Source organism: Centroberyx gerrardi, chromosome 18, assembly GCF_048128805.1.
Source record: "Centroberyx gerrardi isolate f3 chromosome 18, fCenGer3.hap1.cur.20231027, whole genome shotgun sequence".
Taxonomy (NCBI): domain Eukaryota; kingdom Metazoa; phylum Chordata; class Actinopteri; order Beryciformes; family Berycidae; genus Centroberyx; species Centroberyx gerrardi.
The window spans coordinates 6,678,382-6,750,470 of NC_136014.1; the positions used below are offsets into that span (position 1 = coordinate 6,678,382).

At 43.7% G+C, this 72,089-nt stretch overlaps 1 protein-coding gene across 1 annotated transcript; it reads left to right on the plus strand.

The window, feature by feature from the left end:
- The first annotated feature begins 16,356 nt into the window (after positions 1-16,356).
- On the plus strand, positions 16,357-29,767 carry thbs1b (thrombospondin 1b). Its single transcript, XM_071925202.2, has 23 exons — positions 16,357-16,553; positions 16,765-16,849; positions 17,065-17,624; positions 17,901-17,976; positions 18,382-18,465; positions 18,738-18,847; positions 19,438-19,563; positions 20,622-20,718; positions 21,622-21,795; positions 21,929-22,105; positions 22,231-22,404; positions 22,523-22,650; positions 22,773-22,925; positions 23,224-23,442; positions 23,623-23,730; positions 24,162-24,321; positions 24,451-24,569; positions 25,713-25,947; positions 26,148-26,375; positions 26,574-26,845; positions 26,960-27,057; positions 27,207-27,346; positions 27,731-29,767. The coding sequence occupies exons 2-23, from the start codon at positions 16,786-16,788 to the stop codon at positions 27,736-27,738; spliced, it is 3,510 nt and encodes a 1,169-aa protein (XP_071781303.1). The 5' UTR covers positions 16,357-16,553; positions 16,765-16,785; the 3' UTR covers positions 27,739-29,767.
- Positions 29,768-72,089: the final 42,322 nt, after the last annotated feature.

Here is a 72,089-nt window from a genome sequence, read left to right on the forward strand (position 1 = left end):
CTTTAGTGGGGGCGGGCATCAACATTTAGGATGCAATTAATGAGGATTACGCATTGGGCTATGGGGGAAAAATAGCAAAATATGGTTTGTCATAATTGTTGGTGAAATGGACTGACTTCACTGTTTGAAAATGCTGCATGTGTTTCATAGCCTTTACATCATCAGTTAGGGAACATGTGACTAGCAGACAACTGTTTCAACTCAGTATCACTGCAAGGTCACACTACTCCAGCGCTATTGTTTCTCCGCAGGGCGAAATTACGGTTTGTTTATTTTGACATTTCCACGGAGAAACAAAAGTGACACAGATTAGATGAACTCAAATAGCACTTGAAGTGGGGAACAGCTCAGCCTTCACTGTTTCCGAAGACGTCATATTGCGCCGAATGTCAGCGATGTTGACTGGTCTCGAGGCATTTACTCAGAGAGTTTTATTCCAAGTTTAAACCAAATCTTGTTCTGCTCATTTCCACAGCCAGTCAACGCAAAATGAAAAGCATGACCTGGACAAAAGGAATTATAAACCTCCCATCAGACACATTTTTCGAAGGAAAGCGCAATAGGAAAAAAATATGTTTCGCATGAAGAAATTAATTCGGCAGAAAAATAAACAAGACTCGGCTTTGTTGGGGATGTGCGTTTGGTGTTTTTTGTTTGTTGGATTTCATATCAATGTTTTGCAAATATGCTTATTTCCAGGCAGGTCGTGTCAGAAGCGTTCCAGGAAGACTAAACTGATAACATCCAGGAACATTTAATCAGACGACTACACAACTGCACAGCTATGAGCGGTTTTTGTATGTGTGTTTGCATCGTTCTTTGATTTCTTACATTTCATAATTATTAACAAAACTAATGCATAATTATTAACAAAACATGGGTATCAGTTACTATGAAATCTGGATTAACCTGCCATTCTTTTTGGAGGCATGGAAAACTGTACAGTCTGAACAAGAGCTCACATTTCAAATGTATTTCTTTTCAGTGACAGTTCTTCAAGAAGTATGACACCCATGGGAGCGACACGGTTGCTGTGTTAAGGGTTGCTTTTGACAGATGACTCACCGCAATGAGAAAGATAATAAACACTAAATTACCTGTTCATTTGCACCACTACTAAAAATAATTTTCCCTCCCCTGCTAAGGAGGCTTGACAAAAGCGACGGGGGGGCTGGCAGGAACAAATTCACCATGCACCCCGTGTCACACATTTCTGGATCAAAGCGGAGGACTTGACTGCTATTGTGCCGTAAATCCTGTTGATATCCACACAAACACGACCCCTCTGACTCCCACAGCACAGAGGCAGGGCCGTAAACCGCACCGCACACACAAGACTTTCCCATTCAGGATTCTGCTGCTTCTTTGGGGCCGAGCCAAAGCACCATGAAGAGTCATTATTTTGCAGCCATTTCTCAGGAAGCCCCGCGGAGAAGGTGAAATTGGTCAGACGCCAAAGGGGTTGCAGAGAAAGGCCCTCGGTTGTCATGGCGACGGTCACTCAGCAAAAAATGTTCAAATAGACGAGGAAATTATGCAACGTGGGGATGATATGGCAAATCATGGTCACTTTGGAATGTTTTTGAATTAAAGTTTTGTAACTTTGAAGCAAACAAAGTATAAATGGAGATTTTGTTTTGTTTATTCACTTGTTTGTGTATTTATTATTGTTTATTTATTTATTCATTTATTTATTTATCTATTTATTTATTTATTTATGGCTGATATGACAAACTTTCATGGTCACTTTGGAATGTTTTTGAATTAAAGTTTTATAAATTTGAATCAAATAAAGACGGTTATAAGTATAAATGGGGATTTATTGTTTTGTTTTGTTTATTAAATTCATTTGTGTATTTATATCGTTTTTTATTTTCTTATTTATTTATTTATTTATTTATTTATTTATTAATACAGCTATTTTTCACAAATGGAGCTCACTGGTTGGCCATCAACATCAAGCTTTCTTCAAAGGAAACGATAACCAGATGAAAAATTGTAGATGTCACAGGTCATTAGTTACTACGCCACCCGCTCCAGCCTGTCCATGATGAATATATCCTGTCCCAGGCTGCATTAATACGTCTTCAGCTCCTTTTGGAGTGTGCATGAATCCTACACAACATTATCTTTGCATGTCAAGTGTTCTTCACGGCTGCTTTGCTCCTGACGGGGCGTTTATCTGCTGTGTCCTCTGTTTGCTCAAGGAAGTGACTCAGGGCCTTATGTTAAGCTATAAAGGCCTCCAGAGATAGTGCTGCTGTTTTGACAGTGTATTGTTGTGTATAAGCAGATAACATGACAGCAGAGGATACAGCTGTCCAAGGCCATAATACCCATAAAAAGGAATGGCTGGTTGAATTAAAAATCCAAATACACAGAGAATCAATTCCAATTTCAGGTTAAAAATGATACTGTCTGGGTTTTATACTTAAAGTGAATCCCTGATTACATGCAATATGTGGCTGCACAGTTAGCACATGGACCTGAGCCAAGTTCCACCTCTGCTCCCATAAAAGGATTAGAAGAAGCAGATACAGTAGCGGTTAGGTAGTGTTCGCTTTGCAGGAGTTATTACCGTCATGAAAAGGGACTCTCATTAATTAGGACTCGGACACATTCTGCTGAGTGGTTTCCAGGACCGGGTCTCGGAAAGGTTAGCGATGCCGGTGTCAGAAGAGTCAAGCGGGCCAGCAGACACTTTCAAGGAACTGCACTATGATTTCTAAATGGAAGGATTTGCGTTAATGAGGCACATTGTTGCTGAGCTGAAGAAAATAAAACACTCAACGATTTTATTATTGGCGTAGCAAGTTCCTACTTCAAAGTCCGATGGGAACAGAGCGCTCGGTTGCAAAGGCTGTAAAATGTGTTGCTCAAAAGCCGCTTCCATGCCAACAACAATTAATGAGTTTCTGATTAGTTTTATTTGCTTCAATGCGAATGTTCAAAGCCTCTTCAGAGCCACTCCACCCAGTCATGGCTGCTAATGGCTTCCTGCAGGAATGCAACAATAACCACGCATAGGGATCTAACAGAAAGAATAACATGCTGACAACTTAATGGCGAAAGACAAAAGTTTACATTGCTTGATGCATGTCTCTCTTCAACAACAACACTCTTTGATTTACAAACTGCGATCCTACTGAGGTCAGATGGAGTGTTATGGATTGTTCTATATGGCATCCAGTTATCGCGGTTTTATGACGCTTGTGGTTTGCGTGACGCAAACTGACAACACAAGCGTGGTCTCTCTCTTGGAACTGACTGACATTTTGTGTACAATGTAGACAACAAGTTAAAGTGGTAATCCTCGAGCTCCTCATTTGTTTTGTTTAGTCTCCTTCTTTGGTGCTCAGCGCTCATAGTTGTGGTGTTTCTGCACTGCTCTTCCCGGAGATCACCTGTCAATCAAACAGTGTGGGCGGGACTCCGACGTCTTTTTCCTTGGATTTTCTGTTGATGAAGTTTGAATTTCTGTAGGTGGATTCGGGTTATCGCTACTCATGTTAGCTACCCAGTTCTTCTTCTATTTATTCCAAACAAATCGGAAACATACATTTTTCCCAGGAGAGACCTAGCAGACACCAGGTGTTTAGAACAGCAAATATAAAAGAAAATGTGGGGAGAGGGTCCCCTGGGTCTATGCTGAGAACTGTTGGTAGGTCCTGGTGAATCCCACCAAAAAACATGGATAGGGATGATGTTTTATGGTGACCATATGCCCAGACCCCATTTTAGTCCACCGTCCCAGCCGTGACCCCTTTGGCTCCAGCCAACGTCCCCACTTTTCTCCTTTTCCACCCCCAGATTCTGTCCTGCGGTGCCGCTACAGGTCAGCAGCTGGGTACACTACCATGTTCTTATTCTGGTTCAGGTATGCAAGTTTACGTACCTGAATAACCTTTGCTGGTTCCGGTGATCGCGGCCCCGAGTCTGACACGCTGACCTCGTGACCTCAGAAAAGGTGAGACCTGGCCTGCAGAAATGGTGTGAGATAGGTGAAAGACATAGGGAATGCGATGCGGGACAGTTGGTGTTGTTTGTGCTTCCCATGAGAGGTCAGAGTACTGCGAGTAGGCAGCTTTGTAAAGACTGGACATGGAGAGTGGATGGGAAAATGAACAGCAGAATATGTGCAGTGAAAACCGGTTGAGCAGCAGAGATGATCCTCCTCCGAAAAGCTCTAACAGAATGAATGTGACAGGCATTGAAGATTTAAATATCATTGTAATTTAACAGAACACAATTTAAAAGCTTGACATGCATTTTAAGCGCTCATCCTCTCTTGAAAACATAAATCCCTGTCACAAATCAGCGCGTCACGGTCAGGTGAGTTTGAAAACAAAATGTCAACAGACACTTGTGTTTTGGAGCCACAACGTATCCTCAGGGAGGCTGCAGCAGATGACAGTAAAGAGACAACTTGTCTGACATGTTGCTCTGAGTGACCCAAGTATGTTAAGTAGCTCAAATTGGATGCTTGACAGAAGCATCAGAGCTGTCAAAGCCATGAAGCGCATACTTTCATAAGCGCTAGTCATGGGTAAATGTCCCTTTTTAGGAGTTTCTCCATCATGTACAGTATCCTCTCTCTCATCCTGTCTCACCAATCTGAATGCTTGTGAGATAAGGAAGCTTTGGCCAACACAGTTTTGAACTCTGATCCACATCGGGCCAGCATATCGTTCATGAAATGATGCTTCTCAAACCAGGCTGTGGGCCGTCTTAACCAAAAAATGCCAGATGGCTTCACCATGTTCACTGGAACCGCTGTCCTCCTGAAAACAACTCTGCAGAGCTTTCCCAGCTGCTACCAAACCAGGCCCGTCCACGCTCCGCTCAAGTGTGGAAGGACAAAGTACTCATTGTTACCGAAACCACCCTTGCTACTCTCCGTCTCTGATTGATCTAACACAATAGTGATTCAGCCTATAGCCAGTTCATGAAAGCTTTTACATTTGCTGTTCTAAGCACTCGATGTCAGGTAGGTCGGGACGTGATGCGTTGGCGTTTCCAAGTGATCTCTGGGAAGTGCAGCGCAGACACACCACAGCAATGAGTGCTTAGCACCAAAGATGAAGACAAAATGACAACTCTCAATTCTGTTCCTTGCCTTTTCTCTGTAATTAAATGGGTCTTGAGTCTGGACCCGAATGCAGAGATGATGTCTGATTCCCTGACGTAGGCACAAATCTGAATGAGAAGGGAGAAGCCCTGTATGACGAGGCTCTGGTATTTACCATGGAGTTCACTGAGTCCATGGGCAACCCCCTTTTTATTATCCTTAAGACAAGGCGAGGGCAGACGGAGTAGAAACTGTCAACATCTCAACACTCTCTTCTCTCTCTATCTCTTTAGGTTTCGGTTTGTGTCCTTTCTCTCCGAGGTCATAACCCTGGAACAGCTCTTTGTATCACCCTGAGGTCCGGTCCACTCCTTTGGTATCCAGCTGTATCCCACCGTTGCCCAGCAACCGCATCAACAGCACCGCCGATAACAGCCTGGTTTGTATCAACCGAGGGTCAAAATTAGATATTTCGGAGAACACCACTTATCACATTTCCAGATTATTGATGCAACCATATTTTGCCAAATGTGGAGAAACATAGTAAATATTTGCCCAAGAGAAGAAATTGTTTATTGAGTTGAACGGTTTTAAGAGGTATTGCTGTAAAAGCCTTGGAGAAAGCGTGGGTTGACTGATTTTTTACACCTTTCCACATGAGAAGCTAAATAGGAAAATATGACAAGGCTCTGCTTTAGTCTAAATCCTTGGTTGTAATAACATTCATGATTATCCAATTTGTATTGAATTTCTATTGATAGGTCCACATAGTTGTATGAAAAGCTAAAGGAAATTGTGGCAATGCTCTGCTTTAGTCTAAATCCTTAGTTGTAATAACATCCATGATCATCCAATTTTTATTGAATTTCAATTGATTATAGGTCCAGATAGGCACTTTTTAGAAAGACCTGCAGGCCTATGCATAAAGTAGAGATGCAGAGAGGCAGATTTTGATGCGTTTCAGCTTTTTGATTGGCTACAGATTGGCTACAGAGGTCCACATCCTGTGTCTGGTAAAATCCTTAACAAAAAAAAAAACCTTTTATATCAAACCAGCTGCAGGAATATCAGTTGTCATTTAGCATGGATCATTTAGTCCTGGGACCAAAACAACCAGAACCAGCACTCAAGCTTTCGGACCACCGCGGTTTCTCTGGAAGTCGTGGAATGTTGTGATTCCAAAGCCTGACTCACCAACGTATGGAGAAACTTCCTTTTCCCTGGAAGTCGAACATTCCGCGTGACGTCAGGCTGTTTCCACACGCAGCGGGGGCGTTACGGCACTCCGCTGCCCTGCCACCATCACCCATAAATGGTTTGGTAAGTTTAATAAGCTTACAAACCACTAAATAACCCAGTGCAGGTTTTCCCAAATGATGGTTCAGGGGGAGAGGAGACCTCAGCTTAATCTCTTTAGCTTAAGACTGGATCTGAGCCGGCATGATAGCTTTTGTTCGACTGGTTTTCAGTGTTGTCTGGGATGCACAGATGTGAAAAAGATGAGCTGCTTACAATGTCTGTCATAATCTGTCAAACCGACTTGAGCGAGAACAGATTTTTCTTTTTGTGCCTGAACAAATCCAGTCAGGGAAAAAACAACATCTTTGGCAACAGGTAGCCTATATCAAGCATACTTTTTATACTAAAGCCAGAGAACAAAATAGAGAACACCAAACCACAAATATGCAAGTTTTCAGTAAACACCTGAATGACAGGCTGCTTGACAGACATTTTGAACATGTTTTGTCAGATGGATTTAGTAAACAAAGGATTTCTGCCTCTGAGAGCGAACACACTGGGAAGTTCTCAGCGTTAGATGCACATCTCACATAAGCCTTTTGTAAAGACTTTGGACTCCAGAAGAGGCATATATAAACTTTACTGTCCAGCTGCATCGAAACCCCACTGATGACAAGAAATAACATGAAAGTCAGGATGTCACCCCTACCCAGGAAATGTTGAACTTTCACGTTGAATAGATGTTGATAAGACAGCCTTCACCAACATTGAAACCCCGTGTGAATATAGCGTCAAAATGAAAAGTGAGGCTGCGTTCACACAGCGTTTTTTCTGTGGAAAAAGTGCTGCCTGGAGTGCTTTTTGTGAGGAGAAATAAAAAGCGGATCACGATAACGTTATCTGACGTTAGCTGACTAGCTGCTAGCTCGCTAACTAGCTGGTTAGCTCTTCTAGCAGACAATACAGTGTTGTGAAACAAGCAAAGGCTTACCAGATATTCCTAATACATGTCCAGTATGATCATACACTCATTACAATGACCAATTTTTCCACTGGCACTTTCTCCATCTTTGTTGTTGTTAGTTGGGAAATGGCTGAGAAAAAAGCAGTTCAGGTCACCCAGTGCTTTTCTAAAAAGTTGAACATTTTTCAACTTTTGAAAGCGTTCCACTCTGCCAAACAAGCCACCGGGCGCAGCGCTTTTTTCAGGAGCGGCTGCCTTTTGCAGCCACTCCGGATATGTTTTAATGTAATATACGTGGTGTCAGTTTTGAAAAAATGCTATGTGTGAACGCAGCCTGAGACGACATCTGTTGTCGTCCATAGCTGCTACCTGCATTGTTTTGTGAAATCAGGTCCTAAATATTAAAACATTCCTATTAAAACAGCTTTAGAAACAGTTTTGAACTGATATCAGAAAGATATTTAGGTCCTGATCTCAAAACGATGCAGGTAGCAGCTATGGACGACTACAGACGTTGTCTCAATTGGCCTGCAGGCCATCATATCAACATCTTTTCAACATTAAACTGTTTGCTGGGTTACTACTGCTTTACAGTGAGTGTCTCCTGAATGAACCTCCAGTGGTTCACTCAGGCACTAAATACCTGCTGAAGGGTCTGGTCTAGTTTCTCCCAGAACATGGTGTGCACAGTTCAGTCAAACGGCCCCGGGGCTGCTGAAACTGTACTTCAACCAGCCAGGCAGAAACGAGCACCTCAGACTGGGTTCAACTACAGACAAGACTCTAGGGCAGGAGCCTCTGACAGAGATTTGACTGTATGGCAAATGAGGCGTGGTGCCTATCCTTCAGTAAAACCATTACACCTGATGTAAACAGTCCCAGGATGTCGGGGAAGAGGCGATAGTGCGGTGCCAGGGTGCGGAGTAGAACAACACCTGCAGGCGATGTGCAAACACGCTCTCACTCTCAGGCTATTTCTGTCTGCTTGCGTGTGAATGCCACACCCACGCTCCGTAACTGCTGCCATTCGAGGCGCTCATCTAATTGTGTGTTTCTTGATTTGGCTGGGCAGGTCCGGACCAATCCTCCCTTTTTTATCCATGTCTCTTTCTTCCTCTCTCTCTCTCTCTCTCACACACACAATGCAAATTGAACAGAGGAATGAGCTTGAGGGGCATTTTACGTGGTTCCGAAACGTGGAAGGGAAGGGGAAAACACAAAGTGGCTCGTAAACAAAACATTCTTCAGACAAAAGGGGAGAAACTATGTGACGGGCCTTTATACGGAGTCCGTCGGAATCATCAGTTATGTGAAAACATCCTTGATGAGCTCAGATTGGCGAAGGCTCTCGCTGACGGCGCGGGACAAGGAGGGGCATTGTGGTGCCTCTCGTTGTGTTGAGTGAGCCGAGAGGCAATCAAGAGCGATTTCTGTCCAGCCCCGTGGCAGATAAAGAGGGAAGGCATACGGAACAGGGCTCCTGGGATATTTATGTATGCTGCGGAGCTATGCCAGGAATGTGGACATGGCAGGTGACCCCTCTGTATCTCCAAATAAGGCCGGCTGATGGTTGTTTATTGCCCAGGTCACAGCTGTTTGTGTTTGTTTACCGAAGGAATGTGTGTGGAGCCACAAAGGAAGGCCACTGTTTGAAATTCCCTAAAAACATAAAGTCTATGGGTCATGAAAGAAATCATGAACATGAGACGGTTGTGTTTGTGTGTGTGTGTGCGTGTGTGAGAGAGAGAGAGAGAGAGAGAGAGAGAGAATCCCGGAAACACAATTAAAAAAAAGCATCATATCCTCTTTCACTGACCCAGGCAGGAAACACAGCCAAGCTGGGGATATGTGATTAGTGATAATATATTCGTTTTCCTCTTTATTGTGTCTCTATTGTGAAGTTGATGCCTTAGCAAAAATGATGACAAATGATGACGAAAGCAGTGGTGGAAAAGCAGGAACATAAAGCACCAAAAATTATTTTTCTGTCATAATAAGGACATCTTGTTTTGTGGATTGTATTAAACACTTAAAAAAGAGGAAGAGTTCAGCATAGCAGTGAAAAAGATACAATGTATCTTAGTGAGTTGCAGCCCCTTTTGCACAATCCACATCTCAATTGTCTCCAAGCTTAAGAATCCTTCTCCAACTCGTCTGCTTCTCTTTATCTACATCTCCTCCTTTGTGATTGGTGTAGATTTAATAAGGGAAATCAATAAGGGATAATGACTTTTACCTGGATTCACCTCATCAGTGGACTTCATGAAAAGAGCAAGTGTCCCTAATATTCTGTACATTCAGAGTATAGTGGTGCCAACTGACCCAACAACCGACCCACAAACTGATCCCCAAAATCCCATCTCTACATTGCAGCATGTGAGACCCAACTGTAAATATATTGTTTTTGAGCATCAGCAGTAAACAGCTGGGCAACAGCTGCGACGTCGCTAATGGTCAAGAGGGCCTCGCCATATTAATTCACCAAATTTGGAGAAAACATTTCACCAGAGGCCCCGCTGGAATTAAATAGAATCGGCAGTTACGCTCTCAGCAGCAATTATATCAGATGATTCAGAACACCCAAACGTCTTTTTCCCCCCGTCCCGCTGAGCTCAGGAATGCAAATTACATTGTCCATGGACGCCCATGAAAAGAAGCTGGCACACCGTGACCTCCTAATAGGCCGAGGATGGAACTGGATCAAGGGTACATTCCTAGACACTATTAGATATTTAGAAATCAGCGGAGTGGCTGAGCCTGTGGCAACGAATGCCTTTTCCCGTGCGCGGGATCCAGCTAATGGTCCTGGCCCGGGCGCAGCAATGTCATGGGTGAACACTCCAATGAGTAGTTTATTAGGAATTAGAGGAGAGGAGGGAGGGGGGCTCAGTGAAAGAGACGCACAGGTGGTTAACTGTGGACTCATGGGATCTGTCCCGGGATCGTTCGATCGCTAAGTCTTCGAAATAATCAACACCAAAAAAAGCTGTTTTTTTGTGTTTTTCTGTTAATTTTGAAAGAAAAATATAAGCGCAGAGCATTTTTTTTTTCCTTAAGCAAGATTCTCAAAATCTACCAATGCCAGTTTAATTTGAAACGTCATTTTGGTGATGGCTGACACGTGAATGGGTATGGGCATACTTTGGCCATTGGAGCTCTGCCAGGCCGTGGGGGGGCTGTAAGTCTCAGCAGCTCCTCTCTATGGCTGGTATTGTTTGTGTGATTTGTGCTGGTTAATGAGAGCTGTGAAGGGGGCAGGAGGGGAGGTGGGGGGGGTTAGGGAGTGTGCGTCAGTGTGTGTGTGTGTGTGTGTCTGGCTGGGTGTTGCACTGTGCAGAGAGCCATAATAGCAATAATCTCCCATGGGAGTGTGTGGCCTGAGGCAAAGTCTCACCCAGCTGGGCCGCTCCAGCAGAATAACAAACACAGACTGCAGCACCTCCTCACCATGTGCAGGATAAGTCCACTGCTTTTATTCATAGAACCTAGCCTCTCATTGCTTGAAACTTGAAATCAGTCACTGAAATAAGATTTGGAGAGATGAACTGTCGTTACACACAACAAGCACACTGTAGTTGGCTCCAAATCACACTTCGGTTTTTTCCCCTGCAGAGAATTTTAATTCCCTCTCTCTGGTGAAGGAGCGGGGAAGGGCAAACGCCGCGTTCATGTCATGTAAATATTGGACTTACTGTAAATATGAGCTACCGACTGGGGGAAAAAACCTTCGCGTCATGCTGTCAGCGGTAATTACAAGCAGGACGTGGGAATATTTTGTGAGCTCCGATAGCTCCCACTTTGGGGTCACGGATTGCAGAAGAGTGCCAGCGCAGGGAAATCACCAAAGGTAATAATTGCTCCTGCAGGTTTTTCAGAAGAATATAATATCGGTTGATATGACATGAGCATGGCTATAATGTTCCAGTCTATAAAATTCGTGACACCTGGGGAAAACCGAGCAAACGTATGGCACGCTGCTTATCGCTGCACTCAGCCAGACGCTGGCATGCGGCTCGACCCACTGCTGATGACTGAGGGGAATTCCACAAGGACGAACACACACACACACACACACACACACAAACACAAAGACATGTGCTCACAAGGTGCATAGGTTTGTGCAGATACATAAGTGGAAGCAGGCAAATGACCACCGCTTCTGTTTTTAAGTCTATTTTCTATGTCTGTGTCTATTTTCTGTTTATATCTGGCGTGAAATTAATGACTCAATGCTAAGTCCACAGTATATCACTTCCAGTCATCTTGAGCCATAAATCATCTAGCTAACCATAGCAAAAGCATTCATGCGTCTTTCTCCAAGCAAGTATGACACGTTTGTGCGTTTACATCAAGCCCGACCGATGATTGAAAATGGGACTTTTAATTTGATGAGTGATTGATGCGTCTTCCTGTCAGCTCTGATGATAAACGTATCTCATCATTCATGCCCAACCCTTGAATCACCGGCTTCCCGATGCTAAGATGCAAATACGAGGGAATCTTGGATGACTTGGCAGAGGTGTGTCTCATAAACTTAAAGGAAGTGCCGGTGAGCAAGACCTGTTGTGATGCTGAACCTGGGCAGCACGAGACAGAAGGACAGGGGTTATGGAAAATTTAGTCTGCTGTCATGAAACGTTACTCACCGACTTCCTGGACGTGGAAGCAGAGGGTACACAGTGTAACTTTCCTTGAATTCCTTTCCTTTCGTTTCCTTTCCTTGCCTCTCCTCTCTTCTCCTTTTCCTTCCTTTCCTCTTCTTTCCTTTCCTCTCCTTTCCTCTTCTCTCCTCTCTTCTCCTCTCCTTTCCTCTCCTCTCCTTTCCTTTCCTCTCCTCTCGTCTCCTCTTCTTTCCTTTCCTTTCCTCTCCTTTCCTCTTCCCTCCTCTCTTCTCCTCTCCTTTCCTCTCCTCTTCTGTCCTTTCCTCTCCTCTCCTTTCCTCTTCTCTCCTCTCCTCTCGTCTCCTTTCTTTTCCTTTCCTCGCCTCTCCTCTCCTTTCCTCTCCTCTCCTCTTCTTTCCTTTCCTCTCCTTTCCTTTCCTCTTCTCTCCTCTCTTCTCCTCTCCTTTCTTTTCCTTTCCTTGCCTCTCCTTTCCTCTCCTCTCCTCTTCTTTCCTTTCCTCTTCTCTCCTCTCTTCTCCTTTCCTTTCCTCTCCTCTCCTTTCCTTTCCTCTCCTCTCCTCTCCTCTCCTCTCCCTTCCTTTCCTTTCCTTTCCTTTCCTTCCCTTTTTCTTCTTTCCTCTCCGTTCTACATGGCCAAATTAAAAAGAAGGGAAGGGAAGAAAAGGAGAAAGGTGTGCGGTGTGGATGGTGTGTGTATGTGCATGTGCATGGGATGGTGCGCGCACGCCTACACACAAACGGGCGAAGGTGAATGTGTGCGGGAGCATGTGTGCATTCAGACGACTTTTCCCCTGATCCTTTTATTTATGTTTGCCCTTGCCAAGAACAGCAGCACATTTTTTGGAATACCGACTAGTTTCTGTGCATGTGCTCTCTTCTCCCTCGCAGGCCGAGCTTACAGAATAACAACACGACTCCTTAACGAGCTCCGACAAGCTCCGAAACCGTGCGCCACTCAAACGTGAGTCAACCCATATGGTCACCTAGGTTAACTCTTAGCAACAGAGAGGTGGATGCTATGCTGTCTTTGCACAGAGGAAAAGTATGTAGGTAAGTATACACACACACACACACACACACAGAGGATAGTTGAGGAGTCATCAGTGAAAGCAAACAGCCCAAAGGGGAGAATCTGCAAAGACATGTGCCCAGGGGCCTCGCGAGACCATGATCCGGCCCTGATTAGGAGGTGATTTGGTGATTCACACACCAGACATGGAAGGATAGTAATGCTGGTTGGGTTAATAATGCTGAACCTCCATGTCCTCCACCCTCTTCACCCTGTGGGTCGACCTCCATTGGTTCACAGTCATCATATGGAGGGTCGACCTCCTTGGTTGACAGTGGCTGTTTGAGGCCTGGCTGCTGGTTGGTGGATAGTTAACTGGGCTGTGTGCTTGACCATACTGGAGCTGTTGCAGGCTGTTTGGCCAAGGTGCAAAACCCTCTGACTGGTCCTGAATGACGCAGCACAAAGCCAGCTGGAACTTATTGATGATTTTTTAACTCTGAGCATCTTTTGTTGATTTTTTTTCGTGTTGTGACAGAGAAGAAACAAGAAAAAGTGAAAGGTGTGACCATTTGAACTCACCATCAGCAACCAGGAGTCTATTTCAAATGAATTGTATAAAGCACTGATGTGATCTAAATTTGTTCTTTTTGTCCTTTTTTTTTGCTGTTTAACATGATTTAACATGGAGGCCCATATTCCAAAGCTGATGGTCTGTTTCACCCTCTTCATTTAACATTAAATCCATATACTGTAGACGAGTCAACTGTCCTGGCACCTCAGGCACTGACAGTATATCCTCTACAGGCTGAAACAGGCGAGTCTCCATCAAGGCTCCTGATCTGAGCCAGAGACTCACAGGCACCAGGAGAGTCACCCCAGCCCCGACCTCAGGACCCCTCGGGCTACGGGCTACGGGCTCCATCCCCAGACGCCTAAATCAGCTGTCAGCCAGCGCATCACAGGCCCAGACCCCATACACCAATACACAACTGTCTGTTTAGCCCATAGCTCGGAATCCTGTTGTAATAGATCTGTCTCCTGCATTGAATCGGAGCAGCCGGCAGCGCTAATGTTTCTCCGTGTCAAAAGGCACGACTGCTTGTCTGTCAAAGGCGGATCTGTCTCCCATCCACAGCTGATGTTTCTCCCGTCATCAGGCAGTCAAAACACTGTCTGTTTTGAGACAGCGAACAGTTGCCGTAACATCTGTCCCCCTTCTCTTTTGCTCTTCCTCTACTCTCATAACTGCCTCCTTTTTAATAACTCTCCTGGATTAAGATAAAGAGGGGGATATTATGATCTTGGCAGAGGAAGAATGGAGGTACGAGCGGAACACGCTCTGCGAAAGACATCAGCGCCTCTCAGCCCCTGCATCGAAGACCGCTGCTGGGTCCAGCGTCCACAGACCCTACATGTATTAAGGCGCTGATGGAAAGCCACATGGCTCAGATTATTGATAGTCGATCTGGATGGGTGGTTTAGAACTCCAGAGCCGGTAGCAGCCGGAATGAGAAGCGGACAAGAGAATAAAGCGACCCCAGAAATGGATTGCAGGTGAAGCTCTTCCAGTGAACGTAGATCATCGTTGCTTTGGCCTGAACATGTGTTACCTGTTTCAGATTTGTTCAGAGAGTGGTCTTCTGCTAATGCTGCAGTAGAAAGACTCTGCAAAACATATTAAGACCACTTCAACTTAAACACATAATGGCACTAAAATAGTAATGAATAGTTAGGTCAAAGTTCATTAGTTGTTCTAGTAAGTTAAGACAAGTTCAATCAGCAAATGTCTCGTCACGATTCACCAGTTGAATCCACTAATTGATGAACTGCATACTAGTCTTATTTATTCTTCCACTGGTAAGGACGTTTTTTACTGTTAGTTGTTCGTGTGTTAAAAAATGTTTATTCCAAATGTGAGCAGCTGTTACTACGAATACTACTGCCATGTCTAATGGAGAATGACTACTCCACCTCATAGTCTTTATAAAATTTGTGGTGTATTGGAGGTAGGAAATGAAATGGATATTCATTTTCATCATGGTTATTGTTATTTTCATTTTGATCAGAAATAGACCTCTCATTCAGCAAATACAGATGTAACAAGTCTCTATCCTGTAACTTTATTCAGACAAGAAAAAGAAAGGATTTCTGGAAAGTTATGAGCTCATGATTATAATTTATGAAGCTGATAACAAGCAGGCAATGTTGACAAACACATCTGTATATATTGAGTTAAGGACTGAAGATGAGTTGGTTTTAAATTGCACTATTCATCTTTGACTAATGATGTGATACTTTATTGATCCCAGGACCTAAATCTCTTTCTGATATCAGTTCAAAACAGTTTCCAAAACTGTTTTAATATGAATTGTATCATTTGCTGGTAGGGAATCAGCTGGATCCTCTGGCTGAAGAACAGTCTCTCTTACGCTCTACTTCCAATAAACTAAAAGTATGATGATGCATTAAAACATTACCAGTTTGATGAACAGTTTTATTATGCATAACCAAAACAGTGAACATGTGGATATGAGTTCAGGTGTGCGGCGCTACCCTGCACTGCCTGCGGCGCTTCTCCAGTGAACTCACGTCGGCTCCTAGCGGACAGAGTGGGAACTGCAGCAGGCAGCCGGGGCATCTGTCCCGCTGTCCGACTATTAGGACTGGAGACGGAGGAGGATACAACATGTATGGCTGCAAGTGAAGCCTTCAGATCTGATACATATGACTGAGATGATAACGTGAAATAGCTTGTTGTCTGTGTGGAGTGGTAATCCCATAATACATTTTTAGTAGGATACATAACAAAACTATAAACTCCTATGTAATATCCTTGAAGAATATGATAGTGATATAGATAAAATGAATAATAACATACCATAAGGAAAGAAAAAGTCACTGCAAACCTATTATTAGGAACCAAAGACACACTATAACTGCCTATAGGAATATTATAGGGATACCATAGAAGATCAATAAATACCATAAAGTCACTATAAACTCAATATTGAGTACCGCAGACATAATGTAAGTCCCTATTGGGATATTATAGTGATACTATGGAGGTTTTTATTGTATTTTTCATTACTGAACACCACTGACACACTATAGGAATATCATAGGAATATTACAGTGATGTTTTTTTTTCATTAGGGGGAATCTCTGCGTGATGGAAATGCCTCTGCAACACTGATGGAAGACCCAGTGACCGGAAACCCTGGTCCATTAAAGTACGAGTCCAAGTCCAGAACTGAAGCTGGTCCTCGTCCCACAGTGGAAAGTGTATTTTTTTTTGTTTTTTTTTTCTCTCTCTCTCTCCTTTCTCTGTGAGCTAAGAGGATAAGCTCGTCCCTTTTTCTCTCCTCGACGTGATTGGACGAGGCCACTTCTTAGGAATGGCATCAAACTATTTAAATAGCACTTTGTCCCCCCTCGGCTTAAAAAGGGAGTTTTTTAGCGGCCGACACCAGCAAGGACAAGTTTTCCATCAATAGAGAAACACGCAAGATATTCTATTCCTCTGCGCTTCACACTTGGACTTTTTTTCTCCATTTAAAACAACGATATAAATTTATTCTCGAGGATTATTGCTGGATTTCTATATATTTGGGGATTTTATTATTTTTGTCTGCTGTTTTCGTTAAGCAGGTGAGTGGGGAATATTTTCATCTTCCTATAGGAATGCATTGATTTTATATTTCAGCTGCAGTGGCATTAGATATTGAATTGTGGCAGATATTTAAGCAACTTTTAATAGATGTTTTCAACCTGTTGTTCACTTAAGATATTCTAGTTTTGTTTGGCTTTGACATGAAGTTCAAAAATGTTTAGATTGTTGATTTTGTGTCGTTTCTCATAGGCAGCAAGTTGGTGTTTCACCATGAAGCTGACAGGGATTTTTTTGCTATTGATGCTTTGGACCTGCGAGAGCGCAAGAGTCGCAGGTGAGTTATAGAGGCGCTTTAGGCATCAGGATTCAACTTGAACTTGCAAAAACTTTTCAGAACATTTAGAATGCAGCATGTTAAAAGAAATCATATTATTTCACATTATTTAAAAAAAAACAGATATGGTTCCAAAAGAGTTCATTCAGAGTGAAAACAATAGAAATCCGATGCAATGCCAGACAAAAGGCTCACTGCTTATTATTCACCCGCAGAGAGCCGAGATGACAATAGTGTGTACGACTTGTTTGAGCTCGTCCAAGTCCCCAAGAAGAACCACGGGGTCAACCTGGTGAAAGGAGACGACCCGTACAGCCCCGCCTACAGGATCCTCAACCCGGACCTGATCCCCCCGGTCCCCGAGAGCGCCTTTAGGGACCTGATCGACTCCATCCACGCCGAGCGGGGATTCCTCCTGCTGCTCAACTTCAAGCAGTTCAAACGGACCCGCGGCAGCCTCCTGACCGTGGAGAAGCAGGACGGCTCCGGACCCGTGTTCGAGATCGTCTCCAACGGCAAGGCGAACACCTTGGACATAGTTTTCTCCACCGAGAACAAGCAGCAGGTGGTCTCCGTCGAAGATGTGGATCTGGCCACGGGCCACTGGAAGAATATCACGCTGTTCGTGCAGGAGGACCGGGCGCAGCTGTACGCTGGATGCGAGGAGGTGAACACCGCCGAGCTGGATGCGCCCATCCAGAGCATCCTGACGCAGGAGACTCCCGCCAGCGCGCAGCTCCGGATTGGCAAAGGAGCCGTGAAAGACAGATTTATGGTGAGAGCACGAGACTTTATGGGCTGGAGATTGAATGATAAATTGGGGGGATTGATTTATGATGCCAGTGAAGTCTGATGTATTTTTTAAATGCTGTCACCCGAGGGATTAGTTTGGAATTCTAATGCGTAAAAGTGCGTAAAACCTATCCAAACGCGCAAAATACGCACATGTAGAACTTAATATGATGATTCGTCTAATGCTTTCTGTGTGATGCAATGTTGAGAGAGTTCATTTATTGTTACACAGCGCTAAACTGCACATTGATACTTGCAGGGGGTGCTGCAAAACGTGCGCTTTGTGTTTGGAACGACTCTGGACGCCATCCTGCGCAACAAGGGATGCCAGAACTGTGAGTAATCATAACCGCGACATCTTGTGTGTTTACTCATCACTCAGCTGCCTTCTCCGTTGCCAAATCACAGCAAGTCCTTATCAAAGAAATATGTATAGGCGCCTAATAGGCCTGATGTTGTCTACACGAAACACTCACTGGGAAGTTGTTTACCACTGGCCATGGAGGATTGCCAGTTTGCAAATATTTCTGTGTATTGTGTTGAAGTATGTCCACTGGGCTGGGCTGCATTAACTCATTACTTTTCATTGTAATTCAGGAGTGTGTGAACATGTGACACCCTGAGAACAAATATCCTTATTCTCTAATGCACTTAAATCACTAAATGAACCGTTAAGGAGAGTCTGCTTGTGGCTCAGATGAGTCTGCTGTGGTTGATTTATGCCTCTGTTCCTCCTTCAGCCATGCCGACTGACACCATGATCCTGGAGAACCTCAACGGCTCCTCGGCCATCAGAACTGAGTACACCGGCCATAAGACTAAAGGTAAACACTGTTGCTGTGGCTGTGACATGTGGACTTCCCATTATACCCTGTTAACCCACCCACAGCTACACATCTGGTGATTAAACTCCAGTCTAGACTACACTAGACTGACTGGACTAAACTAGAATAGAATAGAATAGAATAGAATAGAATAATAACAACCTAGTAAGAATAATTGGTTTTCACAGTATTTACAGTTACAGGGCATGAAAAACTTTACCTAGACAGTCCATTCATTAACATTCACCCTGTGTGTTTCTCCCCTGGTTAAGACCTGCAGATGGTCTGTGGCTTCTCCTGCGAGGACCTGGCCAGCATGTTTAAGGAGCTGAAGGGCCTTGGGGTGGTGGTCAAGGAGCTGTCCAATGAACTCCGCCAACTGGTGAGGAGGAAACCCAGGGAATGTCTGCCTACTGTTTCTGCTGCCTGTCTGTCTGTTTGATGTGTGTGCTCTATGGGTTGCCATCACCACCTCTGTACAGTGGTCCATCAAAATAATTTCCTTTCACAATATTCATTATATTCAGTGAGAGAAATATGGTAAATATTCTTTTGTTAAGGTTTCTCCTGTAATTGAAAGCTTGTTTATTGTTAACCAAACTGGGGTTGGGAATTATTTGAAATTCCATTCAAGAAGAAAACAAGGAGCCTTTTGAGGCATTATGCAGATAATATGCAGTGAATAGCCAGCAAACATGAGTAAAACATTGAATAGATGTTGATATGATGGCCTGCACCAACATTGAAAACCTGTGTAAATGTAGCGCCAAAAAAAAGGAGCAAAATATCTTTGTGATATCAGTTCAAAACAGTTTCCAAAGCTGCTTTAGTATGAATATTGTGAATTTTTTGTGCTCATTTGGGTTGATCCTTCAAATACTTGCTGGGTATGACCACATAAAAAACTCTTCGCACCGTATTCACACTGCTATCTTTCTTTTTCCCTGTCTGTCTCCTGCCTCCCCCGCCCAGACCGACGAGAACAAGCTGATTAAGAACCGCATCGGCATTCACAGCGGTGTCTGCATCCACAATGGCATCGTCCACAAGAACAGGGCCGAGTGGACGGTGGATGACTGCACCGAGTGCACTTGTCAAGTAAGTCTCTCCAGTGTGTATAGTGTGTCTCAAGTACTTCAACACACGTGTGAGTGGACACACACTATGACCAACTTGTTTGTACACGCACACGCACACATAAAGACAACCATGCCCAAGACACACATTGAGACACACACACACACACACTCAGCATCACTCAGCTCATCCAGTCAGTAATTGGTAGTGGTGTGAAGGCCTGGCAGCGGGCCAACAGCACTTATTGTTGTAATGAGGAGTCTATACAGCTCAGAAGTTCAGCTCTAGTGCGGCCTAGAGGGACTTGACCAGACTTTTAGCAGTGCCTTGCCTCTAATTAAGAGCAAGACCTTGGCCCAGACAAGTGGAAAGGAGAGGTGGGTTCAGGTGAAGAATACCTTGGGGGGGGGTAGAATCCCTCTGCATTTCACGATAAGTCTTTATTCCCTCTTCTACTCTTATACCAGTTGTCCCTATTTCCCCTTCCCATCTCTGTCAGTGATCAGATCAGGGAGCAGGGAGGACATTAGCATGCATGGGGAGAGAGAGGTTTTTTTTTTTATCTATTCCTGAGTCATTCACAGTGTACCCACACAGGTTGTGCTGGCAGGCTGGCTTTACTTGTTCGGGGCTCAGTGCCCAGTGCAGCTCCAAAGTGAAACTAACCTCCATTATTAGGACTCTGGCCTCATTCCCACCCTCCCCTGACCCAGTAGGCAGGTGGCTGTCCGCAGGGGGCTCCGTTTCCAGCCAAAATTCTGCCTTTCAGTTTTTCTGGCACGGTCAACCTGGACAAACTCGGATGTAGCGCAGGAAACTTAATAGGATGGTTGCACGGACATGGATTAAGCCTTGTCCGGGACTAAAATTGCCTTGAAAGATGCACTAATTTAAGTTGGTTTACATAACAATCAAGCCTACGTCAGTGACACCGTTCCAAAGCGTCTCAGTTCCATTTTCAAATGGGGAATTGAAGCACCACATCCACTGGATTTAGAAGAAAAGTGTAGCAACACTAGGGGATGTCCTTATATTTGAGCTTATGACTAATCATGGTCTTTATCTCTGTACTTGGGTAGAACTCTGCTACTGTTTGCCGCAAGATCTCCTGCCCCCTGATCCCCTGTGCTAATGCGACTGTTCCCGATGGAGAGTGCTGCCCACGCTGTGGGACACGTAAGTACACTAATCATTCCTGTTCTCTAAAGCCCTACTCATATTGTTAGAATCTCTACAGCCATAGGAAAGAATAGCAGGGTTATGTAGACTTGCTACTGTATAAACGGCCCTTGTAAACTGGACTATATATGTTTCTAAAACAGACTGGGCATTCAAACACTGCCCCATTTACTGAGAAAGCCATTTCAATGTTATTTGCCATATAAAACAAAATCCACAAATATTCCCTGAGATGTAAAGGTTTCTATTCAAGAGCAAACATGTTAATTTTAGAGATGATTTAACTGCAATAACATCCCAGCAAATGAAAGGCCGCTTGTGTTTTTGGAACATTGGCGCTTTATGCCCCAAAACATCTTTGAATCTTCAAGTTGTAATGGGCGTAATTTGCCAAATTGGTTAAAGCGGGATGGAAAATTGCTTGGCTGTTTAGTGAAGCCATCTTCTACATGAGGAGAAGTGACATGTTCTGCATACCTATGTGGGCTGGGCTGCAATGCTTCCCTAAAACCTAAATAAACAGGGGGACCCACATTCATCCTTTACCTCGGCCACTTGCTGAAGTCATTATATGCCCAGGGCCGTGTTTGCAAAATCTGTTTCCTCTTTAGGAAAACATAAGTCAATGGGGCATCCCTGTGTGTTCTGAGGACAGTGGCCCTCTCTATTTCTCCTGCCTCTCTCAGTGTGCTGGTCTCTGCCCTTCCTCTCAACAGAGGGCCTTCTCTCTCTCTCTAAGTCCCAGCTAAATCCACACTATTAGCCCTCTGCTTTAAGAGCTTTCCCTCCTCACTTAGGGCCAAGGGAGGGGGGGGGGTTGCTCGCTCGCTGGAATAGCTCTTTTATTGTCTCCCTCTTCCCCTCTCTCTCTCTCTTTCTCTCCCTCTCCCTCCTCCTCAGCGAGTGACTATGCAGAGGACGGCTGGTCGCCCTGGTCTGAATGGACCCATTGTTCCGTGTCGTGTGGGCGGGGCATCCAGCAGCGTGGGCGCTCCTGCGACCGCATCAACAACAACTGTGAGGGCACCTCTGTGCAGACCCGCGACTGCTACCTACAGGAGTGTGACAAGCGCTGTGAGTTAACACCACCCACTCTCATCCTTCAACTACATATAACTGAACGAGTGGATAGTGTTCAATGGTTAGAGCAACACACACGTAGCTCATGACTTATGACTGACTTTTGACCTTTCTTTGCGACGTTCAGTCAAGCAGGACGGCAGCTGGAGCCACTGGTCACCGTGGTCATCCTGCTCCGTCACCTGCGGCGCCGGCGTCATCACCCGTATCCGCCTCTGCAACTCCCCCACCCCCCAGCTGGGAGGCAAGGACTGCGAGGGAGAGGGCCGGCAAACCGAGAAGTGTCAGAAGTCTCCATGCCCCAGTAAGGCCCACTATTTGATGCTCATTTTCATTATAGTTAACATGACTGGCTGTCTGCATCTATGTGTCCTATAAGACGAGGGCGGAAATTCATTATGTAACATGTCTCTTCCTTGTCTCCCTCAGTCAATGGCAACTGGGGACCCTGGTCGCCATGGGATACCTGCACTGTCACCTGCGGAGGCGGCACCCAGACCCGTAAGCGCCTGTGCAACGACCCTGCGCCAAAATACGATGGCAAAGAGTGTTTTGGCGATGCCAAGGATACCCAGCTGTGCAATAAGAAAACCTGTCCCATTGGTGAGGCATTTTGACCGTTAGCAAAGCTTCTACATTTGAGTTACATCTGTATGATACTAGGGCTCTTTTAAATGCTGTGTCTTGAGTCTTGTCTTATGAGTCAACATTGTTTTTTCAGATGGGTGTCTGTCCAACCCCTGCTTTGCTGGAGCCAAGTGCACCAGCTTCACTGATGGCTCCTGGAAGTGTGGGAAGTGCCCAACTGGCTACACCGGCAATGGTATCAAGTGCAAGGATGTCGATGAGGTAAGAATTCCTTTGTATTACGATTTATTAGGCTACCCATTTTGTTGCATATTGTAACAACTACCAACACTCCAATTTAACAATCACAAATGGTTTCATTGTTGCTTTTACCCTAAAAACAGTGCAAGGAGGTCCCTGACGCATGCTTTGAGTTCAACGGTGTGCACCGCTGTGAGAACACAGACCCCGGTTACAACTGCCTGCCCTGCCCACCCCGCTACTCCGGACCCCAGCCCTTCGGCAAGGGCGTGGAGGAGGCTGCCGCTAAGAAACAGGCAAGTACAGTCCTGTCTTTCTGTGGAGCTGCCAATCAGAGCACAGCAGAGGGCAAAGGCCCTGCCATATCTATGAGTTCATCTGATTGATGACAAGTAGATCTACAAGTCGATCTGACGGATGACAAACACTGATAACAGAAACAGTTGCTCCAAGGCAGATTTACGCTTGCGTCTGCCGTGCGCGACCACGTTCATCTGATGAATGCCTGCCTTTCAGACCTCCTCGGAGCCACGAACAGAATGTCATGAATTCAGACGGACTGTCATCAATCTCTCCTCTCCTCTCTTCCTCCAGGTGTGCACGCCCCGTAACCCCTGCCTCGACGGGAGCCACGACTGCAACAAGAACGCCCGCTGCAACTACCTCGGACACTTCGCCGAGCCCATGTTCCGCTGCGAGTGCAAGCCCGGCTACGCTGGGAACGGCCATATCTGCGGAGAAGACACAGATCTGGACGGATGGCCCAACGCTGACCTGGTGTGTGTGGAGAACGCCACCTACCACTGCAAGAAGGTAGGTAGTGGTGGAACAGCAAGGCTCGAAATGTTATGTGAGGGAAAGTCACTGAAAGAACTGTTGGTATTGGCAAGATTTTGCAGAGTAAAAGTCAAATGAAGCCTAGAGTATGTATGATTATTATGATCTCTGACTGTGATATACGCAGCGTCTGACTTTATGTTGTCTGTTCTGCAGGACAACTGCCCCAACCTCCCTAACTCTGGACAGGAAGATTACGACAAGGACGGCACTGGAGACGCTTGTGACAATGACGATGACAACGATGGCATTCCTGATGATAGGGTAGGTGGAAATCTCCTGCTATGGCCAGTACAATGGACAAGGGAGCGAGTGTGTGTGTTCACGTAACCTGTGACTGTGATTTTATATTCATCATTCATGCTGTCTAATAAGACGGCAGGTGGAAAGGGGGCCTAGGGGGCTAGGGGGGGCTGGGGGTTGCAGCAGGAAGGCAAATGTTTCTCCCCGGTCTGAGCCAAAACCTCAAATTCCAACACAGAGGTACAACTCTGAAGGAGCTACAGTATGCCCAGCTAAACCCAACATTAGATTTGGGACAGAGCCTAAAAATAAAGCACCTTTTCATCCCGGATCTCTCCCTCCCTGTAAATACATCCACTCAGGCCACAGCAAATGACAAGCACTGCACCTGGAAATATATCCATTCTCCTCATCACTCCCTCCCTCCCTCTCTCTCTCTTTCTCTGAAATAGGACAACTGTCCCTTCATCTACAACCCCAGGCAGTATGACTATGACCGCGATGACGTGGGTGACCGCTGTGATAACTGCCCCTACAATAGCAACCCAGACCAGACAGACACAGACAACAATGGAGAGGGAGATGCCTGTGCTGTGGACATTGATGGAGATGGTGAGGACCTGAAACATTAATAAAAATGGTGCTCGAAACATGTTGGAGGAAGATCATGCTTTTTAAAAACATATGATAAACTTCAACCATGAGCTACTGGCTTTTAACATATGTCCATTCATTCCACAGGCATTCTGAATGAAAAGGACAACTGTCCCTATGTGTACAATGTTGACCAGAGAGACACAGATCTGGATGGGGTGGGAGATATGTGCGATAACTGCCCTCTGGAACATAATCCTGATCAGGTGTGTACACACACACACACACACACACAAAACACACACTACCCTTCCCCATTTCCTTCCACCTCACCCACCAACAATAATCCACATTGATCCCCCTGCCTTTCTCTAGAGCTGAGCATATATCTCTCTTTCAATTGAGACAGAGCCTCGGTGATTAGCCCTGTGTGGTTGTCTAAGCTTTATCACGCAATGCGAAGATGGAGCAAATCCCATGCACAGCTCAAGGGCACATCAGTTCAATAAGGCGTGGTGGGGGGCTAGGGGCCTTTTCAATGGCTCATTGACATTAGCTGATCTGGCTGATGCGAGGGAAGAGAGGCCCTGGGCTGGTTATTACTGTGGAATGGGCTGGCCCTGGGCTGTGTGCGTGCCCCATCGGCACACCACGGGCCTGCCCAGTCCACCTGTGCCATGCTACACTGAGGAGTAGGAATGTGTTGAACAACGGGACTCAGTAAAGGGGGAGGGGGGAGGTCCAAATCCACAAACATGTGGTCTTCAAAAGAGTGAATCGCACACTGCAATTAAAGGCCCAAACAGACAAGTCTGAACTTGCAAGCAGCTATATTATTCCATTTGTTGTTCCAAAGAGTACAAACAAGTGCAGCAAAGTGCATTCTGCAAATGTTGTGGTCCTATTCAGATCTTTTATAGTGCCATTTTGATTCTAAATAGTCACCTAAATCCCCACATCCCATCCCTCCTGTTACCTCCTTCCATTCTTGCCCCCTTGCCCCTATTCTGTCTAGTCCTGTCAAGCATGGCTAGCATGCCTTCGCTATTCGCTGGGGAGGCTGGCGGTGCTCATCAAACAGATTGGAGTAGGAGGAGCAAGACAGTCGTGTGGAGGGATGTTTGATTGTCAGGAGATGAAAACTGCCGACAGACTTTGGACAAATTGAGCTTGGCAGGTTTACAGGCAAAGAGTGACTGGAGCCTAAGGAAAGTCCTTAATGAAAGCAGGGGAGGAGAGGAGATGAAAGATAAAGGGCTGTCGAACAGCACCGCGGTGAAATGAAATGAGAGTGGTGGAATGTAATCACTAACGTTAGCGTACTAATGCTAGATTCCCCCTTCGAGCTGTATATTAAGTCAAAACGCTAATGTCGCCAAAATGTTAACATCGTACTCACACCGTTACAGGTGGATTCAGACGATGACCGTGTTGGAGACAAGTGTGACAGCAACCAGGACATCGATGAGGACGGACACCAGAACAACCTGGACAACTGCCCCTACATCCCCAACGCCAACCAGGCCGACCATGACAAGGACGGCAAGGGAGACGCCTGCGACCATGATGACGATAATGATGGCATCCCTGATGACAAGGACAACTGCAGACTGGCCTTCAACCCTGACCAGCTGGACTCTGATGGTGAGTGTTATGGAACGTGGTTCGAGCTGAACAGATCTGGTTTGTCCTGCACGGTTTTGATCCAGCAATAAGCTCAGCTCATATGGCTTGGGCGATGAGATGAACTGGATGTGTTTGTGCTGGGCTAAAAATAATAGCATGCCTGCAGGTCTTTCCAGGACATTATCATTAATGAATATATATATATATATATTTACCAGGTGATGGCCGTGGAGACGCTTGCAAAGACGACTTTGACCAAGACAACGTGCCTGACATCTACGACGTGTGTCCGGAGAACTTCGACATCAGCGAGACAGACTTCCGCAAGTTCCAGATGGTTCCCTTGGATCCCAAAGGCACCTCCCAGATCGACCCCAACTGGGTCGTCCGCCACCAGGGCAAAGAGCTGGTCCAGACTGTCAACTGCGACCCTGGCATCGCTGTCGGTAAGTAACATGTGGAACTCATTTTGATTTGCAGTGCTATGTAACTGCACAATGCAAATCAGTGTGGTCAGTTTTATCTACATGATTTTGAACATATGATTTAGACAGGTAGAACACCTAAGTTCTAGGTTTTGTCAACTACAATACAGCCTCGATGTTAAAATGTTAGTCTCTAACTTGCAATTTTTCCCTCACCAGGTTATGATGAGTTCAACGCAGTTGACTTCAGCGGGACATTCTTCATCAACACAGAGAGGGATGATGATTACGCCGGCTTTGTGTTCGGCTACCAGTCCAGCTCCAGGTTCTACGTGGTGATGTGGAAGCAGATCACACAGACCTACTGGTCAAATAAACCCACCAAGGCCCAGGGCTACTCTGGCCTGTCCATCAAAGTGGTCAATTCCACCACTGGCCCAGGAGAGCATCTCAGGAACGCCCTCTGGCACACAGGGAACACCCCAGGACAGGTAACACATCTCATGGATTTTATGGAGAGGTTCTAGCCCCCAAAGAACCAATTTTATCTCTGAATGGCATTATGTGAAAAGTTAAACATGTCTGTTTATCTCTCCACGCTTTAGGTCCGCACTCTTTGGCACGACCCTAAGAATGTTGGATGGAAAGACTTCACTGCCTACAGATGGCATCTGATCCACAGACCAAGAACAGGACATATTAGGTAGGCAGACGGTATCAATTAGTCCTAGTAGAGATGAAAAGAGATCGGAAGTTTACTCTATGCAAGTGGTTCAAGCTTTTTGTGGTTTAAATAATAAGGATCCTCAGCTGTGTATCTGACTAACTTTCCTTTTCCCTTGATCCCTACAGAGTTGTGATGTATGAGGGCAAGAAGATCATGGCAGATTCTGGTAGCATCTATGACAAGACATATGCAGGTGGCAGACTAGGTCTTTTTGTCTTCTCACAAGAGATGGTATACTTCTCAGACCTCAAGTATGAATGCAGAGGTAAGGAAATTATATAAAATCAAATCAAAATGTGATTGCAAAAGTAATCTCCCAGCAAGTATTTGGTGGCCACGTCCAATCCCTTAGACCAACCCTGTCCAACCCTTTACATGACGTCAACATCAACCCAAACAAGCATAAAATTTTCACATTATAATGTGGCATGGTAAAAATTCATATTTAAACAGCTTTGGAAACTGAATGGTTGGTGTAAGCCATTGTCAACATCTATTCAATGTCAAAATGTTTGCTGGGTTTGTTCGCAATTCCCTACTGTATAGAAAATCAATCAATCAATCAATAATGATCAAATAACTTGTTTTGACGAGTAATCAAACTAATCATGTTTTCCTCTGTTTTCTTTTTTCTTTTTCTTTTTTACAGATGCATAAATGCACGGCGCAGGAAGCTCTGAGGAATGCACCTTTCTGTATAAAGTATGAACTTATGTATTCCGATGCAAAGTCCAGGGACCGATTTATCTCCGCGACTCTTTCTTCTGCGGCACGCACACCCGGACGGGGCGAAGGGCGTGTGGTCAGCCTCAGGGTAACTTGAAGCTGGTTTGGGCAGAGAACCAACCGGCTGACTGCCAGTTGAGGATCAGAGAGCCCCTTCTCCCCCCACCCCTACCATCCACCCAGAGCAGGGAGAGCTGGGGGGAAAAAAACACCCCCATGCCCTCTAGCTTTGCCAATGGGAGACCAACACCTTTCTATCCCAGCTCTCCCTGCTTTCTTGCTCTCTGAAAGACCTCATTCATCTCTGTGCGGGAACGGCTCCCCATAGACGACTATGCACTTCCAAACCTTTACATCTCTCTCTCTCTCTGTCTTTCTCTCTCTCTCTTCTTCTGCCTTTGTGCCTTTCTACCTTACTTTCTGGATGGACATCCCAAAGAAAAGACTGATGAAATATTCCCTTTGCTATACCAGATCTGCCAGGATGTAGATTCTGAGTGATACGACTCTGAGGACTCAAAGAATGAAGAAAGCAATAACATCTTTTTTTTTTTTGCTTCTTTGTTTTCTGTTAGGATGGCTTGTGATTTAAAAAAAAAAAAAATGTTGGGAGTGAGTATGAAATAGGAGGAACATTATGTTGTGGATGTTTGTGTTTTTGTATATGGAAGACTGGTTTTAGATGCAACAAGAAATTGCGTACTTACCCATTTTCCTAAGAATCCATATAGAGATGTATTGTGCAGACAAAATTACAAAATTACATTAGCTATTCCTTGAGCACACAAGGTTGCAAGTATCACCGGCTTTGTGGCAGGCATTAGAATGATGTTGGTTAACTGAACAACTCTCAGGGTGAGATGGAAGTGACCATCTTAGCATATCAAACCAGTGTGACAAAATATGGGAGGATCACATTAAACAGAAATTTGCCAGAGCCAATGGACTCAAACCCAGTGTTCCCTCTGAAACACCAGCCCTTCTCATGTCAAAACCTCGGTATGGATTGATGAGAAACATTCAGTAGAGGTATCTCCCTCAGCTTCTGAGGCTTTAAATTTAAAATTATGTAAATAAATGTAATTTATTGACTCTTGCCTACAATGTAGGCAGCAAAGGAAATAGGAATACTTTAAAAAAGCGAAAGATTCACCCCATATTCCCCCCAAGGTACAGTCAGGTGTAATGGTGCCAGCAGTAGGATGCATGCTCTCGTCAATGTCTATCACCTCCTGCTCTATACAGTGAATTAGGTATTAGACAAGTCTTCAGATAGGGCTACTTAGTATGAAACGTATGTGACCTGTGTGCCTTTTCTTCAGAGAGAGATGAAAACAAAGGAAAACTTTGATGTACAAATATTACCTCATCGCTGTTGTATAATTTGATCAAACACAAACACCACCTAAGTACTTTTTCATATGCTTTTGAAACGATGGACATCTTACTGCTACTGTAGCATGAGCTGTAAATAGTATGACATTTCTTCTAAAAACACACAACCCAACTCCCAATCCCGTGATCTACCCCAGTGAAAGAGACAGTACAATGGGAGAGTTTTTACAAATAATTTTGCTTTATTATGTATGTCCAATGCTCTTTCTAGCGGATAAATTATTGTTCTGTTTTGTCTTAGCTGTTTGTGAGAGGTTGATTTGCGTGTGTGTGTGAGTGTGTAGATAAATGCTATTTAAATAATTTATCGGGATTCGTTGCCTAAGAAAGGGGGCGTGTCCATCTGTATAAACGGTTTGCACACTGACGTGAGGATGTTCTGTTCTTTATCGTTTTTACCTTTTTTTTGTTATTGTGTATCGATGTTACCATTATTTTTGTACAATTAGTGTTGCTTGTCTGTAAACATTTTTACTTAGTTGTACAAAGCAAAAATGCTGTTTTTATTCATAGCAATTATTTTGTTACATACTTCAAGAACAATAAATAGTTGTTAAAATTCTCAGCCTCTTGTCTGTGTTTTTGTCTTGAACATGTCACACAGGAATTATTTTACCATTCAGGTTAGTCTGTTGGTGATCAAGAGTTTTGGCAATGAAGCCATCAAAACAACAGCACTGTACATAACCCTGTCTAGAACTTGTTTAGATGATGTGGAAATACAAGCATGGTTTACATTAAACTCAAAATGTTAGATGACTCATGCCAGACACTTATTCCAACCAGAAGTCATCACGAAGAAGACCGGCTTTCATTACATCTACTGTAGCCTGAACGCAATACTCAATACTTGGATGCTCAACACTTGCACAGTCAAAGTCAGAATTATTCCCCGGTGTAGAGACTAACAGAGGCCTTTCTCTCAGCAAAAGGCACACATGGTCTCTGTGATGAAGGCCACATGAGGAATGTGGCACAGCGGTCTCTTCCTGAGCTTGATCTGCCTGACCTCTCTGTGATCTGGACAGACCTTTGTGCAAAAGGTTAAACAACACTGAGAGCAAATATTAGGCCGACACAAACCTTGACATTGACTGGCTGGTTTTGGGCTGCAGGGACTAAAATAGTCCACCAGTTAAACTATACTTCATCACACTCCTATCACTTTTGTGTGGTCATGATTAGTTAAAGACTATGTGCAGACATTTAACATGGTAATCTGCGGAATCTTGTTGTGTTTTTTGTTATTTTGGCGACATTAGCATCCACCACCCGCCAAATGTGAGTGTGGCGGGTGAGCAAGGATTGCCCAAAGTGTGGAAAAACCACCAGTTGCGATTACGGTGATACATATGCACTGCCCTGTTTATGTCCGTTACACCTTTTTACCATCTGAAGATATGAGCATCAGAGCCAAAGTCAGGTCAGTCAGTCATCAGACTCTTAACTCCTACTCCAAATGACACTCTCTCATCTCATATTGAGTGATGCTTGCTCGCTCAGTGTTACAGTCTCGCTAATGTGTAAGCTTTGCAACTGCAGTGGCTAATGTATGCGTGACAAAATATTTTTTGCCGATTCATATTTTAGTTACAACTACATTGAGCTAGCAAAGCAGTTTTGTGTAACAAGCAATTTATTAAGTTTAGGCAATGCTAACGAAACATTTTGGCTAACACCCTGCAAACATTTCAACGTTGATCAGAGGTCTAATTGACCTTGGTCCTGGAGGTCGATACGACGTCTAGTGGAGGGGCTGATATGAAAGTTTTTCTGACGTCGGTCTTCTCGACCCACGTCGTTTCAACGGCTCATAGACGACATCAGTCCAAGTCGTTACAACGTTTTATAGATGACATTTCAACCTATATAAAATTTACTTTTCAGCGAAGCCACTAAATACCCACAAACTTATGAAAGAAAATAGCATTAAGCTAAATTTCACGTCTTTCTATGATACCTTGTAGTGTTTTTTTTATGGAATACTTTAAATCTTTAACCCATTTAGGGCATAGAGAAAGCATAAATACATTACATAATACTCTTCAACAAAAGAAAGCATTCGGGATATAGAGAAAACACAAAAAACATTTTGACAATAATGTTGCATTTGCTTGTTTATTGAGACAAATCCCAAACCCGTCCTATGGCTGCTTTTTCGTTTTCTGTGGCCTTCACATTCCATCTCTTCACAGCAGCTGGAAAAAAGGCACAACAAAAAAATTAATACTCATCTTTCCAGAGCCTCTTCTGATGTTGGAGCATTTTTTGACTGTCAACGGTGGAGGCGCCTCTTGTCTGCGGCCAGGTCCTGTTGGAAATTAACGCCATCTAGTGCCCCAACCTAAAGGGCTTTCTGTCGGCTACACCAACTCCATTTAGCTAGCAACATCAGCAGCTACCACCCCCTCGCTATGAATAAAGACAGGAAAAATAGAGAAGAGTGGGTCCTAAAAATAACCAAAAATTCACAGGATTAATGCACGGGAAAACTGCTGTGCCACATGAATATGCACATGTTTCATTTTCCACTACATAACACATAGCTAGCATGCTAGCTTAGGGCTGGGCGATATGGTTTAAATCAATATCATGATAATCATAAGGATTTTTCTCGATATCAATATATATTATGATATGGTTCATGTATGCAAAATCACGTTAAATAATCAAATTAATGTTCATCTCATTGAACCGAATGGTAATGTTAGGTGTGATGTCAAACAAAACAGAAATATTCAAATAATATTCCTATCATACCTCATTTTATGAGTTTTTAAGTAAAATTTGCTTGTCATCATCAATTCAGACAGCAGAAATGTGTCACGATATCAAAATATCTTCATATCATCACGATATGATTCCACTGAAAGACGATAAACGATAATATTGAATTATCGCCCAGCCCTATGCTAGCTGTGTTTTTTTTCCCCCAATTCTTATTTACAAATAAGAAAACCAGCTATCTAGAAAAAAAGCCATGCAGCCTCAATCTCAACCGTTTAGAATGCAAAGGATAAAAGCATAACACGTCTGTGCAAATACATTTGCATTTTAAATAGAAGTGCCTTTTGTTAACTCACCTGACCAGCTCGCCTCCCCTGTCGAACTCCCAGTCACTGATCTCACCGTTGGCGCATGCGTCGGAGGACGAAGGGATTACTTAGTGTTGATGCACAAGGAAAAATAGTTCCTACAAAGGCAACTAGAGGAAACGCTGGAATAAAAGATAAACCTATTTTAGCCCCTATATTGGCCATATACATGAGCATAGTTCATACATGAGTTTAGAATAATAACCATTGCGATTCATGCGTAAACATTACCATTCACACTCATGTTACAAAATTATATCCTTGTAATTTAATACAGTGTTTATTCGGTTATACCACTGTAAAACAAGTTTTCCTCGAAATCACCATTCCCCTAAGATCATATGTTGTCATGTCGGCAAATGGTCGAAATAAAGTCACGTTGTGACTCGACGTCTATTAGACTTGTTGGCCTCGACGCAGGTTGAGAAAATGTTTGCTGGGCAGGCTACTATGATACTGAAAGACAGCTAATCTTCATGACAAAACATTTGGTAAATGATGTGTTTATCCTGATTATTCCAGGACTGTAGTAACATCAATTACAGCAACAGCGCCTAGCTAGGTGCTGCACACCTAGCTAGGCGCTGTGGGACAGGACAGCATCTGTGTTTCCACCTTTGTGACCACTTTCCAGGCACTGTATTTACAACACAGTTTCAAAACAAATTGTTTTGATATGAAATATTGTTACCAAGGAAAACATTAAAGAGGACAGCCTAACCACACACTGTGTCAGTTTAGCTTGTCCACCCTGAGGCTAGATAAAACTGTCAAACTGGGAGCAGAATTAAGAGGCCAGCAGACACATAATAACAGAGGTGGTGTGTTGCGGCAAGCGGATTGGAGACATTGCGACCAAAGGGGGAAAAAATGATATTTCAATGAGAACTGGCGAGCAAGGCAAGATGCGCAACTGGCTGGTTTTTGAGCCACCGTGCCAAACCGTGTATCATATTTAGCCTTTAACGCTGATTTAAAAAAGTGTCTGGTAAAAAATGGGAGTGGCTGGTAAAATAGCTCTACAAGACAGGCTAGTGGAAAAAGTTAATTTCCCACCCTGTACATTAATCAGCACCAAATCAGGTATTTATTTATATGCAAACATCGTTGATTATTACTTGAAGGCAAGAGGTTTTCATGCTGTTTAACCATAGCAGGCTGTTTATTGGTTGATGACTGAAGCTCTCACGCTCCTCGGCCGGCTGTCCCCAAACACTCACATATTTACTCTGACCTCTTTAGACTGTGTGACAGGACGTGAGTGTTTGCCACATAGAAAATCCCCATCAGTTTATAGAGCACAGCCAACTTATGAATTTTGTCTCCAGACAAAGTCTAACTCTGAAAACCTTAAAATGATGTTAGATGTTCCTCATGTTTGGGAAATGAAGATAATGATTTTAGATGACACATAGATCTATGTGTAGACAGCATCTCCTGAAACTATATTTACAACTAAGATCCTCTTTGTTTCACTAATTCAAATATCTTCAAACATCTCAGTCGCAAGATGCTTTTTGGAAACCTGCTTAGTCTTTTTTAAGCCCTTATTTAAACAGGCAAGTTAACTAAGGACACATTTGCAGGGGGAAGACGGGTTTTTGCATTTGGCTACTACAGGTTTTCTAGCACTATCAGATAGTAGCCTCACTCTAGGACACCTTGATTGTAGGTGTTGAGGAAGGCAAGAGTGTCTCTCGTTTTCTACCCCCCTCTTAGATTTTCCCAGCAGGCCAGGGGATATAAACCGGCAACCTTCCGGTAGCGAGCTCCTACCACGACCACTTGCCAGACTCCTCAAATAGACTCCTCAAGTAATGACAGACCAAAGTTCAGAAGACTTGTCCAATTACCTCCAAGACCTTTAATAGGCCTGCAAAAGAGTGTGTTAGCAAGTCATTCACTGTAAAAGGATATGAGCATCGGCCTTGAACTGTAGTGACTAATGTAAAGGGCTGATGAATGGAACAAAGGCCGTCCGCCCTGGAGTTACAACGCCTTTATTTAGTTATTGTAATCCACCCAGGGAAGTGGATAGAGTGCGGTTCCCTCACAAGACCCGCTGCCGCAAGGCCTCAAACCTCGGATGAGGCATTCGGTCTGGCTTCCCCTTCGCCTCCCGTCTCTCATTCAACACCTTTGTGCTTCGTCCCGCTGTGCATTGAAGTGTTAGAGTGCTATATTAAGATGGAGGACCCCCCACTGAATACCACTTCCCCTCTATGCGGTTCTGTAAGCGCTGGAACACTAAGACACCACCTGTACATACAGCATTTGAGACTCAAATAAGAATAAAATAACATTTGCTTGAACAATAAAGACTTGATGAAAATAAGTCTGGAATGCGGTATAGTCGAGGCATTTTCTTTTTCGTTATGGTGTTATTGGGGTGTGCGTGTGTGTGTGTGTGTGTGTGTGGGTCCAGCTTTCTCTGGACAGAGCGCTCATTGCTGTTTAGGAGACTCTTACTCTCAAGTTTGGATTTATCACATCCTGTGGGCGGAAAAGATTCCTCCCAGAATTTCATTTGGTAAACAGTGAATCTACAGCATCTCAATTAGTAGGGATGGGACACTCTCTGTTGCAGCCCACTTTGCGATTTAGGCGGATAAGACTGGTGGATTTTTACATAAAAATCTTGCCTAGTGCAGCTTTAAGTGTCAGACAGTCAGCTGGATGTCACTTTATATCGACAATCAGTGAATGACAGCAGTCTTTTGGACACTAGCTTTTCTCATAGCTACTCTCAGTATCAGATTCAAAACAAGGACCTTGGACACAGAGTTTCTCAAACCTAAAGCCGGCCCTCAACCCAAAGGTGTGTGTGTGTCCTGTGCACAGCTGTGTGTAACAATCAGGTGCTGGCAACAGCAGGGAAACAAGTCCATTCAAAACAGGGGCAGTTTTGCCACACACCTTAAAGACGAGATGAAATGAAAAATGCCTTTTTAACCCTTTTAGATCACATCCCCGGTCATACTGTGCACCTATTTAACAATTTATGCCAAAAAAAATACCAAAAATCAATTTCATTGTATTCTTATATCAAAATTCAATCATGTTTTCTTCCTGTAAAACAAAATATGCTGTGTGCTTACGTAAGCATGCCCGTAACTAATTTCAACCAATAATATCATGACATCCACCCATCAATCAATCTTCAACTTTTAGCGCACAGAGCTAAGAGGCTAAGATTTATTAGTTAGCTAGCTAGCAACAGCATGGTACTTCGGTGTGTCTTCGGGTGTTATGACACACCCACTTTTCAACGTTCAAATCAAATTCCTCCCAACGTTATGTCCCGCCTGTCTTTCCTGTTTCACTCGGAAATACGTCACGATACGGAAGTTAGATACTCTCGAAATGCCGTTTCATCTCGACTTTAAGTATCAGACCATAATTTCTTCAATTATAAGCATTTTTAGAAGCATTGGAGCGAACATTTCGCATCTAGCTTCGCTCATCCTCCTCCATCCCCTGCCAGCATACCACAACCCTAGCTTAACTTTATGAGCATTGCACCAATAGCACTTTGTATCATGGCAACAATGAAACAAAGAAAAGGTTCTTTTGATTATGTCAGGCTTGGTGACATAACGGCCGAATAATCACATAAACACCTTGGCTACTGTTCGTAATACCTCTCCCTAAGGCCCCATAAAATAATTCCCCCTACAGAACAATACGGTTTCTGTGATTGTTGGCAGTGGCAGTGGGATTCCTGACGAGGATGAGCCCCAACCTCTGAACCCTGAGCCGACTGCACCTGGTGAACTCAAACAGGCAGTGAATATTTTGATGGAAAAAGGTGACCTTCTATGCTTTGAAGCATAGGGAAGGGTGAAGAACTCATCTCAAAACATCATTATAAAGATGTTATATATCTTTGCTCTTATGTTGGCATGTCTCTAGGGCAATGAGATGTTATGAAAAGAAAGTTCACAATGAAAAAGAAAGGTACAACAAGGTGAAAAAGTGTTGATCATTTTCAGGTGTCTGGTATGTGAACTACACATTGAGATCTAATCACCTGCATTTTCTCGAGGTGGCGACTGAGACGTGTCATTCATGTTCGCCTGCCTCCTGAACCTTCTCACATCTGCTCGGTGTGTTACTTCTCTGTGCATTACCTCTGTTTGTTTTTCCCCGTCTTCTTCTGGACACAAGTGAGGCAGAGAAACCGTTTGAATAGCGAAAAAGACCAATGTTCCAGAACAGCCCAAAGAGGACCGCATTGGCCGCTCGGGGTGTGTGACCAGGATTCCATTATGGATGGAACTCTTTGTTGTTCCCCTTTATTGCTTTGAGAAGTACGCCAAATGCCTGCTTTTGCTCCGCAGTCTGGAAACACCACGCACGTGCTCTCCTCGACTTTCGTATGCAATTCTTCCGCTATTCAGGTCAAGCACAGGGAGATAGAATCTCTTTTTCACGTGTGGCTTGGTACTGAAAATGTTGAAATTCATACAGGTTTCCACGCACAACATACCGCATTTAATAGTGGTGCAGAATGTAGAACAGCTTTCCTTGTCTCTGTGCAAGTCCCTCCTCCTTTCTTTAAACTCATTTATTGAAACAAGGGAAAACTTGTCTTGTAGGTCACTCTAGGTTTTTTCCAGTGTATCAAAAGTCAGGTATGTTGTTACCTTATTTTGTGATCTAGCATTGTAAGGTATATTGTTCTATATTTTGGGATGGAAAGTGTCCAGAAGTGTCCCTACAGTTAAAAACAAAACAGAGAGGTAACATCACTTCTAAGGAATGATAACTGCTAACTTCTGATGTTTTGTTGACACACATAAGGAGGTTTCACTCCCTTCTCGAGGCTGGAAACCACCGGCCCATTTTTCTCCACAGAGTAAGCTGTGGTTCCGGGAATTGGCATCTGTGATGAAATGAATTTAATTGTACTTTTTGTCACTACTTCAAAAGCGAACCGCCTCATCATAACATGGAAATGTGAATATCGCGCAGCTGTTTTTCCAATGTGTTGCAGGTATGAGGGACTGCCGGTTTTGACGATAAACCTACTAACTACAGCACTCTAAGCCCACCATACTATTTCTGCCAGTGCAAAATTACAGTGATTCACATCCAAACAAATGTGATTTCTTTAACGGTGTTCGGCTAAATACAGTATCCAATTATTTGCACTCATTGTATGCTAAGCAGCAAGGTGAATGCCCTCTACAATCAACAGTGGGAGGAAGAAGCCAGACACTATTAGTGTGCTATTCATTAACTGTACTGGCAACAGATGAGAGAGGATAGGGAGACTGAAGGAAGCAGCCATGGCTTTTAATTTCCTGAGGAGAGCACGCCCAGCTACTGCAGCTTCTGTTTACGCAACGGCCTGTAATTCCTCCTCAGCCCTGGCCCAAGCCGTGGCCTTGTGTCGAGTTACAGACGGGGCTTCAAACAAACAGCATCCTCACCGCAGCAAAGACACTGTGACCAAATACCTATCTGTATCAGGATGATTCAGCTGCACATTAAAGTCACTGCAGAATCACTAGGCTAGCATAAGCTACATAACGACCATGATCACCAGCGGGCCAGCTGTGGAGGCTTAGCAGCACATATTTCCAAAAGGCTGAGTATGCGTAATACAGCGCATATCAGATTCTGGCAATAATATAGTCTTGGGCATGAGCGTACCACCAAATAGGGGTAAAGATAGCAGGCAGAAGAATCAGACCAGGCCAGATATAAACATATAAGATCTAAACGAATCTTTGGCTAGATTCACACTGCAGCTGAAATTGTCCCATTTCATTTTTTTCCCCTTACATGTGACACTGATCTGATCATTTCTAATCAGTGTGGACAGGAAAAAGCTGCATGGAGTCACATTTTTTCAGAACCCGAGGCATGTGACCTAGATGCAACTTGAATTTGAACGCTCAAATCAGAATTTATCAGCGTTGCCATGACAATAAGTAGATTTTACATCATTCACCTGAGACAACTGTCATAATTTTTGCTCCACTGCAGCTTGGAGGACAATGAGACACAATAATGTAAATAAAGTGAAAGAGCCCACTTGATTGGTATTTGGGGACACCTCAATTCAGTCAAAACTATAAGGTATTGTAGGTATTGTTTAAATTAGTTTGAAACAAGCAGGAGAAACGTAGGCACAAAGACATATGTGACTTTTGTGTCTTTTATTATCATGTGTTTCTTTTCGACATCACTGTCAGTTCATATTGGCATCAGATATGAGTTACATCCTAGAATAGATATGAGCAGTCATCCAAAAAATCAGGTATGAGCAGCGGTTCAAAATTGAGCATCAAGGCCTCAGTGAGCGGATCTAAACTGGGCTGCAGGACACAAAGCAAAGTCTGAAAATGGCATGACGTGAGCTGTTTGAACACTCAGAGGGGACGACCGACTACCTCCAGCAAGAGAGGAAGTCTGCAAGTACAAATCACCCCCCCCACTCTCCTCGCCGAGGTGTGAAATATTAGAGATAGCTGTGACAGACAGGGATTTCCATGCAGACACTAAACTTCCCCACAGGCCAGCGTTGCGTGAGAGTCGGCCGTGTACGCGGTTGCGATAGAGACGCCGGTGTTTCTTTTTTTGTATCGCTGCGAGAATGAAGTCTGACACTAGTTGATACTTACCTGATTTGACATAATTGATGATGACGCAAATTGGTAACAAACTGGTGCGAAGGGTCACTGGCTTGCATAATGTAGGCCATGAAAAAAAGCCAGCAATAACCCAGTAACACAGTTGGGTGGGAGTTGCAGCATACTGCATTCACACAGTGACATATATATTTACTTTAAAGTGGTAATCAGCAATATTCTCCTCATTTTTTCTTTAATTTTGTCTCCATCTTTGGTGCTCAGCGCTCATTGCTGTGGTGTTTTTGCACTACACTTCCCAGAGATCACCTGTCAATCAAACAGTGTGTCCAGTACTGTGACGTCTTTTTCCTTGGATTTTCTGTTGATGATGTTTGGGTTTCTGTAGGTGGCACTTTTTCTGTTTATTCCAAACAAACACCGGGTGTTAGAACAGCAAATGTAAAAGAACTGGGTATAGGTTGAATCACTGTTGTGTTATATCAATCGCAATAGAGAGTAGTAAAACTGCCATTTATTTATACCAAAATGTCATGGATTATTTCTTTAAAGATGCCTATAAATAACAGCTTCACATTCTGATTCATGCTGGATATTCTGTCCTCTGAAACACTTAACTAAAGACACAGAATTTGACTTGAGTCTGTTCTGCTCACTCTGTCGTCTGGCCCCTCAGGACTGGAGCTCCTCTGGCTGAGCTGAGCCGGGACAGGACAGACCAGGAAGACACAGGATGAGACGGGCAATCCTCCAGTCTGGAGCTCCTGCCTGTGCCATGACAAGGTTTACAGAAGTGACTAACACACAGACTGATGTGGGCTAGGGCCAGGCCAGACCCCAGACGTCCACACATAGGCTGCGTAAGCCTCCCGTGGGCCCGTGCCAGGCTGTCCTACAGTTGGGAGTGGGAGAGTCGGCTGGCAGGATGCCGCTTGTAAATGAGGCTGGCTGACAGGGAGGTGCCAATCTGTCAGCGGGCATCACAGGGGGAAAAGCACAGACCTGAGAGATGCTTTTATGGAGCCATCAAGTCAAGTGACTGTTTGCACTACACACACACACACACACACACCCACACACATATCTAGAGTAACTACAGTATTTACAGCACGATACTGAATACAGATTAGAATGAACGAATTTTAGCCAAAATGTTTGTTAAAGTTTATTTATCCAGGGAGAGTCTGCACGCTTTTTCCCAGCAACACCCTGCTTCATATTCATTCAGTTACACATATTCAGGGACTCAAACCTGCAACCTTCCAGTCACAAGCCGTCTTTGCTATCCTCTAGCCTACTGCTGCCTGTAGAAACACAGAAATAACAACAGGCAGGCTGCCTAATGTCCAGCCATTATCACCATGATATATTAGATATGACCAGGTATTCTAAAGAGGTCACTAATTATGCTAATTAATGCATCAAATATCAAATATGTATATGTCAACATACCTGTCTTCACATAATACATGGGTGGTATTAATATGAACTCTGTATCTTAAAGCATTAAGGAGTTATAGTAGTTTCAAGAAAATCAGTTTTTCCTCATTAATATGCAAATTTATGCAGCAAGGTGCTCCAAAATGTAATCAGATCATCTAATTCATAGGAAGAACCTGTTGTGTAAGTACAAAGTTTCTACATGTACTGTTCTCAAGTTATTGTGTTCACAGGAATGTGACTTCACCCAGACGCCACCATGATGACATCATGTCCTGCATACCATGTACCGTGGTGGAGGACAAAAAAATCAGAACTGTTTTATCTTGTTGGGATGTCCTCAGTATACTTTACAGTCACATTTCACAGTGGAACAACAATGACAAACACATGCACACACACACACACACACACACAAATGCCGATCCCTCCAACTACTGGCCCAGGATCTTGTACAGATACTGTATCCCTTTGATAGTGAAGGTCAGATTTGGTACCACACATATCTAATGGCAAATCTGTGGTTACCGGCAACATACCTTCACCTGTAGTCAGAAGCTCCTGTTACCAGCCTCTGCTGTGACAGGCTTCTGTTATACTCTGGTCCAATGCATGCAGCACAGAGCTACTTAGAAGGAGGCCTGCTGATCACATTACTGGGTCAACGGCATTAGTTTACTGGGCAGACCACTTGGGACAGTTTCAAGTGTGAGCGGGAAATGCCTATTTAAAGGTCCAGGGAAGATGGTAGCACTGTATCTACTATCAAGTAACGGTGATGGAAACAGCCGTTGAATAGGTATCGACACAAAAAGATAGATCACTGTAAAATGCATTGCGCGATTGCCGTACGTCAAGCGGTGCTCCTGTCATTATGTGACAGATAAAATGTAATCATAAAAAAAAAACAACTGTGTGAGTGTTTCAATCTCTCTTCGCTAATAAAACAGGTTCCCTCTTTTCATCGTGCGGACTGGAAGCTCGGCAGGGGCGATGAGAAACGCGAGGGTGCGGTGTTGGGTTGCCTCCAGACCCATTTTGTGTCCTCGATCGGTGGCGCGAGACAAAAGGACCACAGAAACCGGAGCCCGAGGTAGTGCTGCACTTCTGCTGAGAGTCAGAGAAGGGGGGGAGAAGAATGGAGTCCTTTCTCTGTCCGGCCCGGCTGGCTGTACTGTACACCTTGGAGAAGCACTCAGCACCGAGGGGAGATAGGTTGCCTTGATAATGAACACACACAGGCCCCCTCTTCAGGATCCCGTCCGCTTGCCAGAGCCTGAGAGAGGCAAGGGAAGGTTTGAGGCTTTTTGTGTTGGTGTGAATTCACCCGCTCGCTGAGTCACTTCAACCTATCCTGTCCATTTGTCTGGTCGGAGCGAGAAAAAGCGCCATCCTCGTTTCATCTGACACTGTGGCCTGTTGTGAAAAGCCCGACCCTGTTCGTCACCGGTTTTGGGTTTTTTCCCTGTGCGTGTGGGCGGCCTGACACAAATAAAGCACTCCGAGTGGATGGAACCATTGAATTGCCTCGTTTGTGTCCTCTCCCCGTTCTCGCTCTCACACAACGCAGACAATGACCGTGGAGATGCTTTGAGAGAGAAACTGGCACATTTATTGTTGCTCGAAACCCAGAAGAAAGTTCTGCAGAACATCACGACAATCCCATGAGGGCGGCTCACTCTGTAAACAATGGCCCGTACATCAAAGAAACTTGTGCTACAAATCAGTCAAAACAAAAATGAGAGATCGCCTCAGCCAGCCGGACAAAAGCCAAGCGCTCAGTCAAAAAGAAAAGCGGAGAATCCCCTCGAGGAGCTGCCTTTGGTGAACTATGGCTCCAGTTGATAGCAGACGCTGATCGACGTCGTTCAGTGCTCCATCACTTCCAGGCCCTTGTAGGATTTTACACTTCGATCAAACACACCTGTCCACATTCCTGTCTCTGTCTGCTTCAACATAAAAGAGATGGAAGATCCAGGATTGCCTGAATCAGGAGAAATCCCCCATATGTGATGGCACGGTTGCATTGCTTACGTAATAGGGAATGTGAGGAATTCTCGTCTATCAAGTACGCTATACAGTACGTCCACCTGTTGAGAGAAGTCGAGTACAATGTAGTCTTTATCAATTCATCTTCTGCCCAACTGTCTTCCCTTTCTCTGTTTTTCCATGTCTCTAATCCTTGATAAGGATGTTTATACTCCAACTCACTGAGACCTGACAGGTTCTGACAGGACCCACCAGACCCAATGGATTGTGGTCAGGATGTATTTTTCTTTCCCATTCCCTTAATTGCTCAGGTTTGGGTTGAGCTCAGGCTCCAAAATATTGTTGAAAAATACTGTTATTAGCAATTTATCATTAGCAATTTGGTAGCCATTTCAGGCTTTTGTCTCAAAAAAGCTTTACTCCTTTCCTCATGTTCGATTTGCTTTTCACTTACTGAGTTGTTGAAAACAGCGCTAAGTTCAGTTTTTCCTCTTACCTTATGAAATCATATTTGCCAGTCATATTGCAGAAATTGATAGGCAGTTTAAGTGTTTCCATTCCATGAAAAGTCATATTGAGAAATTTCAAGTGAATGTAAACAGCATAGTTCAAATATACCTTTGATTGTTTCTCACTCAATGTAGAGAGACATTCATATACTTGTATTTTTTGCACCATCCCTGTGTTCCCGTATGTGAAGCAGCCCTAATGTCCTTGTGTGAGTCAGTATTTCATGTTATTCAGAACTAACTACAGTTGAAAATTAGGAGCCTACACCTTCAGAAGGTCCTTTAATGTCTACAACATCAGCAACTAGGAGTCCATTTCATATGAATTGAATCAAGCACCCATTAACACTATGGATGTCATCTGAGCTGAGACATACTGTACAGTTAACCGTGTAAGTACTGGAACAGTGAGGTAATGTTGGTCTGTTGCAGTTCAAAATGTTTTAACATGAAGGCCATTTAAGTCCCTCTAAAGCTGATGCATTAATACAAAAGGCTATGTATCCAAATGTAAGTGAAACAGTCTGATGTAATGGCTTTTTCAGGCTTCAAGGTAATAAAAACTAGAAAATTTGAAAGGGTGTGTAGACTTTTGATATCCACTGTATGCAGCTTTGTTATGGTCTGGTTACCGCAGAATCTGGTACATATTTAAGCAGCGAGGTTACGTTAAGCGAGGGTCCGTGCCAAAGCTTGGATTAAAACTCCTCTCTGACTCTACCATGTCCGCTGGCCCCCTGCATAACCTGCCGATACGTTGCTAGCTTTAACACCACAATAAAAGCAGCCCTTTAGACAGCCCAGTGGTGCAGACAGAAGACTTTCACACAGTGATAAAGTCTGTTTTCCTGCAGATTTCCTAAAGCTTGTGATTACTGAGCTAATTTCTGACATTCCTTGGAGAACTTACAGGCTACTGCTCAGAAAGTGGCAGCTTACAAGAACAGTGGGCTCCTTATACAGTACTGTAGCCAGACATATGCACACAGACAATATGTTGTTCTGTCTTATAAGAACACACAAAATGAACTATGTGTGGTTTAAAAAAGAAACAACGGAGTGGACAGAAACAGGTACATTTAAGGGATATCGAAACATTCCGTGACAATCATATAAATACTGTATTTAGCCTTTTAAAGCTGCAGTAGGCAAGATTTTTATAACAATACACCCATCTTATCAGCGTTAATCACAATGTGGGGCTGCAACGGAGAAGAGCATTCACCTATTTACCTATCTGCCAACAAATCAAAACTTAAGAGTGAAATCCAAACTGTCTCCTAAACAGCAGAGAGCAGTGCTCCATCCAGAGAAAGCTGAACTCACCAACATTCGATCCCTTTGATTTCCTTTGGTATAAAACGATTGCAGACCAGCCAGATTGGTAAACATGAGCATTCTGCTTGCAGTTTACTGACGTCATGCTACATTTCTGGGTATTGAAGTTCAAATTTTTCAAACAGTTACCTCTCGCTGCCATTAGGAGGCGCCAATGTGCAAAGTTGCCTAGTGCAGCTTTAAATTTCTTGATAGGATCCTGCTGCTGGTAAAGTTGTTGTAGTCTAGCTGATCATATAGCAAGAAGCATAGGACAATTTGAAGGGACGCTTTCTGTGTCAAGGAATGAACACACATGCTATAATTGCATGTTATCCAGAGCAATATAAACCACTAAACCCAACACAGATTTCGGTCACCAGTTTACATAGAGATAGCAGTTCTTTCAATGGAAGCATATTGCTCATGATGGGATGTCTACATAATAACATCCAAGACGAATTCCTCCCAAAACTACACAGAAGCAACACTGTGGCCAATACGCTTGTGGGCTTGCTGTCCTTCGGTTGACTTCAACCATCACAGTTTTTGGATAAAGGCATGCCATTGATGAGTATGGGAAACTTAATGTTTCAGTTTTAGGGGTTAGGAAATATAGTTGATTGTGACAGGAAAAGTCAACCACTGTAAAAACATTACCTAATTGTCTCCATCAAATATGAATATAGGACAGTTAGAATCCCCTTTGTGCTCTCAAAGACTTTTTCAGTTTGGATTATGGGATGGGGATCTGTGGTAAGAACGGAGCCTCTGCAATACTGATCCAATACAACACAATCCACAACACTGGCTGTTTCCCCATTCAAAGGCGACAGACAGCATGACCTAATTTACTAGTGTGGGGTTGGCAGACTGAAAATGACAGGGTTGGCCAGCTAACGTCAGTGCTAAGCTAAGATGCGTCGTAATGGGACAATCTCGGCCAGCGTCTCTCATCGACTGTACACTTTGGGTGTTTGTCTCATCAAACAGCTCAGCGGGAAAAAATAACCCACACTTAACTCTTAATTCTTCATCTCTGACCTTGTTTTTAAAGACACTAAACTGTCTGAGCTGTGGTTTACAGGAGTGGGAGAGCACTCGTAATTACATGGAGGCTCTGAGGGTTTATGGCCATGTGAGGGAGGCCAGGTAAGAAAGCACCGGTGAGATGTTTCTGCTGTATTCAAGTGATGTGGGGTTGTACTTTTCTCAGAGTCAGGAATACGTTTGCTTTCACGTGCTTTATGGTTGGAAAATTAGAAAACGTTTCCTCAACTGTTTAAACACATTTCCAGCCTTCTAGGCTAACGTTAGCCATCGAGCTAGCGATAGCCTAGCTAGCAAGCAATCTTCGGCTATTTCAGGGGATTATGAATGTAAATACCACAGGAAATTGAATGCTGTAGCACTATACTTATCAACGAATATCCATGTCTTTTAAATTTGTAGGCTACTTCATTTTCGTATGACTCTGTGCTCTGTTCAGCCATGTTGGAAAGAGCGATTAATCACAACTTGGCCAATTCGTGCTGCATCTACAATCCTGATTTCTCCGACTTGATCATCCGACATAAGTTGTTCACGTGATAAATCCATGTAACCCTGAATGCAAGGTTAGTGAGCATGTTGTCTTTAACACAAACTTGGGATCAGACTTCCTGAACCCTGTTACCTGTACTCCTAAAGGTGAGAGACATTCATAACTTTCATCACAGATTAGCCTAGAATTTCTTCCAATCCAAGATTTCCAAGATCCTCAGAGAACCCATTGGCAACTGCATATGATGGGGAAAAACTAGAGGAATCAGCATGGACTAATTTCTAAGAATATGGGCCTAATAGGAATAATTACCACTCAGCATTCCCTCGCACTGCAGCTGCGGAGTTGTGTATGCGGGCGAAAAATAAACACTTTCTGCATTCATTTCAATTATACAGGCAATGAACGCCCCAAAACACTTGCATATTTGCTATTTTTATCTCCAATATTATAAAAGGAATAAGCGCTCCTGTAATTACACCGTTTAACATTTAGAGTGTTCCACTCACTTAGCAACCATGCATTTATGGTGTTATCTACATGGCTATTTGGGAATTAAAGAGCTTTAGGCTGCCAACCACAAAAAGGCAGAGAATTGCTCTCATTTTTCCACCACCTCAAAGCATGTGTGCTGCTTTAGCTAAATTGTCATTATGCCTACTGCTTTAAGACAGGGACCGAGACTGTGTAGTGGGCCTAAATGTGCTGGCTTGGCAGCATCCTTGCTAATGAAGTCTTATAAAGCATGAGGTTTCAGCCTGGTGTTACCATCACGTCTGCAACCTTTTCCAAGCCAATTAGAGTCTAAAATGTGTCCCCCGGTCTTAACGAGGCCAAGGAATCAGAACTAATCCACTATCAGCTATCTCGGTTTATCAGCGTGGAAATGATCCATTTAAACCTGTAGCCGGGTTGTTCTTGTGAGGCCTGGGTTGGTGCGGATCAGGGCGCCCTGTGTTGAGGGGAGTGGGTGGTTCCAGTGAACCACAAATGAGCTTGATAGGGTTTGTTAGTGCAAAAACCAAAACAGCTGTGGGACAGGAGTGTGTGGTCCCTGCCACGGGACAAATAGGAGAGCCATGAGTGGACTGAAGCTAATGTGGGGATGAACAAATCGTGAACTGCTCCTCATAGGTGTGGCTGACTATGATGCCAAATAATAAAAGAAATCAGTAAAATACTTCACCCTCTGGCTGACATTTAAATCACTTAAAGAAGCATGTTAAAAAACTGAGTCCTAAAAGGAGGAAAAGGTTTTTAGATTTTTAGAGGAGGTTCTCAATGAAGAGAGGATGAGCTTTCAATAGTTGCATTTTTTGAGCAAAACATATAAAACTTCCTATGACTTCCAGTTGGTGATCATCATGAGAAAAACAACCACCAATATAAATACAATTAATTATATTTCCAGAAAAGCATGATTTTATGGATTTATTTTCCTTAAAATACCCTATCCTCATAGAGTTTAATATTACTTACTGATTGTGAAAAATCCACATCTCAATTGTCTCCAAGCTCAAAAATCCTTCTCTAACTTGTCTGCTTGTCTTTATCTACATCTCCTCCTCCTTGATTAGTACAGATTTAATAAGGGAAATCAATAAGGGATAATGGCTTTTACCTGGATTCACCTAATCAGTGTATTTCATGAAAAGTGCAAGTGTCCCTAATATTCTGTACATGCAGCGTATGTTATGAATTTACCTGCATCCCTGGAAAGAGTTAAAGAGATATTGCCTGGTATGACATGAGTGTGTGTGCACACGACTCCGCTGTGCGTCAGTCAGCTCTGCCCTCTGAGCAGGGTCACCACGCTACATCAGCTTCTACTTATCTCTCCCTCCACTGACATGCACTGTTGTCTGTCTGTGTGCTGCGCTGGGCAGCCACAATGCTCCTCCAGTGGCTCCCAAAAACTCTCATTTGATTCCCAGATGGGAATTTATCAGATGACAGTATATTGCTGTGAACGCTCATTGGCTTTTTACCGTATAGCAGGACACAAGAAGTGGATTAGTGTTGGAACTGATTTGCAAATTCTAAAAGGGTAATTTGAGAGGATATAGGATTGAAGGAAAGAAGGAAGGAAGTGAGGAAGCAAGAGAGGCTGGGAGGACAGGAGGATGGAATCAAGGAAAGTTGGAAAGCAAAAAGAAAGAAGGAAGGAAGGAAGGACAAAAGGAAGAAAGGAAAAATGGTGGAAGGAAGGAAGAAGGAAGTAGGTGAGGGTAGAAGAGAGGGAGGAAGGAAGAATGGAGAGGAAGGAAGGAAAGAAGGAAGAAAGTGTGGAAGCAAGGGAGGCTAGAAGGACAAGAAGATGGAAGGAAGGTTGGAAAGAAAAAATGGAAGAAGGAAGGAAGGAAGGAAAAAAGGAAAATTGGAGGAAGGAAGCAAGGAAGGAAGGAAGAGGGTGAGGGCAGGAGAGAGGGAGGAAGGAAGAATGGAAACGAAGGAAGGAAAGAAGGAAGGAAGTGAGGAAGAAAGGAAAGGTGAAGGAAGGAAGGTTGGAAAGAGAAAATGGAGGAAGGAAGGACGGAAGGAAGGAAGGAAGGGGAAGAATGAAGTAGAGAAGGAAGTAAGGGCAGGAGAGAGGGAGGATGGGAGGCAGGAAAGGAGGAAAAGAAAGAAGGAAGGAAGGAAGGACAGAAGGAAACGAGACTGGTAGACTGAGCTCAACTAAAGAAACAAAAACAGTAAGATTCCTCTGGGCGAGAGCTGCAGGCAGCAAGCCTCTCTCTGCTGACCAGCTGCTTCTCTTCCCACCTCTGAGCACAACCTTTATTAAATTTGTGAGTGAAGCCATGTCGCCCATAAAAACCAAGCATGATGGGAGAAAAGATGCTGCGGAATGAGCCGGATAGAGGGAGGAAAAGAAGGAGAAAGGAACATCTATGGCTGGGGAAACACTCAGTAATGTTTACGTTGCATTCTGAATTACAGCACATATTACCATGGAAACAACGTTTGTGTTAGTCATAAAAAACAACAGTAAACATTATAAGGTGTTTAGATGCCTCAGCATGAAAACCTTGTATCTCACCAATGTCAGCTATTCAGGAAGTAAGAAAAACAGCATTGTTTTTAGTTTGATTGCATTTTTGAGTTTATCCAGTGGGGTTTTGAAAGGGTTTCCAAGAAGTTAAAATATAACAATCACCAAAATTTGAGTTACAAGGTTTTCACATGACAACAGTGAGGTTTCTTCTGATCATAAACTTATCTGGGTTATTATAAGTGGGACATTACATGTTTTTGCATAAACACAACATTTGACTCACCTGGCTATTAGGGAATATTGATGTGTATGTAAACGTGGCCACTGATATATTTGGCAGGCTGACAACACAATAGTAGGCATTAAATGAAAAATAGGATCAACACTGACAGCTGTGAAAGAAGAATTTCCTCAACGACCTGCTCTTCTACTTGAGCGGACCATGTTGGAGTTATGGGGAGAGCAATATTTATTTTTTACTGTAAGCCATAAAATCTGTGTGTCTGTGTGTGTGTGTGTGCGCTTGTGCGTGCCTATGCATGTGTGTACATATGTGTGTTTTTTCCCTCTGGTATTCACATTATTTGGAGTTAAATGGAGCTGCTGCTGCTGCCGGGGCCAACTTTCTGGACACGCCTGGGGAAACCCCTCTGTGTCGGCTACTGGACGGCCTGGATGCAATTATGGTCCAATATGAGAGAGAGTGAGAGAGAGAGAGAGAGAGAGAGAGAGAGAGGCATGTTAGACTGGCCCAGCGGAGCCAGGCTGTGGCTGCAGTGGCCAGATGTGATCCCGCTCTGGGTCTGGCGCAAACCTCTCAGCAATTAATGGGGGTGAATGCCACAGCTCTGGGGTGTTCCAGGTGGTAAATAGGTGCTAATAGAAATCACAGAGGCCACATCCCCCTCAAGGCCAAGGCGAACCCAATTGGTTTTACACACCTAAATACAAAAAGGCTAAATGTGGGACTCTGGGTAAACATGTTGTGGATTGAATTACTCGATGTGGAAAAGCTGTGTAAATACAGCGGCAAAGTGAAAGTAGAGACGGTGTCAGTAGTCGTCCATAGCTGCTACCTGCATCGTTTTGTGAAATCAGGACCTAAATATGATAAATATGATATATCTCTGATTTGAGATCAGAATTTTCCAAATATTATTTAATAAGATCATATTGTGAAAATGTTGTCTTTGTTTGGGCTGATGTTGAGCTCGGCCACCTCCGTCAAACCCCCAAAACCCCCAATCTGCCATAGGAAACAAGGTGGTTTTTGCTTGCCTGCAAAATCACCCTGTTTTAGGTGGATTAAGGCCTTTCTCTCAGGCTGCGCTCTCATGCTGTAAGCACATGAGCCACTCGCTATTGTGACAAAAAAATAAGCAAATACCTAATTGCCACTTGCACATGTCATATCAAAGGATCAGATCAAGGCGAGACTGGACAGAAAGTGGTTTACAACGCTTCATTACGCGGACCCAAAGTTCAATGAGGTGATTACAGTCTGCGTTGCTTTATCAGGAAGCCCACTTACTCAAAAATGGCCCGAGTTCGCCATTAGAGGCCCAGTGAGGATTAATTATGGGATCAACGCGCTTAGCTACTGTGGTAACGCAAGTAAATCAGATTGGGTCGCAGGAGCATGCAAACAGATTCGTTATTTTAAACAAAGGGTCATTTGAAAGTACAAGTAAACAGAGACCTTATGTCTTATAGGGAAGGGACATGAGTGCCTTCTGGGGCTGATTTTCATAATGCTGTTGGCATGTCAGCCCTGTTACATAAAGCGATCATCTTTGACTATTTAGAGCCTGACATGCATTTCCTAAGTGCAAATAGCTCTGTCGCTTCAACTGTATAACCAGAGGGGATTAGCACAATACCTGCAAAATAGATTAGATGTTTTGTTCAGTGTAACCAGTAACTTAACACGTTGTTGTGTTATGTGTCACTTGTTGAAAATTATTGATTGACTTGAAAATGTTGATTAATCTCAGAAAAACTCAGAATTTCTGAGATTCTGAGTTTAAAATCAAGTGAGAATTCAAAGATTAACATCAGAATTATGAGAATAAAGTCAGAATAATGATCTCAGAATATTAATCTCAAAACTCAAATACATTTTTCCGCATTTCAAATAGTTTCATTTTTGTTAGTGCACGTTCAAAAAAATGTCGACAAATGTGAAAATCTCGTGCAGACATGCTGCTAATTGAAAAAAAAGGTTTGCTTGATATAAATGAAATTGTCTTACAATTTCAAAAACAGAGCAATAGTCTTGCATGGCATTTTAAAACAATGATGACAACACACTTGGCAGCACAAGCCATATTACTGCAGCATGTTTTTGAAGCGGAGAATGCAAATGGTACTCTAGTTACTAAATAATAATAAAGGGTAACTTTGTAACATAACTAATTACTTTTTAAGGTAGGGAACAAAGTAAAGCAACTAATTACTCTTAAAAGTAACTTTCCCCTGCACTGGTTTTGCTCAAGTTGTTCCTTCATCCAGAGGTTAAAAATAGAGGCCTTAAAGAGGGAGCTGATGCTATTATCCAGCCGCTTACCCCAGTTTGTCAGATTGAGACAAATATTTCACATGTGTTTCAACATCCTTTGTGTGCATTGTCAGAAAGAGGACCTTCAAGATCCTTTGTGGAGTCCAAAACCGACCTCAATGCCAAGAATTCCCCATACAACACACGAAAACTCACAAATGTCAGCATATGGAGAAATCAGGCCGCTAATCGTCCTTTGTCACCCGGCGACATTCCTGACGTTCACCCTTGGCGACCAGGACTTAGGGAAGCGCCTAGATTGTGTTTGACGGCCGTGTCACCGAGCTTAGTGGCTCTCAGGGCGGGGCTGACCGCCTCTCATGGGGGACCCCTATGGAGCTGGACTGTGTTTGGGGGGAGGGGGAGGGGGTGAGGGGGGGGGGCTGAGGCAAGCGAACATCACAACACACTATAGTCCAAACCAAGGTCCTTCTGCAGAGCATCAAAACAAGGTAGACAGCGAATGAATGTGATTAATGAAGCAGGCCGTCAAACTGGAGCGGATGTTGACAGCTCAAAGAAACAGACAGGATGTATAGGAGTTTGGCCACAACACGAAAACAGAACAATCACTGTGGGAATATATTCTGCGTTGGAACAATGCACTCTTTCAAAGTCTTTCAGATTCAAGTTCAGAAGTGATTGGCAACTTTGAACTGTCAGTCAACAAAACATGATAGTCTCATTCTAAAGAATTGCATATTTCCATTCCATTAAATGCTTGATTTCAGAAGGAACAAACAATGTTTTTTTCAACTAATTTATTTTTATGTATCTCATGATATTGAGTGAATTTGAAGTATAAATTCTCACATGCAAAACTATCACTGTATTGAACTATGACCGACACATACACACACACAAAGACTTCAGATAATGCTAGGAGACCTGCTAGGAGAAGGCAGAGCAGTTAAGTTTGTTCATTGGCTTGACTGGTAAGATGTTTGCAGATGTTTAGGGACTGTGAATGCTGATGAAGAAAACCTGAAACTGCCTCTAAAAATGGATGGTGTATATTAAACATGCAAAACAAAAAAACTGCAACAAAGACATTTCAATCTTTTGTCAACCTTGATGAAACGCTGACATACACAAGAATCTGAGCTCCAGGAATAGGGCAGAGTGAGACGTCAAGCTCGGCCAACTTGTTTTCCGACGAAACGTGGAAAAAAAATCTAGTCAGCAAGTTCTCCCAAGAGCTTTCGCAAAGCAGCTGTGCTGAAAATGCCCTATTATCATCAACTCAGCAAAAACATCACCCGAACGAACCAAGGTTTCTGATGCCATTTTTATGTTGCGAGTGCTGCATTTCAAGAAAAACTAATTGCCCACTTCCAGCACGAAGCGGTTTTTCGTCCTTTGATTAGAGACACGGGCCAGTTGGCCGGGCCCTGAAATGAACACAGAGGTTCCTGACCCAAAATAGCCAGGTCTAACTCCAGCTCTACTCTGGCCGGCAGAGGGCTGTTTCATGTTATAGTGCTATTGGCTATTCCTGTCGCCTCTCCATGGGCTTCAGATAAACACTTCCATTCCACAATCCCAAGGACATAGTTAGGAGACCGCGATTATAGCCTTGGGAGTGTCGTATAAATATATCTCAGTCGGGTGGGAGAGCCTCCCGGCGGCCACGGCTTCTCTCCCCGTTTCTGTTTAGCGTGTTTCCAACAACTTTTCCTCTCTCTGGCTTGTTGACCTGTAAGGTGAACCATTCCCGCACGTGCCGAGAGTTTCCCCCTCCACTAAAAGTAGGGCTGCTCAGACAGCCTGGCTCCCTCTGCACGGCTTGGCCTCGTTTGCATGGAACTGTATAGTTAATTTATAGTTTGTGTGGACTATGTGCTATACAGTGGGAGTATCAGTGTAAACATGATCCTTGCTGTGGGGCAAATGCACTAAAATATATACATTTTTTTGTCTCTACACTATACGCCCTACACTACAATCCCAGCTTGAATCTGTATTAGAACTTGACAGATCAGATTTTAACTTCAAAGTTTATTCTGAGAACATAAATCCAACATTGCTCGGTGCAACAGGAGAGAAATAGTGAGAAGAAATATGACCAAAACTGTGGCTGCAGTTGCCAGGTTGAAGTCTGCAGCTGCGGGGTTGCCAGGTTGTGGAGGAAAAACAATGGGAAGCGGCTGAGTAGTGAATGTGGTCGGCGGCAGTGAAGCCTCCCCTGCCCTTTAATGTGGCTGCTAGCTGTCTCATTGGCCGCCAACTCCCTGCTGATTTACACCACAGCAGTGATTCGCAACCCAAACAAACCCCAGACAACTAATTATGTCAGGTTGGCTCTGTCAGCTTATCATGGAAGCGAAGGAGAAGAGAAACTGTTTCCCACAAGGGCCGTACATCTCTGGAGTGTATCTCCAGACAATATGATCTGGTGTTGTCTATTGCGGCCTAGCTGTGGATCTGCTGCACTACAGTGTCTAAGCTCAGGGAGGTCCAGGGAGATTGAATTGTATATCTTATGCAGGGAGGAGACGGGAGGCCTGCAAACTTTACTTTAATTTATACCCCTACTTTAGGGAGGTATGCGCTTTTTTAGATGCATATCTGTGCAGAATCAAATTACTCACGGGAAAAAACAATCACATCAGGGTCAAATGGCTTACACTGGCCATGCAGTCTGTCACAATGTAAAACCCAGGAGGTCCAGAGAAGGCAGAGTCATTCCTCCAGTGAGATTCCTCTAAGCGTTCACATGCAGCTATATGAAAGTGAAAAGGTCAAATCCTCAAATTTCATTATAGTTCAAGACAGGCTTATGGGTCATAACAGGAGTACAACACAGAACATTGCTCTGAAAGAATGAGACACCCCAACTCCCAAAATATACATTTTGCAATTTAATAGATTTAATTATGATCTTATTTCCACTTATTTCCACTGCATGGTTCATTGCTGTTGTGTTGATGGCAATGACCAAACCAGGGGAGGGTCATAAATAGAGTAGAAAATATACTGCAACTATCATAGTGTACATGAGATGTGTACAGTCTTCTATCTATGTCTTGCACTGTATCTTTGCTGTACAGTACATGATGTCCTAGTGTACCGTACATGACGCTATGTACTGTGAAAATTTGTCAGTTGTCATTATGTTTCTGCACCAACGTTATTAAGACAAATCTGTGAGCCTTTATTTTAGTTAAAGTGATTCTGATTCAAATGTATTAAGACCCTTCTACAGTTCAAATATAGTAGTATCGTTACAACATATTATATATTATTACATCACTTATTATGTCAAGAAGTGACAGCCTAGTCTAGAAATGTTGCAAATATAAGTTAGTGGCTTCAAGTATCAGTTTTATAACTGCAATAATCCAGTCATATTTCACCAGAATGATGCCGTGACTTCAGAGTGCATGGATGGCAAAAATGAACAAAATTAGCAGTCACTAAGACATCAATTAAATCAAGCAAAACAAGATTGGTGCACTATTTTATTAGTGCTGTATGAGTAACCAAATCTAAATACTGCAGCAAATATGTCAAGTCTGTCACGCCATTTATCAGAAGTGCTGAAATCACTGTCACAGTAGCCAACAAATAACATCCAAGAATTACTGCAAGATGTTTTTCTGTGAAAGTTATATCAGATAGCCTTGGCATACAAAAACACAGATTGTAATTTTAGTTATACAAACATTTCTCAGAGACAGAGCTGCTCTGGATGCAGAAATAATCTCATTGGTTGAGTTAAACCTCAATGGGAAGAGCTAAAGAACCACAGTTTTTCTAGCTTGGGGTGACCACATTTTCAAACCCCCAAACCGGGACCCTTAAGTGTACCGCACGTTCATGCACGCACACATGTATGCGCTTATGCACGCACCATAGGCGTTTTCATCTAGCCTGGTAAGACCATCCTGATCACGTGACCTCACATTCTGTTTCGCTCCACGGATCAGTCTGGACTTCCAGCCGCCCACATCGATTTCTTGAAATTACAATGTAACCGGGCCAATCAGGGACTGCGTCGTAGTTGAAATACAGGCCGCCGCTGGCAAAACAGTAATGGCGTCTCTCGAAGCAACGAGCGTTAACGTTAACGTTTGTAGAGTAAACACAGCCATAAGTGCAGTTATTGCAGAAATAGACTCAATAACAACAATTAAACAAGAACAAGAGTATGCACTAGCGGAGTTTCTCGGCGGAAAAGACGTTTTCGCCGTTCTTCCGTGTGGATTTGAATTTGGATTTGCTGATTGGCTGAAGGAGTTTGTCTGTCAAGGCAAGTACTCCTGCCCACTGAAATCGATGTGGGCAGCTGGAAGTCCAGACTGACAGACTGAAGTACAAGCCTGTAGCTCTCTTGGTAAGTGTGGCTTAGCGGTGTTTTGTGTTTACTAGTGTTATTATATAGTTTTCAAATAAACTATGTTTTGGTGGATTTTTGGAGACAAAACATAATTTTTCGTTTGCTGAGGCGCTGTCTATAGTGTTGAAAGGTGCAGTGCATGTAAGTGCATAAGCACATACATGTGCGCGTGCATGAACGTGCAGTACACTTAAGGGTCCCGGTTTGGGGGTTTGAAAATGTGGTCACCCTAACATAACCCTCCTGACTGACTTGGATATAGTTTTCTGTAGACTGGAATAGCCTTATAACTCTCTGACTCCTCGTGTCTGGCTCTGCTCTGCAGGTCCCAGCATCAGTTTGGCTCTGGTTCAATCCACCTCTCGGCTGTTATAAAGGCTCTTTTTTTACTACATACTTTCCTATACACTCCTGGCCCTGAGGTTTACAAGTTTCCCAGTCTTTATGGCACCATTAAGGCATTTTTGGCATGTCCTAATTTTTTCCCCTTAAAATGCCCTAACTGAGAATGAAAAGGTATCAGGGAAGACTTAAACCAGATCGGAAGATAACCATTCTCACTTTCCCCCTTTGTTCGAGAGAGAGAGCATGTCTGTTTATCATTGTAGCTTTGAAATGAGTAAATTGCAAAACAACGTTGGAAAATGTGCCCAGTGCTCACCTCAACATGTTTCCTCCCAAATGAAATGGGAAGCGCAGACACGGCACTGCAGCTCGCTGATACTCCACCACAAAGAGCACACAAGGCATTTAATACGATGCAGATCTCCACCGCCTATCTGGAAAGGATGGGAAAAGTAAACTTGGCTTATCTGGGAACGTTGGCTATTTCCTCTGGTCTGTACTCCCTTGGGGGTCGAAATAACGATATCTTCTCTCTTCAGCTTGTCCTGAAACTAGAACTAAAGGACCGGCTATCCACGGTGGTCCCTTATCAAATAATGCAGACAGAAAATGACATTTGGCCATCAAGGGAAAGAAGAGAATGCTGTTTTTTTACTTTTGCCAAATGCATTTTTTACAAGGGATCAGAGGAAAAAGTGGTGCATTGATACCATTTTTTGCATAATGGCTCATCATAATGACTATACTTACGGAGAGAGAATACTAAACTGACCCCAGTTATCAGACTGCATAGGACCAGTTCTTTCATTTCAGATCTAATCACAAGTCTATTGACAGACCTTGAGGCACAAAAGTACATTCAAATGAATACTGGAAGACAAGAAATGTATGTAATAGGTATTTTGCTTTTGAGAATAATCTGAATGTTTACAAGAAAACACAGACCTACTAAAAATTCTGGAAGATCAAGTGTATTTGATTTCTATGCTGTTCACGTTTCAGAAACTCTTGACACATTTAATTGTTCAAAACCCACCTGATGTGGCTACTGATTGCCCATCACAGCCTTTTTTTGGCATCCCAAGTCTTGTTTTATCATAAAAATCCCACCCCATCAGAAGTATTTTGCCACAAATTGTACATCATATTCTGTCTGACCTGTAAAATATATGCTAAAAAGCATACTTTAAATATATTTAGTGGGAATTCTGCCTTTCTCAACCGAGATCTAGTTTATTTTTCTCCGGACTGTAGGAGAGCAAACAAAACCAGAGGAGTAACTGCGATCTAAAGGGAAACACAATTAACCTTGAAATGCACATGCTTTAATCTTGCACGTGGGCCAAAACAGAAGTTTTAGCAAGACAGATTAACGTAAAACTGTTTAATTAAACAAATGCAAACCAAAGAGTTGCCTTGGTAAATATGTTTAATCTTTGTTATGACTCAGGCAAACACAGAAGCGTAGACCATAAACATTTCTTTTAGAAACTTGAGAAGAGGCTATGTTGGTTGCTCGAAGTCCTAAACAACTGACACAAACACTATTTTTCAAAGTCTTTTGTTTAGGCTGGGGACTCCGACTGTCTTCGCAATCTAGCAGACATTAAAAAGATGTTAGCAATGTTTTGGGTTTATTTTTGGTTGACGGCCATGCCATGGCTGAAAATAAACCCGGGCCATTTGTTTGTGTGTTGAACAGAGTATTTTTCATACCAGCCTCACCGTGACCCACATTGCTGAGGGAGCAGAGACAAACAAGACGGACGTCATGAATAAAAAACAACACGGTGAGATGAGTTTCTAAGAGAATAAAATGTACGAAATTCATTCAGCAATGCTTAGAAATCCAGGGCCAATATACAAAACAATGAAATGTAACATGAAACCCAGGATTTCAGCTATTCTTTGATTAATCCAAGACAAAATATTCGATTTTTCAGTGGTGTTTTTGAAAAAATGGCAATTTGCAGTGGTTCCCGCGGGGAAAGTGTTTAGACTTATAAGACTTGTGAATGTGTGCAAAGTTGTAATGATGTGCTGGTTGACAGGTTTGATATGACCATTTGCAGTGATTTGTGATTATTTAAAATGGCAAGTCCTTGCCAAATTTGCAGGACTGTGTTGATATCCCCCTCTGAAAAAAATCACAATCACAAATTCCTGCAGGGACTAACTCAAGGCAGCGCATGATGTTCATTCAGGTACGACTGTGTGCCAATTCACACAGCCCCTCTAAAAATATTAGCCTGCTTTGTAAACAACCGACTGTCCCGTTAAAAGTTGACAAGCCCTCGGTTCTAAATCTGCCCGTCGTTGGGAAATAGGCGGACCCCTTCCAGAGCGGCTGTAAATCTCCGCCATACAGTAAAGATGTGGACACGGTGTAAATCTTGCGCGCCTCTCTTTGCCCCGCGGCCTCTTGCTCTGAATGGGGCTCGGTGTTCCAGTCACACCTGCTCACCTTTCCCAGCCTTCGGGCCCTAGGACACGGGTGAGCCGAGGCTGAGATGAGAGGGAAAAAGGGGGGGTGTTGCCTTGGAGAGCCTTGGAGAGGGCAATGACCCCACATACCCCGAGAAGTCCTCGTAGTGCCTCGGGCTCTTTCCCTTTTCTGAACCACCGGTTGCGGTTTTGGTCATGTGCGAGGGCGTTGTCACGTGCTTAGGAAAGATTCACGACCGTAGGATTTCGCAGCAGTGAATACACTGGCACACGTCGAAGCGAAAGCCACACAGCGCGCCGCTCGCAGAGTCTTAAATAAACACGCTGTAACGTCTCAAATAGCCTGACGGAGCCTCCGCAAATGCGCTGCCATGTGACCGGAGTGTCACTTTGACTTCCTAGGGAGGGGAGAGAAGAGAAGTACTGCTGTGTATACTTAGTCATTCCTCAAACCACTAACAATCCCTCTCGCTGCGCAGCTAAATGTATACATGCCATATTAGCCACAGCATGTCTAACATTAGTGTGCAACGATTCTGCAGACAATGATATCAGGCAAGCAGAGTATAATTTTGGAGACCCTTCTGTCCAAGCATATAATTCTCTTGTAAATTTTGCCCTGCCGTCTTGACATCGCAAACCACAAAGAGTTTGATCCGTATTCCCTTTGTACTGAAACTGCACCATCGCAGTATTGTACTGTAAATACTGGAACTGGAAAAAACATTAAAATGTTTTGGAGAGGAAACGTTCGCCAGGCCGATTCCGCCCTCAACCCGTGAACCGCCGCGTCGCAACGCTCCGATGCGAGAGGGTATACGAGTACGTTAAGGAACGGCAGGAGATTAGCTCCACTAATGCCGAACAGGCGACGCGAGAGGTAGGGGAGAGTCCTGCTTCTCATTATCGCCAGCTCGCAAACTGGCGAGCGCGGCCGGCTTAGACGTTCCAGATGCGCCTGTCCTTGTGTGATCCTTCGCTCCGCTCCGAGATCTCACCTCGGGGCTGGAAACAGAGACGAGGAAACACACGCAGCAAGGGAGCGCCGCACGCTGCCAGCCAGCCAGCCAGCCGGGGCTTACGGAGAGACGCATGTATCCAGGAAGCCTGGCAGACTGGGAGAAGGCCGCTCTTTAGAACGTATGCCGCGTTCGCACCGGATCTCAATGGCAGACAAGATGCCAGAATCATGCTCGACGCTTGATTGGCTCCACTGCCTTTATTCTGTTATCATTTTAATGCCTTCCATAATTATTGCGTTGTCATGCGCTCAAGTGTTGGAGGAAGAAAGTACGATCCAAAGACAAAACATTAGTGAAGGAAACACAGCTGCTAGGACTCTGAAGCTCCTGTGAGGTCCGCTCCGGTCCAAACAGCCTCTCTCCATCACCTGCCACACTTTGTGCTAATCTTGTTCTAAACATATGAATCACATGAAGAAGATTCAGTTCTCTCGCTGACCAATGCTGTTTCACTTAACAGACAATAGCAATATCAGTTTAATTTCAAAGGAATTAAAGTGACTAATTAGATGTCTTATTCGATTAGTTGAGATTTGGGTGGGCTGGAGTCTAGATCGTGTTTCAGCCGCTCAAACTCTGTTAAATCTTTGTTCAGCCCTGAAAGCAGAGGTGATTGATTCCAGTTTGAGTCAGATCTCTGCCGTTGGCTCAGCAGCAGCCCACCAAATCAAAAGCTCTCTAAAACAATGCGTGAGCACGAGCATTAAGTCCATTCAGACTTCATTATTCTCTTGTCAGTAGGGCTCGGGATGCAGGCTGAGGGCAATCTGCAAACGCTGCAAAAGGAATGCATCGCCAGCGAGAAGAGGCCAACTGTTCCCAGACCTGCTCCGAAGCTGGAGCCGTGTCTGTGATACTGACGTTGTTTCAGTCAAAACAACACAACACCTCTCAGCAGTGCTGGTTTGGACTGGCATGGGGAAGAGAGAGCAGGACAGCTTTAATGGATCAAATGCAGCTGTGATTCACAAACACAGTAAATTACAACTAAAGCTAAGATGGAAACAAGGTGTTAAAGAACACTGTTGTAAACAAAAACGCAAATCATCTTTGTTTATGTGCGGGGTAAAAAAGAGAACATTTTTTACTGAATGCTAATTGAAAAAATTCACGTAAATAAAATGTAAAAAGCACTATTGATTTATTGTTTGTATTGCAATACCTGTTGCAAACCATACAACATACCTATTCTGAACTGCTATCATTATACCTTTAAAAAAAAAAAAAGGCAAAGGAAAAAAAATAAAAAATAACTAAAACTACCAAACTAAAACTAAACTGAAATTGAAATAAAAATTGAAAACTACATGAAAATAGAAACTAAAGAAAAATCCCAAACTATAAAAATCCTGTTGAAAAATGGATTGCCAGAGAAGATGATATACAATAGCAACAAAGATAATTGACATTCAGAGCATATATCTGTTTTTAGTGTCCTCTCTTGGATCTAAATGGATAACAAATGGACCTTCCAGGGAGTGTCATATCCTGGCTACAACACTCTCCATAATCCTCTTTTCATGTTTGTCCAAAGCATCTAGATGACACTCAATATTAATACCATACCGACTTTTTTGCAAGGACAAACACGCATTTCATTGTCAAAACCGTCCCATATTTAAGATCGTGGCCCAACTTGAATTATGGCATCGTGCTTCCTCTTTACTGCTGAAGCGGGCCAGGACGAAATTAAATTATTAGCAGGCAGCGGAAGGGAGCAGGCAGGTTGCTATGGCTGCAAATCAGGCCAATCAGAGGGGATAAAGGGGTGACATCACTTCCACAGAAGCTATTAAAGCCGCTGTGTTTATGGTTAAAACATGAAGCCAGGTCTGACAGACGACTATGTATCACACAATTATGAGAAAAGAGGCCAGTGCATAGAGGAAAGAGAGGGGACGTGTGGCGTCTTATCCCGAGTCTCACCGCAGGTCTTGGGGTGCAAGTGGACAGCATCTGATGCATAATTAAAATGAAGTGACCCATTGGTTTTTACAAGCCGAGGGAAAACGTGCTGGTGAAATGCGAGACTGTGGCCAGTAAATGTGCAGAGAGAGCTGTGATCCAATGAATGTGTGTGTATACTTTGATTTTCGAGTCATGCTGTGGGGTTTCCATATCGGCCTTGTGAAGGAAAGTGCCTCCCCTGCTGTGATTTGTTGAAGCAATTTAATAGATTAAAGGTGCGATCACACCTACAGTTTGTTTTCTTTGGTCTGAACCATAGTGGAAAAGTTTACTTTGTATTTGGTTTGTTTAGGTTCGTGCTGACCAATTACAAGCCAACCAGGGCTTGTAAAGAAAAGTCACATGGACTCACAAGTAGTTCGTTTATTGGACCGAGTTTTGGTAACCTGTCATCCTGTAACTTAAGCCAAGCATGATGGACTTGTCTGCACTCTTTGCCATAATTGAACGTCTCTGGTGTTCATACCACATTCATTCCTCAGCCCATATATTGAGGAGGAATTTCACCTCACCTCATCTTGTCTCCAAGTTTGCTCCAAGCAGCAGCTGCTGGCAATCAGATGTCAACATCCATCTCCTTATACATATATATTTTGGTGTCGTCTCCTGCAGTTGGTTCTGATCACGTTCTCAGTCCTAACGGTTCTCTTGGAAGAGGACTGAGACTCGTTATTTGGTTATTTGGTGCCGCCAGAGTTTTGATGACATCGTTCTCACCTGCCCAAACAAACCAAAATAAAGTAGGAAAAGTTTCAGAGTTCAGATAAACTGCTTCAACCATGCTTGGTGTGAAAGCGCTCTAAAACTTCCTAAATCTCACTGACCTTAAAGTGAGAATGACCCACTACATTTGAGGGAAATATAATTCCATTCATGCTGCTGAGCTGAGCCTCACTCCAAATGTCAATGAAAAGAAAGCAACTGGAAAAAAGTCCCATCCAATTTTAACAGATCTTGTGACCTGAGAGCATAAAAAAATCAGGAGCTTAACACATCAAGCTTGACCTCAATCCAGCTGTGGCACTTCATAAAGAGGCAGGCTCCTTGCCCACAGAGTCCCTGAGCTACACCAGACGCGGATGTTGCTGTCATCCACTCACCAATTCTATTTAGGACGACAAGAACCAACTAGCCATTATCATAGGATGTCTCCATGAAATCATATAGTCCCCGGGTCCCCGATGGACCTCAATGGGGAGATCATACCCGTCATTACATCGCACGCAACCCACGTGGGTCACAATTTCAAACCCAAATGGTTCCAAAAGGCTCCTGGTGATCCATGATGGTCCCTGATGTCATGGCTCCCAGTGACGCCGCGCTACAGACAAACTTCAAATCAGACCACACAAACACAAACAGCAGGGGAAATTATGCACATGGCTGCCAAATTCATAACGAAAACAGATGGATACAGTTATCATGTTGAAAACAATTACAGCATCACCTCATAAAGAGGGAGGTGAAAGGCAGTGCATTCACATCGATAATGATGGTTGCTTTTCCATTGATAGTGAGTAATAATGAGTAGCCTCTTAAAGCCCCGATTCGCAGTATGGCGCCACCCGCTGAAACACTGGCCACTCGCTACTTGTTTGTTTGGATTGATGTTCAGTTCATTGACTTGAAGACAGTTTTCCACTGCCAGAGAGATTGACTGAGCTTGAGACAAGCACTATTGCAAAATGTATTTATTTACAATGGGTTAAAAGAGTTGCAAAAAGCTCACTTTCCATGTTTCCATGTTTCCATAATATATCTGTGGGGGTTTGATAGGTCATCAATGCCATTGAGCCAACGGTTACCTTACCAGGTGCTGAGATTTCTGGTTTTCAAAACTCACTTTCTGGCCCGTATGCTGTTTTGGAACAAAGACTCCCCACCTGCTGGTATTTCAAGGTGCCCCCCACCCTCGCACCACCACCCCACCAACTCACGTTTTCAACAGTACTCAACACAAAAGCTCAAAAGCCTTGTTCTCAAGCCAAAAAGCAAATGACAAAGCGTTATTATCATTACAGTATTTAGCATGGTGATATATTACCTCTTCACTGGACGTTTCTGTTGGATCTCTGCTCTAATCAGCTAGCTTACTCCTCTCTATTGTGGCAATGTGACTATTATTTGTCAATTACAGGCCACCTTGGCTCAAGAGGATGAGAGGGGTAAGAAGAGACTGTGCCAGAGACTTGTGTAGGAGGGGAAAAGTTCTATCAATGTTGTTGCAAGTCCTACTGCTCACCAATAGAGTTCGATAGAAGTCAAAGATGACTTGCTATCTGCTATTGGCTGGTCTTTGTGCCAGGTGATGTCACCTTCTATAGAGTACAACAGGTGGTGACATCACCTGGCACAAAGATCAGCCAATAGCAGATGGCCAGTTCAGTACCCTACTTTTCACCGTTAATTGTCAGGCTTCACCACAGATTTGGGTTTGGGGTTTAGTTACTCTTTATGTCAAATTCTTCTAAAATATGTGCAAATATAACAAAAATGTATAGGGGCCATATACTGCAAATTCTCAGTTGGGTGTTTAACGGCCTGCCTGGCCAGATGAGGCCTCTGCTGCTGATTAGACATCATGACCGACACTTTGATGGTGAACGGAGTGAGTCTGGGGAGCGGCGAATAACAGGGCTCGCTGTCTATATGGGTCACTATGTATTTTGAATGTGGCTAAGGGAATGTAGAACAGAACCGAAGGACCTGCCTGTCTGTCTGTCAGCCAAACCACAGCTTGGCCAGATTACAAGCGTCTGGATTAGAGGCCAGGGGTTGGGGTAGGGATGCGGATCCCACTGATGTGTAGGAACTCAAGCACAAGAGGAGGCCACACATTATTAAAGCATCAATGTCACTGCGAAGGCACGCAAGAGCTGGAAACTGCCGAGGCATTTACATCGTGTGAACATTTAACTTCAAACAGCACTTTATTCTTTATGTTCTGTCTTCTGTGCTGTACCGGGTTGGTGGGCCATTACCCAGCAATGTGCATGATGTGATTTTGAGCAGGTTTGTTTTCCTGCTTCCTCTTAATCACAACAGGCCTCGCAAGCCGCAAGGCCAGAAAATTCAGTAATGCAATCTTGGCCTAAGATCTACATCATTGTGTACAAAACAAAGAAAAACGGGGACATTTTTTATCTCTGCGTTTGGCGGGCCATTGGATTCAGACAGATAATGGCTTCTCGTAAAACGTAACCAGGATAAATGGGAGAATGAGAACAATCAGCCGAGCACGCTAAGCCTCCGGCCGCTACTGGCAGGCCATGAAAGCTGCATTACGCAAACCAAGATGAGCTTTACGATTGTCTTTTTGTGTCTCGTGCCTGTCTAAATCACTTCAGCAAAATAATAGCTGTTATCAAAGAGAAGCCACATAATAGAATGGGACAGAATGAAGAGGCTCCCTGGTGCATGTTACCCATCAACGCCGATGTGGACATCCATTGTCTTTTATTATAATTCATGTGAATGTGACGAAAGTGGAAAAAACATTTACAGGCAGGATTATATTTGAATACAAATGCTATATTCATATGAGATGCACATCACATGCTGTAAAGCAATATAAAGGTACATAAATGTCCTATGAAAGAATGAAAAGCACAATATCATAAAGAGCAGAAGAGTTTTGTAATCCAAGAAATCCCAATATGGGTTTTGTAATAGGAATAAAATGTAGCAAAAGGAAAACAATCATGAGAGAAAGCAGTTTGTGTCTGGGAATTCTAGACCAAATATTGGATGGAAGAATTTCTGATCTCCTGTGCCACTGAAAACAAGATGAGCAACACCACACACACACACACACACACACACACACACACACACACACGCACACACACACACACAACCTGTGACCCTGACATCAGTGTGTGCATGCTAAAATCCTGTGTTTCCCTCCTAGGCCATCCAGTACTCAGTGGTTGAGATGCAGGGTTCAGTGACAAGCGAGTGATTCTGAGCAGATGCTGTCTTCACCTAGGTCCTCCAAGAATATGACAGGGAAAATTAATTCATTTTCACTGGCCGGCTGGAGTCGGACTCTAACTGTCCTTTCAACACCGATTCAATTTGCACTTGACCAGGAATGCGATCTGCCGAAGCTGAGATATTGCGTTTTGGGTCCTGACTGGCACATCTCTGTGCTGAGAGAGAGAATGATACATATTACATTATGATACATTATGGCACAGGTGTCTCACTATATGTTGGAGAGACAGGTGAAGCTTTTAAGACATGCCAGTTATTTATGTTTTTTTCCTTCCAGTTGTTTCTCCATGAATAATATTTTCCATGAAGGCTGTATTAAACCAGCAGGCTAAGAATCCATCTCTGCTTTGGCAATATATCACGCATCACTGTTGCGTTGACAGGTGAAAATCAAAACCAGGAATGATTTTTTTTTACCTATCACCTTCTTCTCAGTCACTCAGAATCCAATGTACATGATTAGCTGGTGTTGAAGGTCAAAGGCCAGACACTGACCATCATTTCTAGCTGACATTGTTATCCAAAACGGATGGAATCCATAGGAGGAAACATCAAGCAGATGTTTGAATCAAGGCCTCTCAAGTGATCAAAGGACTCCTTCCTATCCATGTACTCCTCAGATTTATAATACATCCCACATATGTCTAAAAACATGGATGAGATAGTACAAAAAATCTTGAGTTGAGCCTAAGAGACACTTGTAGCACCAACTAAACCAATGGCAAGACTGTGAAGCTTCTTCTGCGTTTCTCAAGCAATTTAAGGTGAATCTTGCATAGGAACTGCCATAATACATAACATTAGATCCAATTCGTATGAGTTTCTATGCACTTTTACATTTCAGATTCATCACCATGGCCTGGCCACAGCAGTCGACTGGCCGCTGCCAAGCCATGGTCTCCCCACACAACCCATACTCAGTGGATCATTAAGTGACTTCATAGCCACTTATACAAACCCGGTCGGCAAAAAGCAAACATCAACAAGGTTTCCACACAACCCCTAATTGTTCAGAGGGAATTCCCAAAGGCCGGCACTTAGTCATGATGCAGTTTATAAATTCAAAATTTAACACGGGGAAATGATTCACATTGCCTAATGGGGCCTGTATATGCCATGTGACATTTTGTCTCCTATCACGTGCTGCTTGAGGTTATATTCAATGTTTAAAGCTGCACTATAGGCAGCATTTTTATGTAAAAATAGACCCATCTTTTCAGCCTAAATCACAAAGTTGGGCTCCAACAGAGAAGAGTGTCCCATCCCCACTGATTGAGATGCTGTAGATTAACCATATATGCCCAAATTATATTCTGGTGTGGGGTATGGTCACTGTATGTCGGGTATTGACATTCACACGGCGGCCATTTTGAACACTCGAGGTGGGAAATTGTGCTCTGAAAACTCATAAATAAAAACATATTAGAAACAGCATCTCAAGAATCCAGAGTGATACAGGTTCACATTTTAAGATATTTGGCCTATTATCATAAGCTACCAGAGTCTAGCCTAGGTAGCTAGTAGCTTACTAACTAGTAAGCTAACTAATTAACTTCCCTGCTAAATTCAAGCAGTTGTTGTGGTTGTTGTTCCAGAGATTGCTAGCTAATTTGATAAATGTTCGGTCTATCTCTGAACTCCTTGCTTATGTGTAAGTAATGCTAGTTTTATATATTTATGCCAGTCTTCAAGGTAGAGTTTCTCACCCCGAGAGTTCAAGTGATGAGTCGAAACTTAATTGTGAAATACAAAACTGTCCCATAATCAGTGCTTCGTCCAGAGAAAGCTGGACTTACTGGTGTGAGTCTCTCTCCTTCTTTTGGTATAAAGCATCACAGACCGGCCAGGATTTCTGGGTATTGAAGTTCAAACAGTTACCTCTCGCTGCCATTAGGAGCCACCAACATGGGAAGCTGCCTAGTGAAGCTTTAAGGGCAAAAGAGCATATTTCTCTAAATGTCAGTGACTTTTGCATTGTTGAAAGTATTGCATGATAAGGCCACAGATCGCCTATATTGGCCTGAAGCAATGTTCCATCATCACTCAGCCCAGTGACCAGGTCAAAGTCTTGAGTACGTTTGAGTTTGTTTGCCTGAGCTGTTCCTGATTTCATCATGGCTTTGTTTCCCTCTGTGGCCGATGCCGCCAGGATAGCTACACAAGCTGGAGACCACAGCGAGCCACAGCCAGCTCTCTGAATCTCTACCCCTCCTTCCTCCTTATCCTTATCCCTCCTTCACTTTCTCTATCCACTCCTCTCTCCGTGCCAGGCCAGTTCCCATCTGGCCGCAGCGGAGCTTTCCAAAATAGAAGCATAACTGCAGCAGCGCACCACCCAAAACCAGCAGTCAGCCAGTCGTCTCAGCATCTCTCGCCCTATTTGACAGATGTTCCCCCCCCCCCCCCGGCTCGATCTGGCTCTTAACAAGAGGGTGGTGGCACAGCGCACAGAGACTTTTCTTAACACAGTGCATGTGGTTAACCATCAGAGGATAGGGCTGGTAATTTGTCGATGTACATGAGGAGAGGAGAGGAGAGGAGAGAAGAGGAGACTATTGACAAATGAGACTATTGCTGAGGAGATTGTCAGCCTCTAGCGGCCTCTACACTGTATTTTACATTGTGAGCCACCAGGTCAGATCTACCGGAATATTTGTTGGATTGCTTTATAGCACAAAACAGGAAGAGGGCGCTGTTCTTCCAGAGCAAACAGAGCTAAAGCTTTCAGAGTTTCTCACAATGGCAGATGGTGGGAGGAGTGAAAGGCCAATGGAAAAATCACTTCCAACATGTTTATCCTCTTTAACCTAAGAAGCAAAGATCTTCTTTGTGACAGGAGGGATCAGGGTTTATGGGAAATGTGGTCTTCATTTTGAGAAACACTAGCACTAACAATATCACTGATGTGAGATAGAGGCTACCAATCGTCTCCACTATGGTCTCATTTGTTTATGGTAATTATGCCAAGTTATCACGATTAATTTGACAATGATATATTGATGCTTAAAAATGCTAGACGTTGCACCTTTAAAATCTGGCTTTTATTGTTTACTTTTAAAATGGTACCAATCTCTTCAAAGGGAGCAGGAGGCAACATCATATACCCAAAGTGAAGCAAAGACCTTGACTCAAGCAACATGATTTGATTATGAATGAATGGTGGTTCTGGAGCAACAGATGTGGTTTCATGGGTTTCCAACATCATAACTTACATGTGTACTGCCATCCCTTCCACCTCAGAAATCTCCCTCTTAGGCTGCAGACGGCCGTGAATCCCCTCCATCAGCCTCTGTTCCAAGTCCCTCAAAGAGAGGAGCTTATTGGCATAGACATCTGAGAAATCAACTATGGCTCCCCTGGACTGTTTTAAAACGTCCTGATATTGCATGTCATAGCTCTTATGGCGCTGGAATGCAAAGCTTACTTGGGAAACAGATATGGATGCGTATCAAAACAAGCCTGTTGGGACGAGCAGAAGATTGCCTTCCAAGTTGCCTGCTGTCTTTTTGGTTTTGAAGAGCGATATTGCTGATATTACCGACTGTCAGGGGCTTTCAGATCTTTTGTGATCTGATCTTCAAATTAGAATCATATAGAATAAGATAACGTCATTGAGAAGTGGTGAAGAACAGATTCAATTTGGTTTCAATCTTCCAACTGTCCCATTACCCCTCTTCCACACTGTATGCTAAATCAAATGAAACACAATAATTTGGCAATAAAAAGATGGGAGCATCTGACCAACTGCATATCTATCTGAGGATTCTGGTCATGAGAAGGTTAAGCACCCCTGAATAGAATAGAATAGAATAGAAGAGATTCCAAGGTCTTAGTAAACAATATTGCACTCATATTCTGCACATTTGTACTCCCCACATGCAACATCCTATTCTACATCAGGCCAAATAAAAGGCTTGGGTGCCTCTCCATCATTCTTTGTGGTGACAGAGGTCAGAGGTCACTAATGGAGCCTGCCAGGAGAAGGCTGCACATCATTACTGCTCCACCGTCCGCAGGGTGCAGGTCCCTAATCAACAGCTGATGAATGCTGGCCCGGGGTCGGCCCGCGAGCTGCCTAATAAAGGCCGTCCGGCTGGTCGGCCCTCGCAGATGAAAGGGTTCACATGGATGATGCTTCCCCCATCCGACTGCTGAGGTCGAGCTCCTCCGGTAAGGTCACCGGTCACCCGCTTGGTTCAGGAGGGGAGACCGTCTCCGTCAGCCGGTGATGTAGTGTGAAATGAAAAGGTGGGTAAACTATGACCTCCAGTTGGTTATATTTTCAGAAAAACCTGAGAATATTTTTACTGTTGTGATGATTTTCTCCAGAATTCCATCACTATCTGTATTGTAGAGATTGTAGTGAAAACAGTGAAACTATGATCATTCTGATGATTCTTCTACATTCTGTAATTGTGTTAACTCTAACTTGTAAATGAAATAATGGTGAAGTTTAACAATTCATCAATTTGCTGGGGACCCATTGGAACCCCTTCAAGGACCCCTGGTGGTCCCTGGATCCCATGTTGAGGACCACTGAACTATGAATCTGTCTCATGAAGATTAAAGGCAACCTAAAAAGGTGGGTGAACTCTTTCTTTCTCTTATTATGCAAATAAAAAGGCAGATAATCTCAGTTTTTATGTTTACCCGCTATTACATCCCTGCAGACAGCAATATACCCATTCAAACAGAATGGATCCTCTTATCTATATTCCTTTCTCTCATTTCCTAGAGTCCTAAACAGAGCTCCCTCTTACGGCGAGCACACACACCTCCTACGGCTATGTTTTTGCAATTTAAGCAGAAACGCCGGACATCCATATGACACATGTCACAGCATCTGCCTGTGGAGAAGCTCTAGGCGGGTTTGAAAACAGTCGCGGCCCTGCGCAGGCTCCTGCAGTGAGGAGAGGCCCGGGAGCCGCGCTGTGTTGTTACTGCAGCCGCCGCCAGACATTTCCTCCGCGTCCTGCACGTGCCGTGGAAAAAAAAACATCAGAGTCCCCTTCCAGTGAAGTGAAACACGCTTCCCCTTTACCAACCTGCGAAAGAATGCGAGTGACGCATTTAAAAATCACAAAATGAAACATTAACTCGGCATTAACGGGCAGACGTACCTGAAAATGAATGGAAAAGCAATAAAAGAGGGACAGCAGAGAGTACAATCTGTAAGATGTTTTCAGTGTGGAGCGTCGGTCACATGATGACCGCTATGGAAAAGGAGGTGGGTCTAGGAAACATTCATTTTATGTTATTTTATTTTATTGAAGTAGGTCATGCTCATCATTGAGATTGAGAATGTCTTTTTCAAAGGGAGACTTGGGCAAGAAGGCAGCATCATGAGAAACCACATCACAAATAGCAATGAATATGTTTACTTGTATGTTAATAATTCGAACTTACCTGATGAGGCAATACTGCAACTATTGAAATTGTCATGCAAAGGCCTTTATCTGATTATCTTAACTGGGGTAAGGTCATAATCAGAGTAAGCATGCTCCAGTTAACACATCTAGACTGTTCTGTTCTGCTGAATCTTTCCATTTATTGGGGCATGTAAATGTCTTAGTCAGATTTCTTGTGGTTTTTCAAACTGTGTATGTCGGTCATCGGACACAGTAACCCAGATGTTGTATTTACAAAGCAAACCACAGAGCCTACTGTAGCACAGTGCATGTAGGACAATTATTAAATGAATCCATGTAAACAAGGTTGGTAGAGAAATCACATTACTCTGAATCATGTAAACATTGTAATGGATATATTGCCTTATATATTGCCTTATTGCCAGAGTATTGCTGTGCATGTAAACCTACTCATTGTTGATATATGAAATGCATGGGGGTGTCAGTAGCCTAGAGGTTAGAGAAGCAGGCTTGTGATGGGAAGGCTGCCGGTTTGAATCCCCGGACCGGCCGTGAAAATGTGGGTGTGGAAAGTGAATGAGTAACGCTCTCCTCTCCCTCAGCAGCCACTGTCCAAGTGCCCAGTTGCTCCAGTAAAGCAGCTCAGTGTCCAACAGTAGAAGCCTGTGGTTATACTGGGCAGCTCCCAGGTATGAATGTTGGGAACTGTATGAATGTGCAGCAGGGTGTTGCTGGAAAAGAGCATGTATGCTCAGTTGACTTGCCCTGGATAAATAAAGGTTTAAATAAAAACAAAATGTACACCAGCAAAAATATACTAATTCACTGTATGAGTTCTCAAAACTCATCAAGAGAGACCAACTTTTTCATTTTGAAATCATTTTGGGTAGCGAGGACACGGGAGCCGTGAGCAGACTGGGAGGCTCTGAGCGTGGCAGGAGCTGCTGATGCGTGACACGAGGTCACAGATCCCGAAATTAGTTTTAAAGATTTTATTCACAACCTTTCAGTTTCAGACTGCCTTGGCTCCGATCCCAGAGACCTCTACTTCGACAAGTGCAGGGCAGAAGTCACTGAAGAGAGAGAGAGAGGGAGAGACCTCACCCTGAAAGCCAATGAACATGGTTTTTAACTATCTTCACCAGCTATCAAAGAATGACAGGGAATGGTTGAGAGGTCAGCAAATTAAAAAGGAAGCCCTCTCAGTGTGTGTGTGTGTGTGTGTAAACTGGCTTTACTTGGAGGCTTTGCAGCTGAATGGAGTTGTCACTCATGCCACCACTAGGTGGTGCTCTTGTACAAGCTGCTGCTGTCTCTTTTAACAGTTTAAACCTGCAATAAGCGACTTCAGACCCTGTA

What these genes read in the sequence shown, in the direction of transcription:
- thbs1b (XM_071925202.2), top strand. Translation starts at nt 16,786, where the DNA reads ATGAAGCTGACAGGGATTTTTTTGCTATTGATGCTTTGGACCTGCGAG. An exon ending in CTGCCCACGCTGTGGGACAC is followed by an intron (nt 20,719 to 21,621) that starts GTAAGTACACTA and finishes CCTCCTCCTCAG; the next exon opens with CGAGTGACTATGCAGAGGAC. An exon ending in TAAGAAAACCTGTCCCATTG is followed by an intron (nt 22,405 to 22,522) that starts GTGAGGCATTTT and finishes TTGTTTTTTCAG; the next exon opens with ATGGGTGTCTGTCCAACCCC.